General features: G+C 41.1%; 1 protein-coding gene across 1 annotated transcript; it reads left to right on the top strand.

Annotated features, from left to right (window-relative positions):
- Nucleotides 1–63,184: 63,184 nt before the first annotated feature.
- On the top strand, nt 63,185–69,644 carry LOC129407406 (involucrin-like). Its single transcript, XM_055148273.1, has 4 exons — nt 63,185–63,196; nt 67,532–67,635; nt 67,729–68,295; nt 68,552–69,644. The coding sequence occupies exons 1-4, from the start codon at nt 63,185–63,187 to the stop codon at nt 69,642–69,644; spliced, it is 1,776 nt and encodes a 591-aa protein (XP_055004248.1).
- Nucleotides 69,645–72,089: the final 2,445 nt, after the last annotated feature.

Here is a 72,089-nt window from a genome sequence, read left to right as displayed (position 1 = left end):
CGCCCGGTGTTTTCTGGAGGAGGGTGTCCCAGGTGTGTGAAAGGAGGAACGCGCCGTCGTCCCGGTTAATGCTGTCCGTGCCTCGTTTCCTGATTTCAATGGCCTCCTTGATCCAGCGTTTGAACTTGTTGTTTTCCGATCCAATGATCCGAGCCCCCTCCCAATCCATAATGTGGTTGTTCCTTTTACAGTGGTCTGATATGGCGGATTTTAGGTTTTCCTCGACAAATTATAAATTATAATATATAATATATGTATAATTATATTATACATTTGACAATTTGATCAATGCCGTTTTAAAATCAAGTTTTTTATCGTTTGCGGCTTTTATCTAAAAGTTAAACCTTTTTTATCTTTTAAACTTTTTGAACAAGTTATGCACGCTTTTATTTCATCATCACGCCTGGATGACTGTAACACACTTTATTCCTGCATCTCACAAAATGCACTTGACCGACTACAGTGAGTCCAAAACTGTGCAGCGTGACTTTTAACAGGAACAAAAAGGAGAGAGCACATGACCCCAATCCTCGCGTCTTTGCACTGGCTTCCTGTTAAATTTAGAATTGATTTTTTTGTTGTTGTTTGTTTTTAAAGCTTTGAATGGACTGGCCCCACAGTACGTCTTGGACCTCATCTAAATGCACGCACTCTATGGTCCGAGGACCAGCTCCAGCTCATGGTGCCTAAGACGAGACTTAAAACTAGGGGGGACAGTGTCTTCTCTGTGGTCGGCCCTAAGCTCAGGAACACTCTGTCCCTCCATGTTCGAACAGCCCCCACAGTGGAGAGTTTTAAGTCTTGTCTTAAGACTCACTTTTATTCTCTGGCTTTTAACATAGCGTGAGTTGTGTTCTCCTCTGTGTTTTTTTATTTGTTATTTTACTTTTTTTTTTTTATTTTAAGACTAGTATGATTATTTGAGTAGTTTATTTTATCATTTTATTATTGCTGTTATTATATATTTGTGCAGCACTTTGGAAACTGTTTGTGAAATGTGCTATAGAAATAAAGCGGATTGGATTGGAATTCAAAAATCCCACAGCGAGCTACTTGGAAGGTTGGAGACCTCTGAATTACACAGAGACACTAGGTTCACTGACACTGATGTCTGAAAGTAAGATATTGAAGTCAAGGTCTTGGTGTTGCACAGAGAAGCAAATATGTTCCAACAAAAATCTATAATTTCAAAGTTTGGCAATTCCAGGGCTGCATATGACTCAAATTTGAATAGTGAATTATTATAACGGGGCTGTAAATGGAACTCAGTAGTGACCACCTGCTCCAGAAGTACAAATTCCAATAAATTTTTCACATAGACTATTTGAAAAACTGAAATATTACGAGTTCAAAGAGATCAGAGTGGGAGGTGGGCGGTCACAGTTGAGTTCCACGGTGTAGTTATTATTTAGAATTGTTTCCCTGGACGAGTGAGGGATTACACAGACATTACACTGATATGAAATCTTAGGCTACGTTCAGACTGCAGGGCTTAACGCTCAATTCCGATTTTTTTGTGAAATCCGATGTTTTTGCGAGGTCGTTCACATTTCCAATTAAATGTGACTTGTATGTGATCCCCTGTGTGAACGTTAAACGGCCTGAAAGTGTCCCGCATGTGCACTGGAGACACGATGACGTCAACCGCAGCGAGCGTCTCTGTGTTTACAGAAGTTGTCCAAACATGGACGCGAGCATTGAGCACCTGGAGATTTTAAAGTTCCTCTCGTACCGGAGCCAGAACATGAACAACTTACTTGCTTTAAAGAGGAGATTGAGAAGGAGAAGGACGAGGTTTTTGGTCGTGGTGTTTTGTGGGGCAGCGGCAGCGACGTCCGTTGAAAGGAACGTGTGGATGTGGAGACGTAGCCAAGAGTGGTGAGTGGTGATGTGCTTCGCTTCAGTGACACGGAGTTCATTAACAATTTTCGCCTACTTCAGCGCAGAATAGTGACGTTTGTGGCTTGTTGATAACGTGTAGGTCGGATGAATGCGCTTTGGCCGTTCAGACTGAAGTCGCATGTCAAAAGATCAGATATGTATCGGTTTCAGGAGCACATATCCAAGTGTCCTGGGTCGCATTTGAAAAAATCAGATCTGTGTCGTTCAGACTGTCATTAAAAGATCAGATACAGGAACATGGGGCCAAAAAATCGGATTTGGGTCACTTTAGGCTGCAGTCTGAAAGCAGCCTTAGGTACATCGTTGAACTGTTATGGCTTTGTCTAGATTGAAATGTGTAGATGATTGTATTTTATCCTTTGAAATGAATATAAATATAGTACGTAGTATTGGAGCAGAGGAGTGTAAACATGACAGGAGCAGTGTGATCCAAACAGCCCTCTCCATGTTATTCCTGTATCTGCCCCGGTGCATCTGTGGTGGGTGTTACCTGGCTCTGAGCTGTAGCGGGAGGAGAATTGTGTTTCATTTCAGTCCAGCGTGTCCAGAAAAACCATATGTCCCAAAGAGCACTGGGACAGGAGGTCGGCAGGGGGGGGGGCGGTGCATGGAGAGCTGCAGACTGGAACATGTGTGGTCCCGCTACGCTAATACAACACATGGACGAGCGGCGGGGGGTGGGGTCTGCGCTGCTTTGACGGATAAGGTGAAATATTAGACTGGGTGACATTGAGAGATATTAGAACATGAGCTTTTTGGGATTTACACAAATAATTAAGTAATATTTCTAGTGGAGGGTCTGCCACCTTAGCGTGATTCATCAGCCGATTTCACTTTGTGGAATCCGTCTGATCTCGCAGCATTAGGATTTGTTCGCTTGATGGTAGGCGAGTACTTTTTTTATTTAATCAATCGCTGCTATTTGGTCGTGACATATGTAATGTGCCAAATCCCATAGGAAGAAGGGCAATACCATCTTTCCCCTTGATAAATCCTCGATCTCGGGAATCGTTGTCAACACAGAATGTCTGTCTTCGTCTACATCCATTTTGACGCTTTGTTTACTGTTGTTTTGTACCACAAAAGGGACCCAAACAGGCTTTCACGTCATGGCTTCACAGCTCTTTTGGCCCGTGCGTGTTCTACAACTTCCGGTGTTCTTGCAAACCGTCTCGTGTATTCTGATTCCTGACCTAGTCACTGGAAAGAAATGAAATTGAGTGGAGGCCAACCTGGCTACTGCCACCTGCTTGTCTCCATGGAAATATTATTGGTTTGTCTAGAATACTCCACAGATTACACCTACACTGTAGTGCAGTTGTAATGTAGTTGTACTGTAGTAATGATCTGACCTGTAATGTAGTGTTCTTACAGCATAACTCTACATTACAGTTCAGATCTGTGGAGAGTCATCCCTATTCAAGCAAGGAATTATTGTATTTATTAAGCACATATATAACATAACAGTAAACAGGCCGGGCCTGGTTAGTACTTGGATGGGAGACCACTGGGAAAATCAGGAGCCACAGGGGGGCACCTGTCTTAAAACTGTTGTTGTGTTCTTAGGCAAGGCACTTCACCCTCATTGCCTAGTATGAAAGTGGTGTGTGTGTGTGTGTGTGTGTGTGTGATGGCAGATTGGCAGCCTCGCTTCCATCAGTCTGCTGTCCCAGGGCGGCTGTGGCTGCTGCAGTAGTTTACCACCAGCGGGTATGGAGTGAATGAATAATGCTCTGTAAAGTGTCTTTGAGTGTCCAAAACAGCACTATATAAAACTGATCCATTATTATTAGTAAAAAAAAAAGCACAAAAAGCACACTAGATACAAAAGTAGGTGTCCTGTCGATTTGAGCTACCCGTCGATTTGAGCTCCCTAGTGCTACAACCCCCAAGCACTGTTGCAATTTCTGTAACAATCTGTTAGTCTGAAACTCACACACCTACTTGTGTACAGTACAGTACAGTTTCAGAGTAGTTGTCAGTGTAGTTAGCTCCTCCCTTCAGGCAGATATAAGGAAGTATCCTCCAGCATTTTGACCAGAACTGAAGAAGCAGCTTGGATGACCTGCAAAACGTTTTCAACCTAAATAAACTTTTGTCCAGTTGACAAATTGAATTTTTTCTTTTGCCATGGATTCTACCTGGACGACTGAGGTTTTTGTCAAATGTAATGTTTTGCTATTGTACAGAACTGATACTTTGCAGCTTATGCCATCAATATCCCTGGAAGTGTAATGCTAACTGTAGGCACTGCTCTGTCTGAGGCATTATTAAACTTGAATCCGTGCCTTATTTTAACACAATCTGACATAAAGAAGTGACTTGGTTGGAAGTACAACAGGTGAGTTTTCAGACAAACCTAAAACGATTTCCACAGCGTTTGTGTGCTAATGTGTGCATCCTGTCACCATGGTAACCCTCTACTATTAGACATACACGTAGAACACCCCCGGCGCGACGTCCCTGCACAGTATCGATACGCCGTAACCGCTGGGTGATCTCGAGAGGATTGCACAATAATAAGCCGAGCATTAGACGCAATCGGGAGAGGTGCCACGCTGCGCTTCTGTAATGGACAAAATAATCAAGATGGTCGACGTCTATAATGGAAGAAAATAGTCCCTTTTGAATGAGCTCATCTTGTGTTTGTGGGAGACGTACAGAGAACGCCCCGTACTGAACCCGCTGCCATTTTACCGCCTCGTATGTCTCACCAGAAATAGACTTTATTTTGTTGCTTTATCACTTCGGGGACATTTTTACAAGAACCCAACAGAGCTACAACTACTTTTATTTCACTGTGTATTTTCCATGGACCATAAATTTAGCTTGTAGCGTTTATTGGAGATATGATGAGGTGAGGGCCTGGATGGCGTCCCCGGGAATAGCAGGCGAGATCATCTGAGGTAAAATGGAGTTTTGCTGGGGTTGCATGGTAAGATGGAGAGACAGTATAAAAAAAAAATAAAATAAAAAAACTACAGATTGTTTTTGGGTATCTAAAAATTGCACACTTGTCAAAATTATAAGTAGGTCCTGGGTAATCCTTGCTCAAAATCACTATAGGCTGAGAAGGATGAGTCAAATGCAGAGGACAGTTTCTCTTAATTTGGTATGATATCTGTTGTACATGTAAACTGTAGTTATATTCCAATCATGAGGCAAAGAAAAGTTGAAAACATTTTTGAAAATTACAGTTCCACATTGATGGCATCACAAGGAAGAATTCTATCCAAAAGTTAAACCCATTATTGTGTGTTATGTTATTATTTCTGTGTACAGTAGAGGAGTAATGTGATCCCTAGCCTGATTCATCAGCTGGTTTCACTTTGAAGAAACTGTCTGACCTCACAGTGTTAGAATTCGTTTGCTTTTTATTTTTATTTTTTTAATAATAATTTTTATTTGCAAACTACATAGATTACAACAAATAGGAACCAAACAACATACAAGATACAAGACAGACATTACGACTGAACATTACATACAAATAGGAACAAAGATGACAGGGGTTGGAGACAGTGTGAACCTTATGTGCGTGCGTGCGTGTGTGTGTGTGTGTATATGCGTGCGTGTATGTGTGTGTGTGCGTATGTGTGTGCATACGTGTGTGTATGTGTGTGTGTGTATGTGTGTGCATACGCGTGTGTATGTGTGTGTGTATGTGTGTGCATACGCGTGTGTATGTATGTGTGCCGGGGGGGATAGACAGGCTATGTGGATGATTTAATGTTGACCTGTATTATTGCTATTTAATTTGAGTATTGAAAATTTGTTAAGTGTGTGTTGGCATTTTGCCTCAGATCCCCACTGAAGTGGGAGCAGGCCAAGCCACACTCATGCCCCCCAAGGCGGGTGCGGGGGCCACCCCCAGGGCTCCGCATGTGGTCGCCCATCGACCAGGCTGGCCCACCCCCAATGAACCACCTCCCGGTCTGAATGCTCCCCCTCCCTGAAATATATGTACATGTGCATACATTCACACGCACACATGCATGCACGCACCTGCCTGCACAGGAATGTGCACGCACATCCACATCCACACAAGCCTACACACATACTCACACAATTCACACACATGAACCCACATTCATCCCTGGTTGACTTGTGATGCATTAAATAAAAAAGTTGGGTGTGATGCATTAAAACTATCAGGGAGGTAAGGAGCTTGGGGGTCGACCAGAGAGTGAAGCCAGCACAGAGGGGAGACCCTGAGGGGACGGGAGAGCACGCAACCGGGCACCCGTAGGTGGACCCCCACACCCAACACCCAGGTGACAGCAGAGAGGGCCCAGCCGCTAGGGACCTGAGGCAGACAACTTTGTGCTGTGTTCCTAAGTCTGTTAAAGTTCTGTTTTATATAGCCTGTCTATCCCATCCCTGTTTCTTTATAAAATAAAGCGGTGTGTATGGCATTGCGTGTGTTTGTACAGGTGTGTGTGAGTGTGTATGGGTGTGTTATGTGTGTGTGCATGTGTGCATGTGTATGTACTCTCAGGACTTCATCTATTTTAATGTCAAGCAAAAGGTGATAGGCAACCAGACAAAGAAAAGTGTTAAGGTACGAGGAGAAGAATAATCAAATATGAAATTACATTTGTAGAAAATCGAGGAAGGTGGACCAGGGTGACTGGGGTGCTGTTGTGCTGACGGGGGTAGTACTTCCTGGCTTTACGCATGCACCATCAGTTTGTTTACGGGAAATCTCTTCAGTCACTGGATCTTCCAGAAAGTGATTGACATATTGTTTTAGCCTATCACCAGAGCTTTCAAACGGTGGGTGGGACATGCAGATAGTCTTTGAAACGGGCGCTGTGTTTCCAAGCGTAAGAGAGAGGGACACAGAGAGCAGTGCGGGAGGGGCCATAGTGGGCAGATCTGACACTTGGAAGACAATTTTGGCTACTTTTAGTTTTTTTCTTGAGAAAACATGCCTAAAGCTCAGAAGAATTAGTATTATAATTATTAATTATAACAATTATTATTATTATTATATTATTATTATTATTTTGGCACAAATTTGGCAATCTTGTGCCGAATTGTCATTTTGTTTACACAAAGGCTCACAGCATCAAAACCCTTTGTCCTAGAGATCTGAAATTCTACACAGTTGTTGCCAACAACTTAAACAATGAGTGTAGTGAGTCACAAATGCCTAGCATGAAGTATGACCAAGCTAAGGCCTTTATTTTTTTCTATTTTTTTTTCGAAGCAAAAAAATACTTTTTTTTTTTTTCAATTTTAATTGACTGTACTGTAGGTTAGGCAGCACTCACAGTCTTCATGTACATATCTACAGAAACTAGAAGGCCTAAGCTTTAAAATGGTGCCTCACACAAGCATGTGGGTTCTAAGGTTTTCTTTTAATAAGCTATGGCATTTGGGTATGTAGTGCTATTGTGCACACACCAAAATGAAGTGGGTGGTAACAGGTTAAATGGAATGTGTACACAGCACATGTGAGTATAAGGGTGAGTGTGTACGTGTGTGTACGTGTGTGTCCATGTGTGTACTGCAGGGGTCTCCAACCTGTAGCTTGGCACTTACCAGTAACTCTCCACCCCCTTCCAAGTAGCTCACCAAAGGATTTCTGAATCACATGTGTTATACTGAGTCATAACTTCAAAATCTGATTCACTGTCTATTACCATAGTAAATGTTTCATTTTGATGCCTGAATTTGTGCACTAATACATGGATAATGGTTGTTGTTTTACAGGCATCTAACTGTACCCAGCTAAGACTGTGGCTCTTATATATACTCTATTTCTTGCAACCACATTTTCGTTTTGTAAAGGTAGCTCACCACAAGAAACAGGTTGGAGACCCCGGGTATACAGTATGTGAGGATGTATCTGCTCTCATGGGAAGTGCGTGTATTTATTTATATAGAGGTGTGGATATATATCTGTGTGTATGTAGGTGTTTGTATGCATGTACAGTATGTGTAATGTGTGTAGGTATATATGTGTACATGTGTATATATTATGTGTATATTATATATATGCATCATTGTAAACAGGATAAGGACATAGGTTACAAAAACAAAATGATGGACATTGAACATTTTTACTGAAACTATACAATAAATATACATTCAACAATAAAAACAGTGTACAAATCTTGAAAAAAAAAAAGTCTTTGATGCATTTTGCAAAGACTGTGGCATCACTGATAAAACACCATACTTCTCTGAGATGTAAAATGGCAAAAACATAACATTTGTGGCCATACCGGCTTGTCAAAGTCTGATCTCAGAAGCTGAGCACGGCTGGGACTGGTTAGTATTTGAATGGGAGACCACTGAGAAAATCAGGTGCCACAGGGGGGTGCCAGTCACAAAAACTGTTAATGTGTACTAAGGCAATGCACTTCAACCACATTGCTTAGTATGAAAGTGGTTATTATTATTATAACTCTGGACCTGGAAAAATTAGAACTGAAAAATTAAATACATTGATCTTAGTTGTTATTTATTTATTGAGTGAGTAGTCCAGCTTGTCACGAACACAGATTTACATTTTAAGCACCAGAATTTCAGCAGATTTATTCAAATGTCACATCGTTTAAATAAAGTTTAATTGAAATGCCACTAAGATGTTGAGGATTACAGTCAGAGCACAAAAACAAGCTGGTACCAGGGTGGTTTGTTTGCTTTTCGTAGCTTTTAGAGATAAGTCCAGGCAAACTAATAAAGCTGCTTTCTATTTCCCCAGAGACCCGGCAGAGACTTGACTGGTTTAAAATCACCACCTGCTTCTCCTCTGCCTTTGGCTCTGAACATCTTATTCAATTATACATCCGGACAGCTGGATTTGAAGACTTAAGCTTGTTTGACTGGCTCTCTCACATTTACTCAAGTCTTTTGTGCTGTCCTGTCTCCTTATGGAAATATACCTGTCTACCAATATACAGGATGTGTTTTACAATATTAAATTAAACCACTTTGGATGCGTACACTCACACGCCACATGGGAATTTGGACTAAAGTGGGACTAAACTAGAACTAAACCAGGACTAGAACAGGGCCACCCCAAGTGTACAGGACGAGACTCCAGAATCCAGGATAAGTATTGATTGAATCCTCATAATGAAGAAGATACTAGATTGAATGGAGAATTGAGAGAGAGGTAGAGGTGCTTTTAGAGATATTAAGGATAAATTGATAAACATACACGCTGTCAAAGTTTTCAGCTTGTCCAAGAAAGGGTGGAAGTAAAAGGCTGGAGGTCAACTGGACGTCTTAACCACGGGAAGTTTATTTATAATCAATAATACAGGCCTGGGGGGATTTCAAAAGTGAACATAGTATGATCTCTGAGTGTTCAAGCCCCTTGACTCTGCTTCCAAACGAGGAGGTTTATAAAGCAAGTGTGGTGAGACTATGAAGACCAGTAGACACCAGTTAGACACCAAAATGCCACAATTTAGATAATGGTCAGCCAATGGTGCGCCAAGAGAAGATCATGGTGTAAATATAGCTTTTGTGATTCAATGTTAAACTGAGATGTACGTGGAAGATAAATGACTTAAATTCTCTTATAATACATTCTTTCAGTAGATGTAGCTGCTGTCTTTCCACAGAGCTCACTGGTAAAAAAAAATAAATATCAAAAAAGTTCAATGCCATACTGTAGAATAGGGGTGGGCAAACTTTTTGACACGTGGGCCACAAAGGGTTTTAAAATTTGATGGAAGGGCCGGACCAGGGACCATGGATGGAGCAACAAAATAACTGTTTTTGAAGTCCCACGGTATTATTAGTTTTTGAAATAACTTTTAAAACACTGAAAATTATTACTCTAATTATTAATATTCAAGTTCAGCGGGCCAGAATAAAAAGAGTAACGGGCCGCATATGGCCCCCGGGCCGTAGTTTGCCCACCCCTGCTGTAGAACAATGGTTCCCAAAGTGAGAGGCCTCAGAGGCATTGCAGGGCCCCCAAAGTTTGTCCACACAACAAGCAAGAAAGAAAACTGTTTTAACTTCTTTAAATGTCTTTATATATTATGCCCACATGAATGTATTATTTTAACAAATAACTCTAAGGACAAATGACATATTCTTTTGTATGCAGTGTAAAAATTATTTGACAGGGCCCTGTGTGATCTTGGAGTTAGACTTAGGGGCTTAATGAGTACAGTATAATATTAGAGATGTAACAGATATCGATGTCAAAGGTCACATTAATGTGCATATGTGAGATTTATGGATTTAAATGGAATGTGTACGCAGCACATGTGAGTATAAGGGTGAGTGTGTACACGTGTGTGTCCATGTGTGTACTGCAGGGGTCTCCAACCTGTAGCTCAGTAGTTACCAGTAACTCTCCACCCCCTTCCAAGTAGCTCACCAAAGGATTTCTGAATCACATGTATTATACTGAATCATAACTTCAAAATCTGATTCACTGTCTATTACCATAGTAAATGTTTCATTTTGATGCCTGAATTTGTGCACTAATAAATTCATGGCCTCAGAGGCTTTGCAGGGCCCCCAAAAGTTTGTCCACACAACAAGCAAGAACGGAAACAGTTTTTAATGTAACTTCATTAAATGTCTTTATGTATTATGCCCACATAAATGTATTATTTTTATACATAAATCTAAGGACAAATGACATATTCTTTTGTATGTAGTGTAAAATATTATTTGACAGGGCCCTGTGTGATCTTGGACTTAGACTTAGACAAACTTTACTGGTCCACAAGGGAAATGATTTGGACACAGGAGCTCACTCATCACAATATATTATAATAACAAAGAGAAAAAATATGAGTGGTAATAATAAATTCAAAATAAGTAGCAGAAATATCAAGAGACCAGTGTCAGATAAGACATAATTATATAAATGTATATGTACAAGTAAAAACAACAGAAATATCATAATAAAAAATATAATATATGTCAGCTATATGCAAAACACTGCAAGGAAAACTTCACATCGATGGGGGGAATGGCCATTTGGGAACGGCTACTGTAGAATATTCCAGGCATAGCAAACTCCTTGGAGAAAAAAAAAGACTTCACATAATCACACAAAATGGGATCTGAGGTGCAACTCATTTTAATGATGTAGTTTTTCATCCTGAGCCCAGAGGACCTCAAACTGTTCTTTATAATGGAGTTATGACTGACGTGTCTACATTTCCTCTTGTCTTTTTTCTGCTCACCAGAACTGCTCCTTGTCAAAATCCATCATGGCCACCACGTCTAAAACGCTGCTTCCTCTCAGCGGAGGCGACGTACCGTCATCATTGGTCATATGTGACAGCTTTTGTCACAGGGACTCGGTGAATTGTGGGAAGTATTTCAAAGTTTCCAAATGCTTTTTACTCAGTGATTGTCACTTTTAAAGCAATTTCTCAAAAAAAAAAAAAGAAAAAAAAGAAGCGAGAATTATGATTGAGTCTGGTTTGAATCGCCCAGAAGAATATATCTGGCAACATAATCTAATTTCTGGCAATGTAGGTAGTCCAATTTACATTAGACTCAGATTAGGAGAGGCATTCAACTACGTGGGGTAAGAAACAGCCAATATACAATATGCGATATACAATACTGTGTCCAAAGTGCTGTACAGAGTTAAAACAGCAGAGCAAAATAAAAGTATAAAACAATAAAAAAAAGACCAATAGGCATAATACAATAAAAACAAATCACTAAAATACAGAGCAGAACACAACTCCCATGATGTTTAAAGCCAGTGAGTCTTAAGACAAGACTTAGACTTGTGTTTGACAATGACAGTCCCATGATCATCGTTAAATCTGTGTGAATGAAACAAACTGAAACACACCTCCAGGTATGTTTGTGATGAGGAAACAACACTGTAAAAGGAAACACCATTATAATAAAAGGATTATAACATGGGCTCTTTCATTTAATTGTGGGTAAATCTCCTTGTCAAAGCCTGATGTCGTCAGATCTCTTTTGCTAAGCACGGCTGGGTCCGGTTAGTATTTGGATGGGAGACCAGTGGGAAAATCAGGTGCCACAGTGATGCACCAGTGGCAAAACTGTCATCGTGTCCTTAAGCAAGACACTTCATCCACATTGTCTTGTATGAAAGTGGTGTGTGTGTGAATGTTAGTGGTGGTCAGAGCAGACTGGCGAAGCTGTGGCTACAATAGTAATTTATCACTATTGAGTGTGGATTAGTGTTGTAGTGAAGACTGCACTAATCGAGACCAAGACCTGTCTAAGACCACAGGGTCCCGAGACCAAGACAAGACCAAGACCTCTTAGGGTTGAGACAGAGACAAGACCGAGGCTTTTATAGGCCGAGACCAAATCAAGACCATCTTTGTAATTTTTTACATTTATTTGTATTTTACAGTTATTTTGGCACATGTATATCATTGTTTTTATAAATCTATCTCCATTTTGTAACTTGTCCAGTGTCAGACCTTGAGACCAAGACAAGACCGAGTCCAAGTGCCTTCAAGACCGAGTCCAAGCGACGTCAAGACTGGGACAAGACCGAGTCCAAGTGCCTTCAAGACCGAGTCCAAGCGATGTCAAGACTGGGACAAGACCGAGTCCAAGTGCCTTCAAGACCGAGTCCATGCACCTTCAAGTCCAGGACAAGACTGAGTCCAAGCGCCTTCCAGACCGAGAAAAAAACAAATCCAAGTGCCTTCAACACCGAGATAAGACCGAGTTCAAGCGCCTTCCAGACCGAGACAAGACCGAGTTCAAGCACCTTCAAGACTGAGATAAGACCGAGTTCAAGCGCCTTCAAGACCGGGACAAGACCGAGTCCAAACAAGATCGAGTCTGAGACGAGACCAAGACCACAAAAAAATGGTCTCGAGGCTGATCTCGAGACCAAGACCGGTCTTGAGTACTACAATCATAGTGTGGAGTGAATGAATAATGCACCAAATTGTAAATAAAATTGGAATGTCTGGAAAAGTGCTATATAAGACTAATTTGAACTGCTCAACGTGCTCAATCTGCCCCTCAGGGATAAAATGTTATATTGATGAATTGACATATTTGAATTTCCTTCGAGATGAATAAAGTATCTATCTACATATCTATCTATTGTCTTGAGTCACAGTACATATTCACTTTTTGCCAGTCGTCCTGTGTCTCTATAACACCTCTTTGCCCTTTCGCACATCCACACTACCTTTATGTTAAAACCCTGACTGCAACAAGGTCAGAGTCCACAAAGTCACAGCTAAACGTCCCTCGTGTGCGACGGGACTTCGACCTGTTTGTCTTCACACGTCCCACAAAATGGCCGCCCACGTGATAGACACTTCCTGGATTAGCCGTTAAAAGGTCAGGCAGAGGTCGGCGTTCCAGATAAGGTCGGAGTGACTTCCCCCCCGTCGTCCCCCGCCGCCCGCCCCTGATCCACCAGACAGTGATTAAAAGGAGGCGCCGCTCTGCTGACAGCTCGCATACTGTAAACAATGTAGTAGCAGCCTATATTAAAGTCGATTAGCAGAGTGCCCGTCACCAATAGGCTTGATTTTATAATGCAATTTCTCACTGTCATTGCACGAGTAAAGGTTAAAGGAACTGTATGCTCCCTGAGCTGCTGTATCCTTTAAAGGGCCCCTATTACACTGTTGTCTGGTCAATGTGCTGTTGTTGTTTCCTCATCACAAACATACCTGGAGTTTTGTTGTGCTTTATTCTAGTGCTGTCATGCGATTAAAAAAATGGAGAGATTAATTAATTATGATCTGTAATTAATTAATCTAATTAATCTCATTTTAATCTCACCTAAAAATTGCTGAGAAAAGCCTTCAAGTTGAGGTATTTTCATTTAAATTCATTATTACATTATTGTGGCAGATCAAAAGACTGATATAGATTTAAAAAAGTGACTTTATAAAGTCATTTATTGTTTAACAAATCTCTCCAAATTGGCTGTTGAGCCCAAGTCTCCATGAATAAGAAACTGTTTGTTGTAAAGTAGCAAAGACGAGGAAATCTGAACATAATAACTTTTGTTTACTTAAAGACAATAAAAAGTCCAGTCTTTCCTTAACCATATTAAAAATATTATTGATAGAGAAATGCTTTATATATGAGATCACTGGTTTTAGTCCTGGTTTAGACCTGGTTTAGACCTGGTTTAGACCTGCTTTAGTCCTACTTTAGTCCTGGAATGGATTAATCCTGGTTTTAGTCCTGGTGTTAGTCCTGGTGTTAGTCCTGGTTTAGACCTGGTTTTAGTTCTGGTTTTAGTCCTGGTTTTAGTCCTGGTTTAGACCTGGTTTAGACCTGGTTTAGACCTGGTTTAGTTCTGGTTTTAGTTCTGGTTTTAGTTCTGGTTTTAGTTCTGGTTTTAATCCTGGTTTAGTCCTGGTTTAGTCCTGGTTTAGTCCTGGTTTAGACCTGGTTTAGACCTGGTTTTAGTTCTGGGTTTAGTCCTGGTTTAGACCTGGTTTAGACCTGGTTTTAGTTCTGGTTTTAGTTCTGGTTTTAATCCTGGTTTAGTCCTGGTTTAGTCCTGGTTTAGACCTGGTTTAGACCTGGTTTTAGTTCTGGTTTTAGTTCTGGTTTTAGAAATAAAAAAATGTATAAATGTGTTTTTGTGTGTGTGTGTGTTGTTGTCCCAACAACACATAAAAACAGGTTTTATAATAAAGAAACTCACATACAGAAACACTAAAGTTAGAGATTAAAAATGAGATTAACGCGATTAAAAAACATAACGCGCTAAATATGACTGTAATTAATTAATCGCAATTAACGCGATAATTTGACACCCCTACTTTATTCACACACTCTTGCATATTTACTGTATTTTTCGGACTATAAGCCGCACGTAAAATCCTTTAAATTTTCTCAAAAATCGACAGTGCGCCTTATAATTCATTGCACCTTATGTATTAATTTGTTGTACTTATTGACCTCGAACCAATTTTATGTACACAGCGCTCAAAAATCTGCCAAATAGTTTTAGTACAACTTTGGTAAACTACAAAGCCGCACCACTCGATGGACTGCTGTAGTATTACAGCTACCGTAGCCGGGAGATTCGCAGAGTAAATCCGACAGAAGCTGAACTGCAACAGCACACAAGAAGCAAGCTGCTTTTTTCAGAGCTTTGTTTCTGTAAAACATAAACAAATGTGCACAAAGCTGGATTAAACACATTATTACTCAATGTATATTTGAGTCAACCTCGTAGGAAATAAAAAAAACAAACTTAAACGATTCATCCACATTCACATTCATAATACACAGTCACCAAGACAGGGAGGCAACGCTGGGTGAATTACACCACGATCTGCCTGGACTAAGGATCAGTCTCAAGTGTCGTCCATTTGTTTCACTTAATGCACCTTATAATCTGGTGTGGTGTTATAGTCCGAAAAATATGATAGGTTGTGTTCTTTTGTCAAACAGAAAACATGGGATGTCTTGTAGTAATACAAGAAATACTAAATGTGTTTTTAAACTCCATACACCTTTGTTAGAATCATTTGGATAATTTCAGCTCTAGCATTGACAAACTACTACTTGACGGCACCGTGGAACAGAGCATTTTGAGTTTTGGAGATGTAGACAGACTAATAATGTGTGAACACGTGTAAATGAAACAAAACACATCTCCAGGTCTGTTTTTGATGAGGTACATTACAACATGTCTTACAGCTTACAAGAGACATGTTTACGTAATAAAGGACATTTAAATTGCAGTGTTAATACACCATAAATAGACCATGAGATGCAGATTCCTTTGCATTTTCTCTATACTGAAACTGGATTCTGGATCTTTTGAATAAACATAAGTGGGTGAGGATAAGGGTAGGTGAAAACAGACATTCTCTGTGCACTCAAACCCTAGGTTCAAGACAATTCAGGGTCAAACATACATGAATGAAATTAAATGAAAAGGAATGAAAGACAACTCTGAGTATATGAATGATGAAGGAACACTGCTGTTTCATTAAATTCTGTATCATGTCAGTCGATCGCACCATTACTTCTGTAGCACTGAAATTGTAACATTTAAACAAACTTATAAAGACGACTGAGAAAACTGAACACAAATGCCCCCAAAAAGAAAATCATATTTTGCAGATTACAAACTGCAAGTCGTGACATCTGCAGCTGAAAACAGAAATTGAGCAGCAGAAAGAAAGTTTGGAGAGAGTGAGAAAATTGTGACACCGGGAGGATGCACCATGAAACTTTCCTGAAGTCACTGGATGGATGGACAAAGTCTGGACTTCAGTGACACTGAAACCATCCTGTCGGGATTCAGAAAGGCTGGAATAATTCTAACTGGAACTGATGCTGAGTCTGACGACAGTGACACAGAAGAGGAAGCGGCGCTCTGTTTACCTCTGGAGGTCACGGAGTTGCTCGGAAGAGGATGAAGAATTGAATGGATTTAGTGATTTGGAGTGAGATGGAGAGTTTGTTAAACTTGTTCTGTTCTGTTGTTTATGTTATAGTTTATCTGAAGAACTGTTCATATGTGACGTTAACAGTCTGTTGTTCTCTTTTCTATTGTTATTACTAGAACTTGAGAGAAGAACACAGCCTAAATATGCACGATCTGTGTGTTAAACATGTGTGAAAGAAAATGCCAGGTCTGTTTTTGATGCGGAAACATAGATCAGAAAACAGTGTAATTTGGGCCTTTAACACAAAAAAAACCCCAAAGTGCTTGCCATCATCATAGAACTTTAGTTAACTCCATGATTATAGGACTGTGCCGAGGGAGACTGTAGTTGTAGTACTACTTACTATAAAAGTAAGAGAATAACTTCTAATTGCAAACCATTGACTTCTACACAAGCACTCATATTCACTGGATTACTATTGACATTATTGAGGTTTTCATCAATGCATCAAGTGAAGAGCTATTGACCAGTGTGTCTGATATTCTGTCCCTCTGTCATCTCTGTAATGACTGTTTGTTTTATTATTGACAAAGCGCCACATGGCCTGTCACAGATCTGAACACATGACTGACACTGGCTGCACTGAGAATAGACTGACATTATTATCTACCAGACTGCATTTGAGCGAGCCGTCCAACAAGACGAGAAACATGGAGAGTCACAGGGTCCCTCGTGATTTGTTTCAATACTTGATACTTGACTCACTATACGATGTTATCACGTTATGGCGATACATGTGATAAACAGTACAATGCACACACTATTTTAAAGAACTAAGGCTACATTCAGACTGCAGCCTGAAGTGACCCAAATCCAAATTTTTTGGCCCCTGTGTGACCTGTATCTGATCTTTTAATGACAGTCTGAACGACACAGATCCGATTTTTTCAAATGTGACCCAGGCCACTTGGATATGTGCTCCTAAAACCAATACATATCTGATCTTTTGACATGCGACTTCAGTCTGAATGGTCAGGTCACATTCATCCCACCTACAAGTCAAGCTCAGAGTCTAGTCAATTTAGGGAATGCTAAGTTAGCGGGGTTTTTTTTGTGATTTTTTGGCATATATATATATATATATATATATATATATATATATATATTTCTTTTTTCTTCTTCTTCTTCTTTTTCTTCTTCTTCTTATTTTTTATTATTATTATTTTTTTGCAAATTTTTAGATTTTTATTTTTAACAAGTTTTTTTTTTTTTTTTTTTTTTTTGCGATTTATTTATTTATTTATTTATTTTTTGCATAGTTAGCAAGTTTTATTATTTTTTATTTTTTTTTAGCAACTTAGAAATATTTGGGGGTATCGCTGTATTCCGGCCAAATTGGAGAGGTCTTATTGGAACTGGCTGGTTTTTGAAGTGACTGCCAAAGAAATAACCGAGCAGGGCTACAGTCGGTCCTGGCTCCAATGTCAATGAAAAATAAAGAGCCTGTGAGACAAATACAAGGAGGATAAAGACTCAAACACACGAAGCGGCCGTGGACGTGTAATCTGAACATTTTATGGAGAACTGGACCGTATTTTGGAAGACAAGCCCAGAGTTTAGTCGACTTCCGTAAACACTGAGCACGCTCGCTGTGTGTGACATCATCGTGTCCTCAAATGCACATGCGGGACACTTTTGGGGCGTTTAAAGTTCACACTGGAGATCACACACAAGTCGCATTTAACTGCAAATGTGAACGACCTCGCAAAAAAATCGAATTTCACAACAAAATCCAGTCCTGCAGTCTTGAACGTAGCCAAACTACATTTTAACAACAGCTTTTCTTTATTAAAGGCCCTATATTACACAAATTTGACTCATCACAAACCTACCTGGAGTTGTGTTTTGTTTCATTCATACATATTTGAGTAATCCTTTGTTATTAGTCTGTCTGCATCTCCAAAGCTCAAAATGCTCTGTTCAACCTTACGATGTCATGAAGTGTAGTTTTCAGGTTAACATCTGTTTTTTAACCTTTTGTTCAGTAAAAACTGGCAATTCCAGGGTTGAAATTGACCAAATAATTCTCTTGAAGAGACAGATCACAACATAATGTAGCTTCGACCCTTTAATATTTTGTTGTGCCCTAATCCTGTACAAATAGAAACAAACCATCACCTCGACACCAGAACACCTAGAGATATGTGCGTCCACAGTTTGCCGGTCGGACGCTGCCTCTGTGAAAGTTAATTTAAATTCACCACACGCGTTCACAACATCGTGTTTGTGTCCCCGCCGTCTCCATCACCTGACAGGAAGCCTCCAGTGTCTATACATATCATTACCATGGCAGACACACGGTGAGATTTACAACCAAATGTGCAGTAACGTCATTCTCTCTGCATTGAGTACACGTGGATGTACTTTTACTGCGTTTACTGCGTATCTAAGTACAAAAGTAAAAATACAATTGTTAGGTACAAACTGTAGGTATCTGTACTTTACTGAAGAACATTTTATAGTGGATATTTACTTGTACTTCACTACATTTGAGAGAAGGTGTCTGTACTTTCTACTCCGTTACGTTTTAGGTCTGGACTTAGATCTGGTTTAGATCTAGTTTAGACCTGGTTTTAGTCCTGGTTTAGTCCTGGTTTAGTTAGTTTAGACCTGGTTTAGATCTAGTTTAGACCTGGTTTTAGTCCTGGTTTAGTCCTGGTTTAGACCTGGTTTAGATCTAGTTTAGATCTAGTTTAGGCCTGGGGATACAACCCGAAATGTGTAAACAGGAAAATACCGCTGTGTAATTGATTTATTTCAGCAAAGTATCTGTAAGCCAATTACCACTCACTGAAACAGTAACTGTAACTGAATACAGTTACTCATAATTTGTACTCTGATTACATAACTCCAGTACATGTAATCTGTTACTCCCCAACACTGCAGTTCACAGATAACCCAACAATACAAATCAAAGAACAATAAGTAAAACAGGGTCATAGGACTCAGTAAAAGATTAACAAAAAATGAGAGCCACAGCCAGAAAGGATCAGTCTTTAGTTTTAAACCTGTTTTTGGGACCACAGCAGGTTCTGACTGGAGGAGCGGAGGGGGCGTCTCGAGGAGAAGGGGGTTAAAAGGTTCAGGAGGTACTGGGGGGTCTGCCTGTGGAGTGCTCTCAAAGTAACAACTAAAATTTTAAGATCAATACTGAACTTTACAGGAAGCCGGTGGAGGGATGAAAGAACCGGAGTGATGTGTGATGTTCTGGGGGTTCCTGTTAAAAGCATGGCAACGGAATTTTGTACAATCTGGAGTCAGTACCTCCTATGGGTAGCTGTAAATCACACAAGAGAGTGGCTACACAACACTGCTGAATCCTGTGTGTACCACCAATTAAGAAAATAAAAATGAAGAACAAAGTACAGAGCAGTGGAGTGTACTGGTGGCAGAGAAAACGGGGCTTGAGCTGCAAAATGTAGATTCAAGATGACTCAAATATACACAAATCACTCCAAATACAACTTCGAGAGGATCAGTTAGAAGGGAAACAACCATAACACAGTTCAAAGCTCTGCAAAGTCAATTTTGTATAATAGGTCCACTTTAAAAAGTCATTCTGAAGTGTAATTTTCCCACTAATCAAGATAACTGGTGCTTTATCAAAGGTGCACTGTGTAACTTTGCTGGTAGAGGGCCCTCCCGTTACTTGTCTCCATGGAGATTTTACTGCTTTACCTCCAATATTTCAAAGTATGGCATTAACCTTTCTGATCTACATAGAGAAACGAGCAGGAGACGCCACCAGACAGATTTACCGGTGAGATCTGTGAAGAGGCGACCCGCTCACAGTTAGAATGCCTGTTTTTAAAGTATTTTAGAGCAATAAAAAACACCCTTAACTGAAAATATGCGTCTTATATGTTACATAAGTTTATTACCTTATTGTTGTCAATCTTCGTTCCTGCCCTCACCTCTGGTCATGAGCTCTGGGCAATGACCGAAAGGACGAGATCGTGGATACAAGCGGCCGAAATGAGTTTCCTTCGCAGGGAGGCTGGGCGCTCCCTTAGAGATAGGTTGAAAAGCTCAGTCACACGGGAGGAGCTCGGAATAGAGCCGCTGCTCCTCCACGTCAAGAGGAGCAGATAAGGTGGCTTGGGCATTTGTTCTGATGCTTCTTGGGCGCCTCCCTCGAGAGAGGTTCTTGGCATGTTCCACTGGAAGAAGACCTCGAGGAAGACCCAGGACACGCTGGAGGGACTATGTCTCTTGGCCGGCTGCTGGAGGAAGTGTTTGGGGTGAAGGAAGTCTGGGAGTCCCTGCTTAGACTGCTGCCTCTGTGATCTGGCCCCGGATAAGCGGAGGAAAATGGATGGATTGGTCCATCTATCCATTTTCCTCCGCTTATCCGGGGATATTGTGGAAAGTTGCAGGTGTGGCATTCCACGGGTTTCTACCTTGATTTCATGTAGTGACTACTGACTGAACCAATACATAAATTAACATTTATGTTAACACAACGTCTAATAGAGGAAAAGAACCAACAACGCCACTTGTGACCTGGCCCTAGGACCAGCTAATATAAAAGCACGTAGGTTCGTTGTTGATAAACAGAGGCATGGTTCACATATAGCAAAATTGTCCTGTTTAGTTATACTTAAATTAGTTCAGTTTGACAGTAACGTTTCATTACGTTAGGACAATTTTCTTCACAGTTCACAGAATGATTCTTGGTTCTTCAGACAGTTTGGTTGCAAATCCAGTTCAAGTTAAACTCTCCAGAAAGCAAACAGGTACACAGGAAAGGAAAAGCAAGGTGGCAAAAGTGCACTCAACTCCAACAGCTCAAGATTTATAAAGTAAAATGCACATTAATTGTAATTGTACAACTAAGCGATTGTTTGGAGGTCTGATATAATGCCACACACACACCTGTATTAGTCGCTGAATGAGTGCGGCAAAGGACAGATGCCAAACCCCTGACGGTACACAAGAACGCTGCAGAAAACAATGTGGGCCCATGGTAGAAAGCAGTAAAAAAAATAAAATAATCAACGCTACAGACCTTATTGAATCTTGAACTTAACATCGAATCTAGAATACTACCTGAGAGTGGTGAACGAGCCGTGTCAACAACAAGAAACCGCAAGTAAGAACATGAGGCCAGAGGACGAGGGGACGGAAAGAGAGAGCTTTTATAGACCAGTAACCAATAATAAAACTTCACCCAAGTGACCGAGCCCGCCTGAAAGCTGTACTGCCCCACAGACATCGCAGTAACATCTCCATGGTAGCGGAACCCCAACCTGAAACTAGATAAAAGCTCCAACAAGAACTTTCTACAACGTCCTCAAACTATGAAAATCAACATGTGAAGATTATAGTGGTGCAATCTGCAAAGTGCTTCCAAAGGTCACGTTTGAATTTCATCTTTTACGTTACACCCCTGAACCCCAGACATAATTAGACGATCTCTGTTTCCACACACGCGCCGAGCTGAGGTTCATTTGTCCTGGAGATGCTGTATTTACATCCAAATGCAAAGGTTAAGCAGATGTTCTTATGAAAGGGTAATTGCAGAAGCCAGAGTTGATTAATTTTGTATTACTCACAACCACACGTATATATATATTCTAACTTGTGTGACCTTTTTTGCAGTGTGATATTATCGTTTTACAATGCACGCGCTGTTCAGATCTTGTCGACAGCGATGGAGTTTATGAAGGGACAGATTTGGAAGAAGAAGGTTAATGGATGTATAGATGTGTACGTTAAAGGGCTCATATTACGCTATTTTCTGATCTATGTTATAATGTTGTTTTCTCGTCACAAACAGACCTGGAGTTGTGTTTTGTTTCATTCACACAAGTTCTTCTCTCAAACAGAAAGCACTCTGGTCCACCGTGTAATGTCATGTAGTAATAACCCCATGTCTTGTCAATAATCATATCATTGTTGCACAGTCTTCCATTGACCTCTTGTATAAAGTAGAGATTTTATATTTCATGACTTATTTTTCTTTTTTTTTTTTACTTGTACATATACATTTACATAATTATGTCTTATCTGACACCTGTCTCTTGCTGTCTTTTTTGCTACTCATTTAGAGTTTTAGGTGCACTTAAAATCCTTTAATTTTCTCAAAAATCGACAGTGCGCCTTATGTATTCATTCTGTTCATTCATTCTGGTTGTGTTTACTGACCTTGAACAGATTTTATGTGGTACACGGCGTTCAATAATCTGTCAAAAGGGTTTTAGTACGACTTTGGTAAACTACAAAGCCGCACCGCTTGATGAATTGTCAGAGCATTAGGGCTACTGTAGTCAGGAGCCTCGCGGAGTCCGACAAAAGCATCAGTGAACTTATAGTTTATGCAAATGAGTCATGTGGTTTTAAGTTTTGTTTCTGTAAAACGTAAACAAATGTGCACAAAGCTGCATTTAAACACATTATTACTCAATGTACATTTGAGTCCTCTTCGCAGGAAATAAAAAAAAAAAAAAAGAAACTGTGCCTTATAATCCGGTGCACCTTCTGTATGAAAATAGACGAGAGAATTCAACATTATTGATATTGCGCCTTATAATCCGGTGCACTTTATAGTCCATAAAATATGGTTGGTTGTGCTCTTTCCTCAAACTGAAAACATGATGTCATGTGGTAATACATGAAATGCTTCACTGTGTTTTTAAACTCCATGCACCTTCACTGGAATCATTTGGACAATTTCAGCTCTGGAATTGCCAAACAACTACTTGACAGACAGATTAATACAAAAGGATTACTCAAACATGTGTAAATGAAACAAAACACAACTCCAGGTCTGAACATTATAACATGTCTTAAAAATTACAAGAGTCATGTTTGCGTAATAAAGGACATTTAAATTGCTGTGTTAATACTATATTTGAGTCGTCCTCGAAGGAAATAAAAAAACTAACTTAAATGATCCACCCACATTCACATTCAAAATCCACATTCACCAAGAAAAATTACACCACGATCTGTCAATGGATCGTGGACGCCTGGACTAAGGGTCAGTCTCAAGTGTTGTACATTTGTTTCACTTAATGTGTCTTATAATCCAGTGCACCTTATGTATGAAAATAGATGAGAGAATTCAACATTATTGATATTGCGTCTTATAATCTGGTGCACCTTATAGTCCGAAAAGTATTACCATTTATATATTTTTATTTTTTTCTCTTTGTTATTATATTGTGATGTGTGAGCTACCGAGTCCAAATAATTTCCCTTGTGGATCAATAAAGTTTCTCTAGTTCTAAGTCTAAAACAGGAAGTGGTCTACTCTGTTTTTAAACAACATACACTTTCACTAGAATCATTTGGATAAGTTCAGTCCTGGAATTCAATCTCTAATAAAGTTAAAAGGTTGCCATTAACTTCAAGAAATCGCAAGGTGGAACGGTGCATTAGGAGCTATGGAGATGTAGACAGGATGTAGACTCCAGGGAACTCCAACCTTTTGTGTTCAGTGAGCTACCTTTACAAAATGAAAATGCTGGAGAGATATTCATTTTAGAGGTCACAAGACATGGAGTCGATATAAGAGGGCAACCCTTAGATGTAACATAACACTATTATCCATTTATTAGTGCACAAAGTTCAAAATAACACATTTACAGTGGCAATTCATCAAATTTGACTTATTCAGTACAGTATGTATAATTCATAAATCCCCTGGTGACCTACAGGTTGGCGACCCCTGATGTCGACAATAATAAAGGATTACTCAAACATGAGTCAGTGTCTGTGTACGCAAGTGTTTGAAAGTGTGTGTGAATGTGTGAATGGTTCCTTGATGTAAAGCATTTTGAGGGCCTTGAATGTGAAAAAGCACTAGATAAAAAATGTGATGATTTACCAACTGCAGTAGTTTGTCCTTCATAAAAGTTTACACCTGCTTTTGAAACATTTTCAGACAGTTTCACAAACCCTCATAGTCCCGATTAAATAAGACAGTATCATTTGCATTTTCTCTGCTTCAATTTTTATTGGCTGACCAGCAAGTCCCTTCTGTTCTGTTTGAATCCAGAAGGAACTGGAACTGGACAGCAGAGGGTGAAAATCCTCTGTCCAAACTTTAGACAATCCAAACATTGTTCATTTGTAGCACGTAATCCATGTATCATTCGTTCATTCATTTTTCAATACAAAACCAAAAATAAGAAAATGAAAAATCAACAGTTTTCTTCATTATTTGTCTCCAAAAAACCAAAATGAAAAAAAAAAACGGATAATGATTCATTTTTTCAGTTTTCGATTTTGTGTTTAAATGAAGAATGGAAAAAACGGATAATGTCTGTTTCCCGTTTACGTGACTTCTGTGACTGCGATGCCGGATTTTGCACTGCATATGGACTGAACCAGGACTGATCCAGGTCCGGGACCAGACCGGGACCAGAGCGGGACTGAGACCGAGACCAGGCCGAGACCAGGCCGGGACCAGATCGAGACTGAGATCAAAACTGACACTGGGACCAGACTGAGACTGAGACTGGACCAGACCTGGACCAGACCTGGACCAGAGCGGGACTGAGACCGAGACCAGGCCAAGACCAGGCTGGGACCAGACCGAGATTGAGATCAGAAGTGAGACTGGGACCAGACCGAGACTGAGACTGGACCAGACCTGGACCAGAGCGGGACTGAGACCGAGACCAGGCCGAGACCAGGCTGGGACCAGACCAAGACTGAGACTGGACCAGACCTGGACCAGAGCGGGACTGAGACCGAGACCAGGCCGAGACCAGGCCGGGACCAGATCGAGACTGAGATCAGAACTGACACCGGGACCAGACTGAGACTGGACCAGACCTGGACCAGAGCGGAACTGAGACCGAGACCAGGCCAAGACCAGGCTGGGACCAGACCGAGACTGAGACTGGACCAGACCTGGACCAGAGCGGGACTGAGACCAGACCGGGACTCAGACCCCGGAGGCTCGGAGTCAAAGCTCAGAGTCCACTCTGGTCCCGGTGTGGTCTCGGACCTGGATCAGTCCTGGTTCAGTCCGTATGCGGTGCAAAAGTCGCAGTCACAGAAGTCACGTAAACGGGAAACGGCCCTTATCTGTTTTTTCCATTCTTCATTTAAACACAAAATCGAAAACTGACAAAACAAATCATTATCTATTTTTTCATTTTGGTTTTGGAGACAAATAATAAAGAAAACAGTTGTTTTTTTGTTTTCCAAATTTTTGGTTTTATATTGAAAAATGAATGAACGAATGATACACGGATTGCACATGTTCCTGAAATGCAGAAGACATGTCCTCTCAAAATTTCAGAACAAAATATTTAACTTCCATTTTCTTTGTCTTTGTAAAGTTTTTTCATAGCATGTTGTTCTGGCTGGTCAGGTAACAAATCTTGTTTATTGTGGCAGAATTTCCTCGTTTGCATATAACCTCAAAACGGCCCACAACTCTGAACCGAAAAGCTTGTAGTTAATTAGCACACGCAGCGAACAATTAGACACAGCAGTCGAACCGACCACTTCTCACTAAATTACACGCTTCAGCTCATTTTTCCAACTCCATTGCTCCCTGATCTCACAACATTGGAGTGGATGGATGTTCTCGGGGTTTTCCCATCTCCCAAATCGCGTCCGGTTCTGTAGATGATCCGTCTTGTTTAATGGGAAATGAGCTCAAACCTAAAGTAGTCTCCTGCCTCTGCTGTCCCGTCGCCGTCTCTACACTCTTTCTCTGTTTATTTACTCTGCTCAAAATCCAATTATGGGCCCGTCCAACATGACAGATAAGAAGTACAACTACAGTCAAAGGATGCAGATACGAGATCAAGTCCAAAACTAGATTTGAAATGTCAAAACTAAGAACTATTTGCAGAGATTATTTTTTGAACAATTAAAGGATTATGTAAGGATTTTGATTACGAATTTGGCTGATTTTAAGTAATTCAATTGATTTCTTAATTTTTGTTGCTATTTGTGTATTTGGTTTGCTCAAAGTTGGGACAGAAACTCAGATTAAATGCTAAAAAATCTCAGCCTTTTTAGCAGGTTTCCATCCATAAAGAAAAGTACTTTTTACTTTTTAATCCACATTTAAAGTATACTGGAGTAGTAAGTACAGATACCTGCTCTCAGAATGTAATGAGGTAAAAGTAAGTATCCACTGTAAAATGTACTTAATATATGTAAAAATTGTACTTGAGTATTGTACTTTTACTTCTCTGCTTCATTTCCTTCCACCCCTGGAATTAATCATAATATTTTGCTGAAACTTGACACCAGATGTAGGAACCTGCAAGTCGTGACTTGGACTCGAGTCAGACTTGAGTCACTATTTTTAGGACTTGAGACTTGACTTAATAAAATAGACTAAGTCTTGGGACTCGACTTGGACTTGAAGGTCAGTGACTCGGGACTTAACTCCAACTTGACAGGACTTGAGAAGCTCCTTTAAATCTGAATTCTTTCCATTCTGACCGTAATGATTCGCACTTGTCAACACATTTAAAAAGAAAAAAAAAAAGTATTTCTACAACTAAGTAATAAGAACTATGATTTTTTTAAAGTAAAATTTATCTTAAAATGCATTTAAATTGCAGAAATCTAAGCTATATTTGGTACTTTGGTTTAAATTTAGGGACTTGAAATGACTTGAAGCTCAAAGCAGACCACTTGGACTTGACTTGGACTGTCCCGATCCAATCATGTGTTCAGAAATCAGCGCCAATCACGTGACTGCGGACTCAATCCGGACTCGGACGTTATGTGCCAATCAGGTATCAGATAAATAATATAAACACACAAGACACACAGGACACAACAGTTTTTCTGAGACGCGGGATTTGCTCAGACATGTCCAGTCAGAGCGACACTGGGACATTTGGGCCGTGCCGTTTCCGGGTGCTGTTACCTGTGGTTCTGTGGTGATTGGGACATCCCTAACTTGAACTTATGGGCCAGTGAATTGAGACTCGACTTGAACTTACCTGTCTTTGACTTGGGACATGACTCGGACGTGAGGTCAAAAACTTGAGACTTACTTCGCAAAACAACGACTTGGTCCCACCTCTGCTTGACACTCAAATGACGTAAGATAGTCTCATAACTCCATTCACACACATTTCCTAGTACAGGGGTGTCAAACTCATTTTGGTCTGGGGGCCATATCCAACCTACTTTGATCCCAAAGGGGCCGGATCAGAAAACTCATGTCATATAAACCCCAAAAATAGCAATAAGTTGAAATATTTGTGCAGAGAAACACAAATCTATTACAGAAATCTTTTTTTAATTGATGAACTCTTTCTTTTACAAAATATTATAATCTTATGAACAACTTGAAACTTTAAGAAAAATGCAATTTCAACACAATGTTTTAACATGAACTTGTATGCAAACAGGAATAAGTCAATTTTTCTTCCTGCACTCGGCTCCACTTTTCTCATTTTTGACATTTTTCTGATGAGGGTGTCACGGTCAACAGTTAAAACGATCGTCCTTTAAGAGTGTTTGGAAAGAGACAAGTCTTCATTTGTGCTGCTCTGGTGGGAGGGGCCACGTACAGAGACGCTGGAGACGCTGCTGTGATAAACACCACAGAAAATTAACAAGATTTTAATAGAAAATATTATTAAAATATTTTAGTAGAAAATCACCCAAGGGCCACATTAAAGGTCTTGGAGGGCCGGATCTGGCCCCCGGGCCTTATGTTTGACACCTGTGTCCTAGTAAATTGGCAGACAAAATTGCCAATCATTCAACAATAACCCACTCCGTACACCTTTACTAGAATCATTTGGATCATTTCAGACCTGGAATTTCTAGTCTCGACTGAACAAAAGGTAAAAAGAGCTGTTAACTTGAAAACTAAAAAGCTTCATGACCTCACAAGGTGGAACAGAGCATTTAGAGACATCGCCGTGAAGAAAAGCATTTGACGGACCCTTCACCAGCAAAGTTACACGATGCACTTTAATCACAGCACGAAATGAAGTGGCCCAGTGAAATTCTTGGGGACATTTTCTTACAGAATCTAAAGCACTCTCCTTCCGACTCATTTCCATCCGGACACTGTTTCTTGTTCAGTCCTGGCTCCACTCGGTTCATTGTATTCAAATGTGTTGGTCGCTCTTCAGTCCAGGTCTGCTCCTCTCTGCTGCTGCCCGCTCGCCTCCATTCTTCTGCAAAAACTGTCACATCGCCTTGGCGTCCGTCTACGGGGCCACCTTTCAACTCCTCAGCCGTTTGTGTCGTAAACGTGGAGATCTTCGGCCAACTTCTTAAGCTTTGCAAAATCGTAGTCTGCCTGTCTGATATTTTTGCTAAAATTGAGTTGTTTATACTTGAATCACATATTGTCTCGACACTTTTATCAAGTTTTCAATTTAGTTTTGATTGGGATTATTGGTAGGCTTTGAAGAAGAGTATCTTTTGAAGGGGGATGATGTCAAAGGTCGATCTTGTAAGTAGAAGAGTGTTTCTAAAAATAAAAAAATGTTTTTAAGCACACATTCAATTATTTTCTCATTTTCAGTGTTGATCCATTGCTGTCACATCACAATAAGGGTGTTCTACATGTATCTCTATGGTGGAATGGTCAGCAGTTATCATGGAGACACAAAAAGCACATTAGTAAATGGTCAAAAAGGTTTTATGGTTGTCTGAAAACTCAAGAAAAACTACAAAATGGATTTAAACAGCACATTTTCAGGAGCCTGTAATCAATACTGTTTAGGAGTTTGATTTTCAATTAAAAAAAGTGAGAGACTAACAAATCAGTTGTTTATGGTCAGATTGTGTTACAATTAGGGATGTCCCGATCAGGTTTTTTTTGCCCCCGAGTCCGAGTCATTTGATTTTGAGTACCTGCCGATACTTCTATAAAACATAGAAAAGAATAAGATCCAGGATGTTTGGGGGGGATTAGATTGTATTGGTTTCAATGTGTAGTATTTGGGCTGAACTTGTGAAAAATCAAATGTCCAAAACTTAAATTTTATTAACTTTTCTAACCATTCACCATCATTGTTTAAAATCTTTACTTTTACCACAGTTTGGTCTTGGAATGTGTGACTTAGTAAACTTAATGAACTGGACAAAACAGGAACCAGACCAGAATCAGATCAGACCTGAGACTCTGCACAACCTACAGTTTGTGCATTTGATATTATATGTTTGAATGTGCATTACATTTGAAATATTTAGGCTCATCTATGAAATCCAAATAATACAAAATCTTACCAAATAAAAATGAGATGACAGAAGCCCCACAGCCTCTCTCCCCCGCACCGCCCCCACATCCACAAACCCACAGAGGAGTGCACATCGCAACATCCATCCCACTGCTCAATAGACACTTCATGCAACTGTTCCCACCCTCTCCGCCAAAAGCGCCAGCTCCACTGCGTAACATGCAAACAAACAGCACTGTGTGATGACGCCATCGGCCGCGCAGGTGTGAACACAGGACACAGAACCCCAGGTAACAGCGCCCGAGCGCGACACGGCCCAAAAGTCCCAGTGTGAGTGCACTGCTAGTACAGCAGGCGCTGGGACAGACGCCGCGTTAACTGGACGTCCCTGAGCAAATCCAACACCTCAGTTAAAAAAAACCAAAACCAAACAGTTGTGTCCTGTGTGTTATATACTAATATTATTTATCCGATGCCTGATCGGAACTTAACGTTCAAGTCCGTATCGAGTCCACAGTCACGTGATCTCCTCCTATTTCCGATTCATGTGATTGGATCAAGACAACACTAGTTAAAATAAAGTAGTGACCATTCAGATTAGAAAAAGCCTCTCTCTGATCTGAATGGTCACTACCTAAACCCTCAGTGCCTGCAGCCAATCATGAATCAGTGCTAGTGCAGTTTCTTCACCTCAGTGAGGGAATTCTGGACGTTCTGAGCTTGCCCATGTATATATATATATATGTGTGTGTATATATATATATATATATATATATATATATATATATATATATATATATATATATATATATATATATAATGTATAAATATATAGCACTTGTGGCTGAATAAAGAGGCTTCAGAGAGTGTTTCCTTCTTTACTCCCACTGATTGCCGTATGCACTGAAACACACACATCAGTGATCACACTATGTCACACTTTACAATTACGTTATACAACAATAACATTTTAAAGTTACAAAATTATGATTATGAGAAAGAAACATTAAATTAAATCATCATTTCTCAACTGAAACTCAAGAAACACATCTATGACCTCTCCTGGATGGGTTTCCTCCAGGCGCTCCGGTTTCCCTCATCAACCCAAAACCTGCTCCAGGTCTCCAGGAAGAACAGATGATAGTCAAGGTCAGTTAAATACAATCAATTCAATCATTGTGTCCTTAGGCAAGACACTTCACCCACATTGCCTAGTATGAAAGTGGTGTGTGTGTGAGTGATGGTGGTGGTCGAAGGGACCGATGGCGCCGATTGGCATGGCAGCCGCGCTTCTGTCAGTCTGCCCCAGGGCAGCTGTGGCTACAATAGTAGTTTACCATCACCAGGTATAGAGTGAATGAATAATGCTGAATAATGCTCTGTAAAGCGTCTTTGTGACAAAAATGTCTGGGAAAAGCACTTTAAATAAAGACTTACTTACTTACTTACTCTTCACACTTTACAGTTTGATTATACAACAGAGGACTCTTTTAAATTACAAAATTATAATTATCAGAAAGAAATATTCACTTAAATTGTCGTGTCTCACTTGAAACACAAGAGACAAATCTATGACCTCGCTATTCATGTCCACACACACTTTACAATCAGGTGATATAACAGTGGACACTTTGAAATTACAAAAATACATTTATAAAAGAGAAATATTCCTGAAATATGACCTCACTATTCACGTCTGGAACATTTTACAATTCAGCTATGAGTAAGTTTTTATTGATATCTTTTTTTTCATAGACATTATGTCACAAAGATGATTTACAGTTCATTATTCAATTCACTCCACACTCAAGCACATTTCTAAATTATAAAATTATAATTAAATAAAAAAAAAAAGTCACTTAAATCATATAACTGTAGATGCTTCGAAATTACAAAATTTTACTGTATTCGTCATGTCTTACCTGCAACACAAGAGACACATCTATGACTATGCTGTTCACTTTCAGGCACGCTTTATAATTCAGACTCTTCAGAGGACTATTCTAACTTACAAAATTATAATCAGAAAGAAATATTCAATTAAATCGTTCTTTCTTACCTGAAACACAAGAGACACATCTATGACCTCACTATTCACGTCCGGAACACTTTACAATTTAGTTATAAGTAAGTACATTTTCAAAGACATATGTCACAAAAGATGCTTCACAGATCATTATTTATTCACTCCACACTTGAGGACACTTCTAAATTACAAAATTATAATTATCAGAAAGAAATATTCAATTAAAATGCCATTTCTTACCTGAAACACGAGAGGCGCATCTATGACCACACTATTCACGTCTGGGAACACTTTACAATTTGATTATACAACAGAGGACGCTTCTAAATGACAAAATTAAAATTACCAGATGGAAACATGCACTTAAATCATCATTTCTCACCTAGAAACACAAGAGACACATCTATGACCATGCACTTTTAGGTCATATAATTGTGGATGCTTCAAAATTACAAAATTATATTTACGAAAGAGAAATATTCAATTAAATCATCATTTCTCACCTAAAACACAAGCGACATATCTATGACCTCGCTATTCACGTCCAGCACACTTAACAATTCGATATACAACAGAGGACTTTCTGTAAATTACAAAATTTTAAGTATCAGAAAGAAATATTCACTAAAATCGTCATTTCTCACCCGAAAAGAGGCACATGTATGATGTCGCTATTCACATCCACACACACTGTACAATTAGATCATATAACTGTAGACGCTTCAAAATTACAAAATTATACTATAGTTATAAAACAGAAATATTCATTTAAATTGTAATTTCTCACCTGAAACAAAAGAAACACATCTCTGACCTCGCTATTCACACTTTACAGTTTGATTATACAACAGAGGACTCTTTTAAATTACAAAATTATAAATATCAGAAAGAAATATTCATTTAAATTGTCGTGTCTCACCTGAAACACAAGAGACAAATCTATGACCTCGCTATTCATGTCCACACACACTTTACAATCAGGTGATATAACTGTGTACGCTTCGAAATTACAAAAATACATTTATAAAAGAGAAATATTCACTTAAATCATCACCTGAAACACAAGAAACACATCTATGACCTCGCTATTCACATCTGGAACATTTTACAATTCGGTTATAAGTAAGTTTTTATTTATATCGCGCTTTTCATGGACATTATGTTACAAAGATGCTTCATAGATCATTATTCAATTCACTCCACACTCAAGGACACTTCTAAATGATAAAATTATAATTATCCCCCCCAAAAAAAGTCACTTAAATCATCATTTCTTACCTGAAACAAAAGAGACACATCTATGAGCGCACTATTCACGTCCAGCACACTTTACAGTTTGGTTATACAACAGAGGATGCTTCTAAATTACAAAATTAGAATGATCAGAAAGAAACATGCACTTAAATCATCATTTCTTAGATTTTAAAAATCATTCTGAAACACAAGAGAAACATCTATGACCATGCTATTCATGTCCAGAACACTTTACAATTTGACTTCTTGGGTTCTTTTTAAAGACAATGCAGTAAAGTGTGTTTACCTTGTTGACATGTTTCGGCTGCTAGCTGCAAGCCATCTTCAGAAACTGTCACCGGTGTTGGTGGTGACGTGTCGTATATCAGCTGTTGTTACTTCCTGTAGGCGTGGTCAGCGTGATGGACCTGGCAGGTCGCTCAGACTGACCACGCCTCCCGTCGCCCGGTGTCTCTGGAGGAGGGTGTCCCAGGTGTGTGAAAGGAGGAACGCGCCGTCATCACGGTTAATGCTGTCCGTGCCTCGTTTCCTGATTTCAACGTCCTCCTTGATCCAGCGTTTGAACTTGTTGTTTTCCGATCCAATGATCCGAGCCCCGTCCCAATCCATAATGTGGTTGTTCCTTTTACAGTGTCTGATACGGCGGATTTTAGGTTTTCCTGTTCTGCTTTGTCTTTTTGTGTTCTGGTGAGTCTCCCTGACGTTTCCTTCTCGCATTCCTTTTGGTGTTCCTTTTTTCAGATGTGAAATGCCCGGCCTGTTTCCCCTATGTATGATTTATTGCATGATTTGCATTGAATTTTGTAGATGGCATTGCATTGCACACCTGGGACACCCTCCTCGAGAGAACACCGGGCGACGGGAGGCGTGGTCAGTCTGAGCGACCTGCCAGGTCCATCAGGCTGACCACGCCTACAGGAAGTAACAACAGCTGATATACGACACGTCACCACCAACACCGGTGACAGTTCTGAAGATGGTTTGCAGCTAGCAGCCGAAACATGTCAACAAGGTAAACACACTTCACTGCATTGTCTTTAAAAAGAACCTAAGAAGTTAAAGTATATAAGAAGACAAAATGAACATCTTTTACTTTACAATTTGGTCATATAACTTTAGACGCTTTGAAATTATAATCATAAAAGAGAAATATTTACTTAAATTGTGATTTCTCACCTGAAACACAAGAGACACATTTATGACTATGCATAGAATGACCATATTTCCATTTGTGAAAACCCGGACACCTTACCGGGGGTGGGAGGTGGGGCCTTGACATTGAGCTCCAGTCCCTCGCTATATCACGGTTCACCTTTCGCGGTCTCACTGTTTCGCGGATTTTCTTTTTCTTTTTTTTTTTTTTAACACATGGGTCAGGACTAAACCAGGTCTAAACCAGGACTAATCTTGGACTTAAGAGAGAGAACGCCGAGCATTTTGTCCGCAAAGCGAGATCGGGCAATTGCCGCATTTACCTCCGTGAGGTGCGGAGCTCTGCATCTGTCCTTTTTCCTGCGGTCACCTCCGATCCCGGCCCGACAGTCAGTCCTGTTTCAGTTCTGGTTTAGTCCTAGTTCAGTCCTGGAATCAGTCTTAGGTTAGTCCTGGTTTAGTCTTAGTTCAGTCCATGGCGTAGGCAGCGCAAAAGTTTGATATAATCTCGGGTTAACGGACGGTGCGGTGTTGTACTGCAGGTCTCCAAAAATGGACCCGTGCAGGACTCTGCGCTGTACGGCTCTATTACAGAATAAATGAATCTTGGGTTCGTTACATAAAGAAGGAGGAAAGTAACAAAAGGACAACAGCAGCAATAAGTTTTAAGAAGGATGCAAAAAGGTTGGTAAGTGTCCTGTGTAAAAAAGTGTATAAAGTGTGTGAGGGAGGGATTTTACAGCCTTAAAACAGATATAATGATTGTAAAATATAAAGTTGACTACTTCTTGGATTTCACCTATCGCGGGTTATTTTTAGAACGTAACCCCCACGATAAACGAGGGACACTGTACTCTCACCTCGCAACCTGTGCACATGGCCTCCCACTTGTCCCGACCAGGAGGGAAAACGGAGAATTTCTTGTACAAGTCATTGTTAAATGCGCATTTGCGTTTCGGCATGTTGCAGACTGACCGACCGTTTGTGTCTCGCTCCTTCTGAGTCACAGACGCTACGAGAGACGCTCAGTTTAATGCCCCCAATGAAAGATGATGAAAACCCTGATGCCCTGAACAGGACGCAAAATACAGACATTTGGTCACCCTAACTATTCATATCTCCTGTCTAAAATCTTAATTGTTTCTTGTGCGTGTTAAATACAAAAAATACAAATTTAAAAATGCTCTGGTTCAACATTTACATAACCCATGTCATTGTTTTTGATTATTTAGTTGAATTTTGTTGTTTATCTTGTTGTATCCTGTGATTATCTTTGAACTCTGTTTATTATTATTATTGTTATTTTTATTATTATTATTTATTATCATTATTATCATTATCATCATTATTATTATTATTATTTTATTTTTTTCTTTCAAATTTGTTTTATTAAGTGTGAAACAGTCAAGCATGAGTGAGTGTGACTGTGTGTGTGTTTGTGGTTGTGTTGCTTTTGTTGTTTTGATGCTTATTTGAATGTATGTCTCCTACTGTCTGCCCAACTGTATCTGTCTTTTGTTGTTGTATTTATGAGGACCCCCTTGAAAACGAGATGGTGGCACATCTCAAGGGGCTTATCCTCCAAACAAATAAAATTAAATTCAAACAAATTCAACTTTTATACAAAACTATGAAAAAATAAGAGGTGGGCGTTGCTTTTTAATCCATTACCTTTCTCTTACAGTATTACTAACTGTGTCTGCTTATTACTCTTGGTCCCACATACTGTACATAAGCACTGAAACTGGCAACCCAAATTCAGAAACTCATTTGAGGCTCATTCTGCTTTCCAGACCGGTGTCGGTACGGTACACACTGTTGGGCAAGTTACTTTGAAACTGTAATGCGTTATTTATTACCTATTACTGTCATTTCAAAGTAATTCGTTACATTACAATATTACTGCATTTAAAATGTAAGGCATTACATTACTATTGCATTACTTTAAGTTACTCTCACCAAAATAACTTTTGCGCTGTATATGGACTGAACCAGGACTAAACCAGGTCTAAACCAGGACTAAACCAGAACTGAACCAGGACTAAACTAGAACTGAACTAGGACTAAAACAGGACTCACTGTAGGGACGGGCTTCGAAGGTGACGCAGGAGAAAGGAGCGGCTCTGCTCCGCACCTCATGGAGGTAAGAGCGGCTGTCGCCCGATCGCTCTTTATGGACCCTGCTGCTCGGGCTCACGGCCCTGATTTCAGCAACTATTTGCAGGGACCCGAGCCGGTGCAAGAGTCTGTTACAGCACGTAACTTCTACCTTCCTTCAACGTGTCCAGAAGTCCAACTTTTTGTGTGATGGTTTGCATCTTCCTCTGCCTTTTGGGTGCGAGCGCAGGAGCCTTTGTCGGTGCAGAACGTTTCGTCGACGTTGTGGGTTTTTGTCGGGGAGAAAACTTGCAACCGTACAGCACTTCAGAATCACACTGCTAGAGATTGAACATGTATTTAAATTTGGCAGCTGAACACATTCTGTACTGTACTGTACAGGAGACAGGAGTCCCTTGGCCAGTCAGGACGCAGCAGGAGGAACGCAATACGCATTCATACAATGTAAAAAAAACAGGGCAAGCAAAATTGCACAAAAAAAATAAAAAATAAAATCTGCGAAAAGTGAACTACGATAGAGGGAGGGACGAGTGTAAACCAGGCCTAAACCAGAACTGACCCAGGTCTAAAGCAGGTCTAAACAGCGTGGAGTTCTTTGTCAGTCCTTTCCTTTTTACCTGATGGTCTCTATGAGGGCGCATCTCCGGCGTTTCACCGCTGCTGATATCGAGGTGATTTTAGCGAATTTGTATGAAGAAAAACCCACCACTTCAATCCAGGTTAAAAAAACACTGTAACGCGCGTTACTCACATTTGTACCGAGTAAAATATTACTATTTTTTCCCCTGTAATGCCTTACATTACTGCGTTACAGCAAAAAGTAATGCATTACTGTAATTCGTTACTTTTATAACGCGTTACTCCCAACACTGACGGTACATGACAAGCATTTTAAATTTCAACTCATTTTGATCAATTTATTATCAGAGCGTTTTTAACCTTGACTCGGCCTTGCTTGCAGAGTAATATTTCTTGTAACATTTGCATTGGATCAATACAGTTATCTGAATTTGTAAATGAAAACGACTTTCGCTCATCGTATGCACCGGCGCCGCGACTAAGGACCGGGCTTTATTATGCAGCTCAGATAGCTCAGGTCTCGCTCGCTCTCTGGGCTCCGTCCGCCGCACACGATCCTCCGTATTTACATAACATTTGCAAGCGCCGCCGCACAGGGACTAACTTAGCATCCATACTGATCACCGCGCCCTTTGACCCTCACGTGTTGCAACAAAGAGGCAATCCTCTCTCCGGCAGCTGGCCCACCGTCTTCCATCTCGGCGTGGATTGTGTAGCAGATTCACAACAACAAAACGATGCGTGTTCCAGAAAAATTGGAAAGCTGTAATATAGAGTGATCGCATCTACAGATTAAAAGAGGTTTCCATTTTTTTTTTTTTTTTTTGTTAGTGAAGACGATGGATGCATAAATAATGAATCTAATGGCTTTAAAGGTGCATTATGTCACTTTTTGGTTGGGGTTCTGTCGCCTGCTTCTTTCTGTGTCATTACTCTGTCTGGAATGTTCCACAGAATGACATTAAACAACTCTACCTTACATTTATTTGATTTATGTATTTATTTTGATTTATGTATATATTCTTTTACAATAGAACATATAACATTAATGAAATCACAGCAGAAATAACAACAACAAAAATATTAAAAATGGCCCAAAAAGGAGTGGAAAGAAGAAAACTTATTTAATCCCACCCCTCTTCTAATCTAATAAACACTAAGAGCTTTCTTTTGCATTTTTTCAGATATTTTACATTAAACAATATGAACTATTTACAATTTACACGGACAAAGAGTCACTGTTATAGTTTGGTAGCATAACTGTATTGCAATAATACATAAGGAAACCAACAATGGTAAGGAAAATTAAAGATACTAACAATAGTAATGGATGACACAAACCAGCAACGGTAAGGAAACAACAAGCACAAAGCAGCTCTACAGAAGGCTGTATGTTCTAATATTATGACCCACTCTCTTTATACTGTGACCAGACCATATGTTTATATAACAACTTGAATTTATGGATATTTTGGCATTGCTTGAGACATGTATCCAGATTGTTCCAGAGTTTTAAAACTCCAAAACATTAATTTTATTACCTTTTCTAACCATGTACCATCATTGTTGAAAATCTTTACTTTTCACAGTCTGGTCTTACTTAGTAAACTTAATGAACTGGACAAAACATGAGCCAGACCAGAATCAGATCAGATCTGAGACTCGACTCTGCACAAGCTACACTTTGTATATTTGATATTATATGGAGGCCTGTGCATTACATTTGAAACATTTAGGCTCGTCTATGATATTCAAATAATACAAAATCTTACCAAATAAAAACGAGATGACAGAAGCCCCACAGCCTCTCTCTCCCCACTCCCCCGCACCGACACCACATCCACAAACCCACCGCGAAGCGCACACTGCAACATCGGTCCTACCGCTCAATAAACACTTCATGCTGCTGGACGCATCCTCTTCACCAAAAGCGCCAGCTCCACTGCGCAAGTCCCAGTGTAAGTGCACCTCTAGTACAGCAGGCGCTGGGACAGTCGCACTGACTGGATGTCCCTGAGCAAATCCCACGCCTCAGTGAAAAAAAACCAAAAAAAACCAAACAGTTTTATATGTATATTATTTATCCGATGCCTGATCGGAACATAACGTCTGAGTCCAGATTGAGTCCGCAGACACGTGATCAGAAATCAGCGCTGATCACATGACTGCAGACTCGATCTGGACTCGGATCAGGACAGCCTTTACTTATGATACTCTTTCTGTTCACTGAGAGTAAAATGCTCTGTATAATTAGAAGCAGACTGTACACCGTGGTCTCATTTTTATTCAAAGAGCTGCTTTTACAATCCATCTGTACTGCAGTAAAACTGATTTAACTTATTTATGCAAAACTAATTTTGATACAGGCCCATCAAGATAAATGTGAGTGTGTGTAATTTAATGCATCTAGAAATGAAAAGATCAGAAAGAAAATGACAGATGGAAGTTTATCGAGACAGTGTAATAATCCCTCATTCATTCATATGATCAGGTTTATGTGAACAAAACAAAAACTCCCTTTAGCAGTCTGCATGAAGACTCAGAGGAGACCACAGACACATGGTTCTCACTGGGGGCTCTGCTGAGCTGTCAGTTAGCTCCAAATGTCCTTTTGTACATATTTTTGTCTCATTCTGAACCCTCAAAATGAAAATATATTCTAACTAATTCCAAACAAGTATTTGGTGTGTTTTGGCCTTGGGCAGAATCAGCATGCAGCGTATTGATTTTATGTGAGAACACTGCATATTCTGTGGCCCACCTGGTGCTGCTCCACGTTATAGTTTATTTTGTGTGTTCCACTCGTACATTCTCTACCACCTAAAATTACTGCAAGTTTCTTTTTTTTTCTTCACCAGTAGATGGCAGATGTGAAGCATGTTCCTTTGATATTTACAATATCACAAACAATTATGCAGTCTTTACTTTCATTCATTTTAATGTTGTTTAATGTTTTAATGTTGTTTATTTTATATTCTACACATGTAATAAAAGTTTGCATTAGCTTTGAGACAGTGAACTACCTTTCCTGTACTGCTGCATGTGCACAGAGCTTATTTTACTCAAATACAAATCAACAAATCAGGTACAGGCTCTTTCAAGGGGGGGGGTACCTGACTTTTTTGTTCAGTAGTAATTTTGTTTATTTATTATTATTATTATTTTTTTTATGAAGATAAGCAGGACTGGACCTGGTTGGCACTTGGACGAGAGACGAGAAAACCAGGTGCCACAGCTCACAAGTGTCAAGCAGCACCCAAAAAATGTGTAATGAAGCAGAAAAAACATACGTTAGTCGCACTGAACTATAGGTCGTACTTTTTGGGGGAAATTTATTTTATAAAATCAGGGACCAGGAACCGATATTTCCTGTTGAAAGTCAAGTTCTAGTAATAACAGAACAGAGAATGTAAATGTCTGCCAGTCCAGCAGATGGCGCCCTAGCCTTACCTGTTCAACCACACCCCTCCAGAAAAAGAGCTGCACTCAGAACTTGCCACATCCATGCTTGAGACATGTGGAAATGTCATATCACCATCACAAGTTGTTAAACAAACAAGTACCTCGCTCCGCTTTCTGAGGGCTGCAAGTGTTAGTTTTATATATATTAGTAAATGTGGTGAATTTTAGTTTAGTTAGTATATAAAATTTTATTGCTAAATATTCATGTTTTCTGTTTTTCTTTCCCTTGTAGTTTTCACGGTGCAATTTGATGTTGCTTAAATCAATAAAAATATTGGCACCAGTCGAAGCTCTCTGCGTTTTGATTGAATCTGAGGGACCGCTACAGAGAACAACAGACTGTTAACGTCACATATGAACAGTTCTTCACATAAACTATAACATAAACAACAGAACAGAACAAGTTTACCAAACTCTCCATCTCATTCCAAATCACTAAATCCTTTGGAAATCAGTTCCAGTTAGAATTATTCTGGCTTTTCCGAATCCTGTTGTCTTCATAAGTTTGTTTAAATGTTAAATTGTTCTGTGGTGCAGAAGTAATGTTGCGATTGACTGACATGATACAGGCAGGACAGAGGCTCTTTCTGCAGGAGACATGTGCAGTAGAGTGAAGTGACTGTGGTACAGGAGGAACAGGAGCAGCACATACTGACACACAAGACTAGAGCGCCCTCTTGAGGCTTAAAGGCTGTATGGAGGATTTTTTTTTTAGTTTCAAATTGTCAATGCAAGTTTAAAATACCATTACAGAGACGCAGCAGCCTTGTAATTATGATGACCAAAAAAAAAAAGAATGAAAATCTATCAACTGTGGACATGTTGAGGCCAGATAAATATCAGCCAATAGAAAACGAGGCTGCCTCATTTTCTGTTGGCTGTTAGGTTGTCAATCAAACTCCCTAGTGTAACTGACTGATTACGCAGTTTATGCAGCGGCTCTCAGAGGATTTTTCAAACTGTTGCTTCCTCGCATTTCGCACAAAGTTTGTTGCGATGGCGGACGAGAATCCACGACCGGTTCGCCGCCGAAGAAAGTCCGTTGGGATGTTTGAGGTCGCTAAAAGACGAAGAGAAGGGGAAAAGGAGCGAGGCAAACTGAGGTGATTCTTGGAGATCTCTTCCAGCGATTGCGCGACCGAAGCCGACAAAAGGTCTAAAAACTGACGCGTCGGTCGCTAAATTACTTCTAGACAGCTCACTTCAACGGTAATTCTGAACACGCACTGGCTGTAAACAAACATGATTTTGTAGAGTAAGGAGGCAGGAGGAGGTGTTTCTTCTGAGGGAGCTGGAGTCGCAAGAAACACCCAAACCATGAAAAAAAGTTATAGCAACTTATAGTCTAAAAAATACATTAATATACGACCTTGACCGTCTAACCTGACTATCAGAACTTTAGACGTAACATTGCCACTAGTTAACTTAAAGCAACAACCGTCCCCCTCACTCATTTGCCCGTCTCTCCCGGTTGAAATCCTCCATACAGCTCCCCGTTTCCCATGACACGCCGAGTCAATCAGGCTAAACGTCCTATAGATTGGAACGGGCCTGAGTGTGATGGAGTCTTGGCTGCCACGGTTCCTCTATTCGTGAGCCTGGAGCTGCCGTCTTCTGTGTCTCTCCGGGTTTGACAGGTTAAGCATATTCTCAGACACACCGCGACACAACGCCAATTAAGACCCATGCAGCAGCTATGAATCATGGGAAATGCGCTGAACGTGTCAATCTCGTGTCGGCTTTGCGCACTCAAACTAAAGGGGATAAGTTTAGAATCCTATATGGCCTTATTATACTCTGTGTTATTGAGTTCTTTTCTGTAATTAATTCAAGATACATGGAGTTTAAAGTACGTCATTGTAAAAAAATTAAAGTACATACTATGAAATACTATACTACTCTTGCAATTAAAGGGCTGATACTACGCTTTTTAAAATATTTGTTATCATGTTGTTTCCTTATCGCAAACAGACCTAGAGTTCTTTTGTTTCATTCACACGTTTAACGCACAAGTTCTGATCTCGAACAGAAAATTTGTGATGCTATGTGGTAATACAGGAAGTGCTCCACTCTGTTTTCAGACTCCATGCACCTTCACTAGAATCATTTGGATAATTTCAGCCCTGAAATTGCCAATCTCTACTGAACTAAAGGAAAAAAAATAAATAAAAAATCTGTTAACTTGAAAATGACCTCTTCCTGACCTCATAAAGACAGACTGATAAACCAGGATTACTCAAACATGTGTGAATGACACAAAACACATTAATTGCATTTCTTCAGAAAAGTAAATATTGTTATGACGAGCTGGTCAGACTGGTAAGAGTTTGTGTTATGACTAACAATGAAAAAGTGAGGTTGTCTTACAAAAAATGTAATTTAAAAATCACCTCTAAAATAAAAGCAACACAGCTTTAGTCCATGTATGAGGTAAAATATGTTTATTTTGTAATTCCAAATGTTCTTAAATGGCCGGTCAGAGTCAACCAAAGGGCCGTATGTGGTAGCCTCGATGAAATTTGTTAATGAACTCCGTGTCACTGAAGCGAAGCACATCACCACTCACCACTCTTGGCTACGTCTCCACATCCACACTTTCCTTTCAACGGACGTCGCTGCCGCTGTCCCACAAAACACCACGGCCAAAAAACCTCGTCCTTCTCCTTCTCAATCTCCTCCTTAAAACAAGTAAGTTGTTCATGTTCTGGCTCCGGTACGAGAGGAACTTTAAAATCTCCAGGTGCTCAATGCTGCGTCCATGTTTGGACAACTTCCGTAAACACAGAGCACGCTCGCTGCGGTTGACGTCATCGTGTCTCCAGTGCGTTCGGGCCGTTTACTGTTCATACTGGAGATCACATACAAGTTGCATTTAATTGTAAATGTAAACGACCTCGCAAAAACATCGGATTTCACAAAAAAATCGGAATTGAGCATTAAGCCCTGCAGTCTGAACGTAGCCTAAGGCAGTCCTGACCAAGCCCAGCAACGAGATCATGGAGATATGTCCCCGGGCGCCTCGTGTGCTGCCCACTGCTGCTGAAAAGATGCGTGAAATGCAGAGGAGATTTTCCCCATGGGGACAATTAAGTACTGCAAAAAACTGAATCAACAATAATAATAACATAGATCAGAAAATAGCGTAATACGGCCCCTTTAACAAACCATAATAGTTCTTTCAAGAGGAGCTTTTTGTTTGTTTGTTTGCCCTCCTAACGCCCTGCACTCGGCCTGTCCTCACACATTGCACTTTACAGCAGTCCGTGTGTTATATATAGAAGCCCGGCACAGACGATTTCTGGGGGCTCGCTCAAGGCTCTGGAGTCTGCTCTTTTGGCTTTGGTGGAGGTTAGTCTTAGCATTAGACTGACTCACAATGACGGCGCTGTGGAAATGCGCATGTTTTATTCATTTGGACCACGTAATCAGGCTTAGTCATAATGCACTGTTTACATGCAACGCAGATGTTTGTCTCTCAGTGCAGCTTTCTGATGTGAGGTTTAATTAAAGCTAGAACGATTATGGAGATTTGATTTGTTTGTACGAAAATGTGGCGTATTCTATTGCAAACAGAATTGTGAAAAGATATGGGGTAATGTGTGAAATGCAAATAAGTACAGGATACAATGGTTGGCTGATCTCAGAAAATCTAATATTTATGTAAAGACGGAACGAGAAAATAGCACCTAACTCGGGAGGGACACCGTTCTTAAATGTGCATTGTGTAACTTTTCGGTAGTGGGTTCATCACCTGCTTGTTTCTATGGAGATTTCATTGCTCAGCTTGGAATGTTCCACAGTATGACATTGAACAGCTCTGCCTTATGTTTATTCAATTACAAGTGGTTTAGTAGCTCAAAAATACCTAGAAAAACAGGCATTCTGACTGCGAGTGGTGTTGCTTCTCCACAGATCTGACCTGTAACTTGGTCTAGTAACATCTCCATGTAGAACAGCAAGTGACGGACCTTCCACCACCTTCCAGCCCAATGGTATCATATAAAATATTTGGAAATATGTTTTCCATAACCCCACATAACTTTCCAACCTTAAAAGATAGAAACTTACTTTTTTCCTTTGCAAAGCTGACAGTTCCAAGCATATTTCCGGCATTATCCTACGCCACACGCTGCATGATGACGTAGGGAAAACGAATGTCCAATAGGAACATCTTTTTCCACCAAACACATGAGCTCCATCCAATTTGATTGGGCCAAACTTTGCCAAAGAGTGTAGTGAGTCAAAATGGTCAATGCTCTGAGCGTCTGTGTTCATAACAACTGAAAAAGCTGCTGTAAGTGCAGTTATTTCTCAAATAAATGGCAAATTACACAGACCGAGATGTGTAATTTGTGCATCCCTTGGTATTTTCATTTGAGAGGTTTATTTCAGTCTAAATGTCCAAATCCAAAAGTAATAAACCCCATGGAAATGCAGGAAGTGATGTGGCTCTGTGCCCTGGACCTGACACCAGCTGTTTCCATGACTGAACTAAGTAAAGTAAAGTTTGTTTTGAGCCAATAAGGACATTTTTATTTAACTTACAGACTTGATATTTTGCACTTTTGTAGCTAAGACCCTAATTTAAACATTTTTTTTTTTATACCCAAAAAATTGTTTATACATGTTTGCTGGATGTTTTGCATAAAAGAGTGTGAATTTTATTTTCAGTTTTTTTTTTTTTTTTTTTCCATTTGCATTTCTGGTCTTATAGTTTTTATTACAGCCACATGACACAAGTACAGCAGCAGATTTTGAAATAGCAGGTTGTCCTGAAAAAAAAAAAGGATGTGGAACACTTCATTAGGGGGTAAAAGGGGGAGTTTTAATAGCAAAATTAAGAAAAAAAAATCAGACAGTGCATTGCTAAGGAAAGTTTGAATAAGGACCGGGAGAGATCGCTAAATTACTCAAAGATCTAAAAGCTCTTCAGGCATGTTTCTGATGAGGGAACAACATTAAAACTTTGTTGAAAGAAAATGAATAACTCCTCTTTAACATCCTCAAACTGTCTCAACTAGGGTAAATTACAAGTTAATTAACGGAGCAGTTTGAACTTTGGAAATGTAGATAATAATAAAGGGTAACTCAAACGTGTCTGAATGAAACAAACCAAAACTCCAGGTATGTTTTTGTGGTGAGGTAACAACATTATAACATGGTGTAAAGCTCACAAGAGTCAGTTCTGTGTAATATAGGACCCTTCATTTGTACACATATTGTCCTCTGCATCACAAACGTAAAGGAACCTTGCATAAGCTCTTGGTCTATAAAGTCACCATTGTCCTTACAGTCCAGCGCAGAACATATATAAGGTTATTTTAAGTGTGAAACCTAATGCAGATTTTATAAGCACGGATTCAATAGAAAGTCTCACGCTATTTTAGCCTAACGCCGTGAGTCCAGAACACTCAGGTAATGTACTGCACAGCCAGAGTCTTAATTAAACTAAACCTAATTACGTTCATTTAGTCTCCGTGTGACAGCGGCAGTGCGGGGACAAGTGAGGACTGTCACAGGGAAGTGGTCTACGTTGGGCTCATTCACGCTGGTCGCCAAGGTTACTCTGGGTAAAGCAAACACTAATGCTGCTTATTGTGTTTCTTGTTTAAAGAGCGGGGTATTAGCTGCTAACACCAGTTGCCTATGTATAAAAAATAATAATATATTCACCGAAAACATCATATTAAAGTTGTTTCAGTTTCATTTTTGAGCCCCCCTTCACCTTGCTCTCCATGCTAAGTCACTCCCCTTCAGAACACACTTTACATCACCACTCCAGATCAGATTTGTGACGTTGTAATGTATTGTTTTGTATCCTGTTTTTGTGTATTCATGAAAAATAACATGGGTTATATAAGCTTGTGGGCTGAGCTTTGAGTTGAGGCAGGGTTTTGCACGGGGACATTTTTGGAGAGCCGGCGTTAACCCATGATTACGTCTTAGTTAAACCCACACCCGCCCAGACCCGTTAACGTTCCACCCATTACCCGCGCGATAAATCACACACAAATTAAAAGCATTCTAACTGAAGCAGCCATCAGAATACGAATTGAAAAGTTACGAATACAAGAATTACAATCACGAAATGGAATGAAACGGTTACACTTTCTAGAGTACGAATACGAATTTACAGACGTGACTGTCATCCCTTCACAGGCTTTATTTACAGAAGAAGAAACATTGATTGAGATGCTGGACTTTTGCGACGCACATGCCACAGACTGACCCAGGACTAATCTAGGACTGATTCCAGGACTGAACCAGGAGGACTGAACCAGGACTGAACTAGGACTAAAACAGGACTGAACTGGGACTCACTGTTGGGACTGGCTTGGAGGTACGTCCGTGTATACTGTCGGGTGACTGCAGGGCCAAGGACCGGCACAGAGCTCAGCGCCCCACGGAGGTATGTGCAGCCGTCGCCCGATCGTGCTTTGCGGACACCCTGCTCCACAGGCTCAGGGTTCTCTCTCTCTTAGATCCAAGATTAGTCCTGTTTTAAGACCTTGATTGGACCTGATTTAATCCTGGTTTAGTCCCATGTGTAATTACTACCCACCCGTAAAATTCCAGAACGTTAAAACCTGCCCGTTTCAGCAACTATTTGCCCAGACCTGACCCAGAGCAGGACTCTGAGTTGAGGTTCGAATTGGGCCCAGGAGAGATCACTAAATTACTCAAACATACTGTACATGGTTGACATCTAAAACATCTTTGGGCATGTTTTTGATGAGGAAACGACATTATATATAACATGATAGAAAGCTCCAAACAGTTGATTTTGCATAAAACCCTTCACCTTTTCTTTAAGGTTATAAGTATCCTATATCCTGTTGTTTTGTGAGATTGAAGAGATTTGTTTATCTGAAGCGATATTTGCGAGATTTGTTTATCTATTTATAGCCTCTGCAACTTTTGTTCCCATGGCAATAGAGTGGTTGTCTGCTTTTGTTGCTACCTGGCGCACACACTTGAGTTTTAATATCATCATATCATGGGATTTTAATCAACTAAAAAGTGCAGCAAGTGCAGTTCAAAGGACATATAAAAAGGATTGGATTGAGTGAGTTGAGCTGGTTGTTTTTCCTGTAACCATGGAGACTAGCTTAGGAGCTGGATATGGACCTTTGAGATGCTCCAGACTTTGTACACCAAATGTGGCAAAAGACCTTCCAGAGAAAATACTTTGTGGGAATGTCCCATTTCACCACCGACCAAAACAACAGAGTGGATTAAGAGTGAGGCCTTTCTTGTTGTGTTCCCCTGGCGCCCCCTGGAGGCTGCTGTGATGCTGCAAGACACAGAAGAGGGGAACCTTTGTCCTGAGACCTCTTCTTCTCCTCAAAATGCCCTGAAACAGATCTACCTGACCAATCCTCCTGATAAACTGCACTGGGACCTTTGACAGAGACACAAAGGCGCAGTGTAAATGTTTCTGCAGCTAAACTTTGAATTTTTCTCAGGATCAATAAAGTATCTCTCTCTCTTTCTCTTTTTCTGTAACTTCCAACTATGAGACAATCTTATCTCATCAAAACTTTGTAGAACGCTGGTTACAATGCCATGATTGCTGTAATACGAATACGTACGGAAGCAGAGAGGGGTCACGACAAACGCAAACGCCACAACAAATACAAATGCGACAACACAACAAAAAGCCACAACAAACCAAAGAAAGCCACAACGGAAGAGACCGCGGCACTCTATTTTAATGCAAACGCCGCAACAAATACAAACACCCCAACCCAAACGCAAATGCCGCAACACATTAAAAAGCCACAACACATCAAAAAGCCACAACGGAAGTGACCGCGGGACTCTAATTTCGGACGGACCGATCAAGTGGCAATTGAAGAAGAAGAACTACGACATGAAAAGTAAAGGAACGGAGAAGTTGGAAACGTGGAAAAGTAATTTATTGTTTTATCTTTATATGTTTCACATTGTAGTTCTTCTTCACTTGCTGCTTGATCGGTCCGTCGGAAATTAGAGTCCCGCGGTCACTTCCGTTGTGGCTTTTTGATGTGTTGTGGCTTTTTAATGTATTGTGGCTTTTTAATGTGTTGTGGCATTTGCGTTTGTGTTATGGCGTTTGCATTAAAATAGAGTCCCGCGCTCATTTCCGTTGTGGCTTTTTTTTGGTGTGTTGTGGCTTTTTTTGGTTTGTTGTGGCTTTTGTGTTTGTCGTGACCCCTCTCGGCTTCCGTAAACACAGCTACTTTCCTCAAATACATTACACTACTTGGTTACACAGAGTAGGCGTCCAATTGTAGAGAATGAGTTGGTAAAAACAAGACACCACTCTTTAATTTGTGCATTTGCTTTACATAATCAGTACAGCTGTAATTACTCAGGCAATTAAACGATGCTCTCTGCGGTTAGATCAAATATGGATTTTTCTTCTAAAAATATGCTAAATTGGCTCACACTTTATTCGTGTCTGCAGCAAAGTAAAGCTGAGTGGGCGATATGTCAGAGCAGACAGCGCAGGGCCATCATTTTGGAAAATGTTTAAAATTAACTTAATGAGACAAACAAGAAGGACGTGGCGGGATGCTGAGTGGCAGCTTGCAAAACGGTCTTTGTGTAAACACATTATTAAAGGATGATTTAGAGTAAGTTGTTTATAATGCTTATTTTAAAGGTTCTGTAGCTTAAAACTTGAAATGAAAAAAGAGAATAACCTCATTTTAAATTGTTTACGATGGTCCAAAGTTATTCCGAGCTCTTTAATTACTTTTGAATTACTTTACTTACGATGAGTTTATAAGTACTTTTCACAACTTTCAGAGGCCAAAGTGTAGTTTAACGCCAAGGTAATGCTTACAACAACTAGCAGGCAAAGCATGCACTATCTGTTTCTTGAATTTAAAAAAGGAAAAACAACCTTGTAATCAGACTGGGATGGTAGTAGCTCAGTTGGTAGAGCCTTTGTCCACTGATCCAAAGGTTGGCGGCATAAACATCTTTGGTTGAGCTGACCCACAGGTTGCAATTCCAGTTATTCCAGATTCCAGAATGCTGTCATTGTGTCCTTGGGCAAGACATTTAACCCACCTCGCCCCCATGCATGTGTACACTGATGTCTGAATGTGTGTGTGAAGGGGTGAGTGGTTCCTTGTTGTAAAGCGCACTGAGGGCATCAGCGTTATATAAAAATGTAATCACTGACCATAGACTGCTTATACAATATATCTCTACAGGGGCAAGACACGTTTAGCTAAAAACATGAAATGAAAGGCAATGGTTCTTGACTAGAAAAAAGGTGGCTTGCCCTCTCCAGGTGGGTGGAAAGTCCCTGCCTCAAGTGGAGTTCAAATCTCTCAGTATTTTGTTCACGAGTGAGGAGAGGATTGGTACAGCATCTGCAGTGATGTGGTTGCTGTATCGGAACGTTGTGGTGAAGAGGGACCTGAGGTGAAAGGCAAAGTTCTCAATTTACTGGTCAATCTACGCTCCTACCCTCACCTATGGTCATGAGCTCTGGGTAATGACCGAAAGGACAAGATTGCAGGTACAAGCGGTCGAAATGAGTTTCCACCGCAGGGTGGCTGGGCGCTCCCGTAGAGAAAGGTTGAGGAGCTCAGTCAGCTCCTCCACATCAAGAGGAGCAGATGAGGTGGGTTGGGCAACTGTTCTGGATGCCTCCTGGAAGCTTTCCTTGAAGGAGACCCCGTGGAAGACCCAGGACATGCTGGTGGGACTATGTCTCTGGGCTAGCCTGGAAACGCCTCAGGGTCATCTCGGAGGAGCTGCAGGATGTGTCTGGGGTGAAGGAAGTCTTGGGAGTCCCTGTTTAAACTGCTGCCTCTGTGACCCCAGATAAGTGAAAGAAAATGGATGAATGTACATGAAATAATCAGTCATGAAAGTTAATGCTGGGTTTCAGATGACATCACAACATTCTAGAGTATACAGTACACAAATAATATTAACAGATGAAGGGCAGCTAAAATGACTATTGTTAAAATGCAGATTTTTGTTGTAATACAAGAAGTTAATGTGCCTAGTCATTGATAGAAATCTGATAGATCAGGTTCAGCATTTCTGCATTTTCCTCTAGGATATTTCATGGCAAAATCCAATGGAAAGAATAGAGAAATCTGTCTCCTGCCCCCATCTGTGTGTGTCTGACATCATCACATTTTACAATCTGAAAACTACCAGTAACTTTATATATTTTATTTATTTTTAAAATCATTTACTATAACATTGATTGTGATAATTGTCGACTCTAAGCTCTGCATTTACAGACTATTCATTTGTTGTATTCATAAGAAATAGTCAGCTGCAGTTGAATCATTCTGCGTTCTGGACATGTTTTATAATTAGCCCCGCCCACATCGTCCCTCTCTGCGTTAGTCACAGGCAATTGTTTCCACACAGCTCCGGCCCGGCCCCATTGTAGCTGTAATCCCTCAGGTTGTGGAGCCGGAGCCTGTGCAGGTCCTATTAGATACAACATGTCAATTGAAGAGCCACACACAGACACAATAATCCCGTGTTGTGTGTTATGTTTTGGTTGCTGCTGGTTTGGCTAACAAGGCCCTTACTTTGGGGCGAGGGCCGGAGAAGGAGTCAGCAGTCACACTGTCGCTGTAATGAAGACACATACAAGGCACCTTTACTGTTACAGTCCTAGAAAATGTCTTAGCAACTCAACATCTGTGCAACTTTGAATTTAGATTGTTACAAATAACCAGTTTTACCATTCTGATTATTATATTGTCATTATAGGTGATATAGTGACCAGGAATTGTACAGTTAGTTAGAGTACAGTTACTTCAGAATAATTTTACTCATGTAGAAGTAAAAAGTAGTGGTCGAAAGAATAAGAGTAAAAAGTATTTCGGGAAACTATTACTGTAATAGCCTGGTGGCAACCTTAGCGGTTTGACGAGGAACAGAGTCAAGTTGAGCCAGTTTTCTGTGCAGATCCCAGTGCATTGCATTTATTCCCAACAAGACAAAAAACTATTTACAAAAGTTCCAAAAATAAAACAGACATAGCAGTTACCTGCGCTCACACAGCACCTCTCCCTAAACAAGGTGAGGCTGGCTTCTTTTAAAGGCCCTGTACTAATTGGGTGAGCCCACTTTAACGATCAGGTAAGCACCAATAATTTGTACATTTAATATCTAAAAAACAACTATCCAACAGTGCCCAAACAACATCAAATTACATACATTACAAAAATATATATATCTTTATTTAAATTAGCAGTGTTCAAATGTTTTAAAATACTAAATAGAACCAGTTAAAAAAATTGTGCTCCTCTCCTCCAAACACATGGTTGGCTGCCCCGGAACCTTCTTAAGGTGCTCTGGCTCCCCGGGGACTCTTTTGGCCGGAGCACCTGAGGCAAACCACACCAGAGGGCAAGTACAATCACTTTAGAATTACTTTTACAATTTAAATGCACTTTACTTTTACTTATTTCCTTTTCTTTTTCAGGTAACTTCATCTGCACCTAATTTTCAATAAACATTTCTAAAACTTTGTTTCTCATTATTTCACTCTTTACTTAGCCCTAGGCCCAAGTAATGTACTGGCTACATTACAATTACTTAAATAAGTGTAATTGTAAGAATGGACGTAACATCTGATTGATATTTTTTTATATTTAATTGGAAGGATAAAACTATTCACAGTACAGTACAGTAGTCACAGTAATATTTTTACTCAAATAAGAGTACTACAAATGTACTACAATGTTTTCAAGTTATTCAATTACCATAAAATACCAAATAATAGCCAAGGCGTTCATTTGTTTCACTTAACAGACCAGGCATTTATTTGAGACCAGGTGGCAATTTGGGGCAGGCGATTAATTCCTTCCTCACAAAAATCTTGCTCAACAAAACTGGGAAATTATGGTACTCAAATTCTTTTCACCAGTATGACTATAATTTACAGTTTTTATAGCGCGCGTTGTACGTTGGCCTGGCGACTACTGTGCCTTGCCGCTTCATCCCCTGCATTTCCTCGCCCTTTTACCACAACTTTCCATTTATGCCACAGCAGCTACGATCACACTGCTGCTTCCTCCAAATCGCCAAACTGAAGTAATATTGCCATTTCCTGCCCGCTATGTTGCGCCATCGTTTTCTTAAACGTCATTTTGAAATAAAGATTTCACAGTGTTCCTCCACTTTTTCAGTGGAGGCTGATCGGACACAATATAGCCTTTCCATTCAGTCACACAACCAGTCTGGTGTGGGCAGGACTGAAGTGAAGTCAAAATGCTCCTATGTCGGCGGTAAACATCAGGTTCTCTGCGGTGTCGCTGCACATATCATCATATCTTAGTTAAATAAAGCTCAAAAAACAGGAAAAGGAAGTTTGAGCAGCTCCTCGGCAGCAGTCACGAGTGCTGGGGGCGTCAGCATAGGCTACTTTCTATACAGACTCGTTTATTTGGAACTAGGTTATTTATCAAAATATACACCTGCACATGGCGTTTAAAAGGAACCTGACAGTTAATTGAAACCCAGCTATTATTTGATATTTTACGGTAAACATGCTTGAGTAAATGTAACTGAATACTATACCACTCAGACCATTGTGTGTCTAATACTGTATATATTGTAATAGTAATGTATAACACAAAATGTTTAAAGCGGACCTATACTGCAAAACTGAGTTTTCAGAGCTTTTAAACATGTTATAGATGTTTCCCCTCACCACTTAGGCGGTGCCCACACGACCATGTTTTTTTGGTTGAAACGGTGAAGTCTGTATTCGTTTTGGCATTTCGTCTACACGGAGCTGGCGTTTTGGGTGGGCGTATTTTTTGAAAACAGGTTTCAGAGTATAATTTTGCTGATCATCTCCTGTTTTTACTGTCACCAGCATACGCCCACTGCTCTGTATTTACTTCATTCATAGTAGTATTCATTTTGGTATGAATGGGGAAAAAAAAGTCTACTGCTCACTAGTGTGATCTGCAGCTATCCATTGGAGCTGCTGTCAACGTCACTGCTCTTTGTTGTGATCACATTTTTTGACAGTTTTCTTTCATTTTTGATAAATATTGTGATTCAAAATGTGCAAATAACATAATGGGGTGTCACAATGGGTGTCATAGACTATTAGCAGACAAAAGTACAATAGGTTTTCTTTAAAACTCTGGGCAGTAAAATGGAGCGTGGAGATCTCCCTGGAGCGGCCCTTGTGTTAATGAGCCCTGTCTGTAGATGCTAATGTAGACGCCTCACCTCCTGACACTAACTAAAGGTCATACGGACTGAGCAGACTTCCACAAAGGTCAGACCGGACTTCAAATGGAAATCTTTACAGTTTGGAGCAGATCTGCACATTCACACACGGAGGCAGGCCTTTCAGTCATTTGCACTTCATTTGGAGTTAGAATGCAGAGGTGAACCGATAATGATGCTCGTGGACAACGTACGGATGAACTTCTTTTCAGTTTCACACGCTCTGCTTTGTTTTGCAGACACAAGTTTGCAGTTTGTGAAGTTTGCTCACTGACATTGACAGTAAAACAAATTCTGATTCTGTCATGTTCCGCAGTATGACATTAAACTCAAGATGAAGCAGTTTTTTTGTGCTGGAAAACAGAAGAACATGCAAATGATCAAAGCTCACATTTTTATATAGAACTTTTCTGCCTTCAGTGCACTCAAAGAACTGTACATCAAGGAACCACGCACACATTCACGCTCACTCATGCACCAGTATACAGAGACACTGGGGGCGAAGTGTCTTGCCCAAGAACACAACAACAGCAGGATTCAATCTGCCAACCTTCAGATCAGTGGACAAATACTCAACCAACTACACTGATGTATCTTTACTGAGAGTAGCAGTAGCAGTAGTAGTAGGAGTAGTAGTAGTAGTGGCAGTAGTAACAGTAGTTGTAGCAGTAGTAGTAGTAGTAGTAGTAGTAGTTGTTATAGTAGTAGTTGTTATAGTAGTAGTTGTTATAGTAGTAGTAGTAGTAGTAGTAGTTGTTATAGTAGTAGTTGTTATAGTAGTAGTAGTAGTAGTAGTTGTTGTTGTAGTAGTAGTAGTAGTAGTAGTAGTAGTAGCAGTAGTAGCAGTAGTAGTAGTAGCAGTAGTAGTAGTAGTAGCAGTAGTAGTAGCAGTAGTAGCAGTAGTTGTAGTAGTAGTTGTTATAGTAGTAGCAGTAGTAGTTGTTGTAGTAGTAGCAGTAGTAGTAGCAGTAGTAGTAGTAGTAGCAGTAGTAGCAGTAGTAGTAGCAGTAGTAGTAGTAGTAGTAGCAGTAGTAGTAGTAGTAGCAGTAGTAGTAGCAGTAGTAGCAGTAGTTGTAGTAGCAGTAGTAGAGTAGTAGTAGTAGTAGTAGTTGTTATAGTAGTAGCAGTAGTAGTTGTTGTTGTAGTAGCAGTAGTAGTTGTTGTAGTAGCAGTAGTAGTAGTAGTAGCAGCAGCAGCAGAAGTAGTAGTAGTAGTAGTAGTAGTAGTAGTACTTTATTCTGTCATTTTGCAGCACTAACAAAACTAAACTAAACATGGACTTCAACCCCATGGATCACGACCGAAATGGTCTAGGCTGAAGTAAAAGTACTTATAATATTTAACCCTGTTAAACAGTGACAGAATTCCAAGAAAGTAAGCAGCAAATTTACATTTACATCTTCACTTGTGACAAAAATAAAAAATAAGAAACAAAATTGAATGCATAAATCATTCATATCAGAACTCTATAGCTTTCAAAACATAACGCTTTATACTCTTTTTTAAAGGCTTCTACAGTGTTAGACTTTTTAAAATCATCACTCAGATTGTTCCATACATAACAGAAATACAATCACTTTTTTTCTTAGTTCTTATCTTCATTTTTTATACTTAGGTTGTACTCCCTCTCTGCTCGAATAACTCCTGTGGACAAGGAGGGAACATATGATTGTAGCCTTGTACATCACTAAGGCTGTACTCAGAGGTCAACAACATCAAAAAACATAAGTACTTTAAGTCTAACAAAAAGAGGATTTGTTGGTGCATAGTAATTTGCATGATTAATAATCCTGATAACCTTCTTTTGCAGTAGAAAACATGTATTATTTGATTTACACTTGCATCTCCACAGACCTGACTCTTACTTGGCCTGAATGAGGGCCTCCTTTAGCTTGTTATCATGGGAAGGTTGTTCCTTTGGCTATAATCTTTCACAAAACTTTAGCCTATTTCATCAGCCAAAACCATCTGACCTTGCAGCATTAGGATTTGTTTGCTCGATGGTAGGTGGGTACTTTAATTTAACCAATCCCTGCTATTTGGTCGTAACTTATGTAAGGCGCTGGAACGCTCAGTGGTGTCGAAGTAACTGCTGGCACAACAGCAAACAAAACAGAGAGTGAACATGTGTGTCAATGATCATTGTCGTTTCTGAGAGATGAACTCTCGAATTAAAGATGCAATAAAAAATCTGAAGTTTGTATTTGACAAAGAAAGTCCAAAGAGGGATAATGTATACAGTCTGCTATTGCAACTCGGGTTGGTTCAGCTCTTCACTGATTGGCTGGGGTTCTTGCAAACCATCTAGTGCAGGGGTGCTCACACTTTTTCAGCATGCGAGCTACTTACAAAATGACCAAGTCAGAATGACCGAATACAAAGTCAAGCAAACTGCACTGAAACACTCTGTGCCCCTTTTTTGAACCCTCGCCCACAGTTTGAGAACCCCTTCTTTAAGAGAACTTCCTCTGGCACTTTACACAAAACTGAAAAAAGTGAAGGAAGTAGGTAAGATTTTTAAACCTGTTTTTTAAAGTTCTAATTTGGAGTTGCATTCTTTTCTGGTTTTGCAGTGATATTTACCAGCCTCTGCACATTTACCAAACCAAACGCACATCATGACAAACACAGATGCATTTGTGCAAACTTCAGCCAAATGTGGCAGTAGGTCTGTTCTGTAGATCTGCTCTATGCTGTAGACCTGCTTTGTGCCAACACTGTAACACAAGTTTAGACTCGTTTTTGCTTCTCGTTTGGTCTTGCTCTTCTAATCAGCCGCACTGTGGGAGGGGCTTGTGTTCGCTGTACGCAGGAAGGAGCGAGAGCGTGAAAAGGCGAGGGGCGGCGTGCTGACGTGAGGCAGGTGGACAGGTAGGATGTTTAGGAAGTTGAACCTGCCCTGTGATGCACGCTGGTACACGAGGGCACACGCTGTTGCAGACGAGCCGTGCATAGGGAGCGTGTGTGTTTGTGATGCGCCGTAGAGTCTCCGCGGGTTTCAAATGAGCGCACAGGCTGCACTGAGACGCCCCACACGCTCCTGCACCCCGCTACAAGTTTATTACCAACAGCAGCGGCTGTAATGAAATATGATCGCACTTGTTGAGTGTCAGACCTTGAGTGAGAGACAAGACCGAGTCCAAACACGATTGAGTCCGAGACAAGTACCAAGACATGGCGATCTACCCACACGACCTTGGCGATCGACTGGTAGATCGGGATCGATCTGGTCTAGTGTATTCTGATTCCTGACCTAGTTGCTGGAGAGAAATGAAATTGAGTGGAGGCACTAGGTGGCGCCAGCCTAACTAACAGAACTTATTTATCTCCATGGAAATGCCACCTCCAGAAAGTGACATAGTCCACCTTGTGACATCATGTTGTAATACAGGAGGTGCTCCAGTGTGTTTTTAAACTCCACACACCCTCACCTTCATTTGGATCATTTCAGCCCCAGAATTGAAAGATTTAATTTAGGGTAAATGGTGGATTTTAACTCAAAAACACAAGTTGAAACAAAACATTTTGAGCTTTGGAGACGCAGAAAGATTTTATTACTAATTAGAAAGAATGTAAGATTGACAACATATGTGAATGAAACAAAACACAACTCCAGGTTTGTTTTTTGAGGAGGTAACAAAGATCACAAGAATCAATTTTGAGTTATACAGGATCTTAAACTCTCCTTTAATTTCTTTCAGGGCAGTTCAGAGTCACATATCTCCTACCATGCTCATGTCTTAAGCTTTAAAATAAGCGTACTCCGAGTGTCTGTTCACACATGTACCCTGGCCATCGGTCAGTATATTAAATGAACTCATTTATCACACTGACTGGATCAATTTTTCAGTGTGCCCATATGAAGTGACTCAACCTTTTTCTACTCTCTCATCATCCATTTTGTCCATGTCCTGTTCCCATATTCTTCTGTCTAAAGCCCCCGCGGGAACAACATCAAGTGCTCCCAAAATAAGAACGAGACCCTGCTCAGTGCTGGAGAGTGATGAGAAACCCACTCCCAGCTAATGGAATACAAAGACAACGTCCGCCTAATTTTGAATCCAATTACTTTGTGATTAATGTGGTGTGGTGGGGTCGGGGGTCTGAAGGTGAGAGAGTGGGGAGAGGAGGCAGAGGGGATGTGAGGGTGATAGAGTAAAATACACTGCACAGCTGTGGTGCATTCCAATAGGGAAGAAGTAAGTAGTAATTTCCCCACGATGATGTTTCTGTCTGTCTTCTGGGTGATTGTGAGATCCATCCATTTTCTTCTGCTTTATCCAGGGCCGGGTCACAGGGCAGCAATCTTCCACCTTTTCCTCCAGTGGGACTCCTATGGTTGCACTAATCGAGTCCAAGACTACAGGGTCCCGAGACCAAGACAAGACCAAGACTTTTAAAGGTCGAGACCAAATCAAGACCGTCTTTGTAATTTTCAACATTTATTTGTATTTTACAGTTATTTTGGCATATATATCAGTGTTTTTATAAATCTATCTCCATTTTATCTGATAAATGTTAACTTAATCTTAAAATAAGCCAAACAAACTGTAGACTGAGAACCTTTTCTTGAAGAGAACTTCCACTGGCACTTTACACAAAACTGTGAAGAAAGCAAAGAAAGTGTGTAGGCTTTTAAAACCTGTTTTCCTAACTGGAGTTACATTATGTTAATGGTTTTGCAGAGATATTGAGCAGCCTCTATGCATTTACTAAACCAAACGAACATCATTACAAACAGATGGATTGGATGTGCACTTTTATTAGGCAAACTTCAACCACATGTGGCAGTAGGTCTGCTCTGCGCTGTAGGCCTGCTGCTTTGTGCCAACACTGTATAAATTTAAATTGAGATCGATCTAAGGACTGAGCTGATGTGCGCTATATGCAGGGAGGAGCGGTGCTGACGTGAGGCAGATGGACAGATAGGATGTTTTAAAAAGTTTAACCTGTGCTAGTACGTGGGGCACACACTGTTACAGACAAGCTGCACGCTGCTGGTGTGTGTGTGCGTTTGTGATGTGCTGCGATGTGTCCACAGGCTCCAGACGAGCGCACAGGCTGCAGTAAGATGCCCGCATGCTCTCCCACACCAGTACAAGTTTATTGCTAACAGCATCAGACAATGAAATATGATCGCAGCAGTCAAGTGCCAGACCTCGAGCTCAAGACAAGAACGAGTCCAAATGCGCTCGAGTCCGGGACGAGACCAAGCCCACAAAAAACGGTCTCGAGGCCTGTCTTGAGTACTATGACACTAGGGACCCCAAGGCGTTCCCAGGTCAGTTGAGAGACATAGTTGACTGTGGCATCCAGGAGGCATCAGAACAGAGGCCCGAGACGCCTCAGCTGGCTCCTCTTGATTTGGATGAGCAGCAGATCCTCCTGTATGACTGAGCCTCTCTCCTTATCTCTAAAGGCTGAAGTATAGTTCTGTGTTGACTCAACGCGCACTGCTACCGTCGCCTTGTCGCCGTCGTTTTTGATTTATAGATCTGGGTCGAGGTCTGTGCACCGCGAAGTACTTCACTGCCAAAACACTAGGGGGCGATGATATCTGTCCATTCATATATACGGTCTGTGTGTATGACCCGCAGACGTATAATCTCTGAAAAGTTTAACATGAACCATCTCTAACGTGACAAAAGCACAGAACAGACTCACCATTAGTACAATGTGACCCTGTCACACAAAGAACACTCATATTCCACTGAGTCGTGTCCTTTTTAAGTGCGAGAGAAGCTGACTGCGTACCAGGAGCGAGCTGTTTTATGAGCGCTTTGTTTATGTAAGTTAGCCATACGGTTTTAAGTTTCGTTTCTGTAAAACGTAAACACATATGCTCAAAGCTGCACTAAACACATTATTTCTCAATATATACTGAAAGAAAGAAAAGCCGACAGGAAATGTATACAGAGCGGTGGTTCGGAGGACCAATCACAGCTCTTATCATCTGCGTCGCTTCCCCTGCTGTCTGCGTCGTTTTGATGCGTAGTTAGAAAATTTCGGAGGTGCACGGGTTCGATGCAGAGGCTCTGCGTCATGACGCAGACGATTTGACGCTGGACCGTAAACTGGCGTTAAGGGCGCGTTCACCCACTTTAAGGAGGAAACTCCTCTTGTCCTCTTTGTTACTTCTAAGACACAGAGGTTTAAAGTTCTGAGCCCTAAGCACAATGGAATTAGGATTTTGCTCATATAAAAAGTACAAAAATCACCCTGCCAAATCCTGACAGACTGCACAAAAGATATTAAACAAAAATTAACTCAATTTCAACAAAAAAACAAAAACAAAAAAAAAGCAGTTCAACCTTGCAATTCAACAAGGACAATTTATATTTACTTTTATTGCAGATTTGTTTTTAATTACACCTCTATGTTCTTCTCAGCTTTAATATGCAGGATTTGTGGGTTAAACATGTGAATGAAACAAAGCACAACTCAAAACATTATAACACACAGAAAATAGCGTAATATGGGCCCTTTTAAAGAAATACGGTTGCACAAAAATAAACAAATAGATAACACAAGGCTTATCTTTGACATTTGCACGCCCCGTTGTGTACAAAACCCGTCTGACCTTTCTAAAAAACATCAAACTGTAATTCTCGGTCTACACCATCTTGATTTCGCATGTTTTCCTCTTCTGTTCTTCTGCTAATCTTGTTTTCCTTCTTGATACGACACAACACAACACATCATGCTTGTTATTGTTGACTCATATGCATGTACGAGCCTATGTGTTTTCCCATTTTAATCTCGTCTCCTCGGCGCTGAAGCCTCTAGCTTGAAAGGCTGTATTGACATTGTATTTTGTTGTGTGAAGTGCGCACTGTGGAGGTGAGCTGAGGCTTTTTGGCATGTTTTTATTTGATACACTTCTCCGGTCTAATCTGAAGAGACAGCGCAGATTCAACTGAAGAGCTGATCAATAAGAAATTATAAGTGAGAGGAGCTTTTGAAAACTAAGTCCAAAAGTTTCAGTGGATTTGGTTCATGGTCTTCTTATAAGTATGTTTCGGTCATTGGAAAGTGGAATTTTCAAGGCACATTATGTAACTTTTTTGGTGGAGGGTCCGTCACCTGCTTTTTTTTTTATATTTACGCCGTTGTTTAGTCTGGAATGTTCCACAGTATGACATTAAACAGCTCTATCTTACATTTGTGAAATCACAGGTGGTTTTATAGCTCAAAAAATACCTAAAAAACATGTATTCTGACTGTGAGTGGGGTCACCTCTCCACAGATCTGACCTGTAACTTAAGTCTGGTTTGGTCTCCATGAAGATAAAAACGTTTAATTTCTTTCCTAGTGCGAATCATTCCAGACAAACCAATAAAAATCTACATGGAGAAAAGTATTTGACGGACCCTCCACCAGAAAAGTTACACAATGCACCTTTAACATTTGACCTAAATGTCCGAAGAGTTTCATTTGGTCTTCCGATATTTTATATTATTAGGTTCTTTTTTCAGATCAAATCAGCTGACCGGACACGTCACAGCAACATCACATGACCACTCAGAGGAAGACCGCTAGTGTCAGGTATGAAAACAAACTCTTAAAACGGTAAACTCTGAAAAAAGAACCTAATAACATTCAATCTAAATAGCAATGATTACTAGCCAGGCTGGAGCTACCTAGTGTCTCCACTCAATTTCATTTCTCTCCAGCAACTAGGTCAGAAATCGGAATACACTAGACGATTCGCAAAAATCCCGGAAGTGCAAGTTCGGGCACCAGCCAATCAGAGAAGAGTCATACATTATGTGTTGGCAACGATTCCCGAGATTGAGGATTTAAAGCTGGAACAAAGACAATCTTTGGTGAATTTTCTCAAGGGGAAAGACGTTATTGTCCTTCTTCCTATGGCATTTGGGAAAAGCTTAATATACCAGTTAACCCCGTTAGCGGCGCATTACATACGTCACGACCAAATAGTAGCGACTGGTGAAGTAAAAAAAGGACTCACCTACTGTCAGGTGAATGAATTCTAATGCTGCAAGGGTTTACAAAGTGAAAGTGATTACCGCTATGACAAGGAAATAACATAGTGTTGTGGAAAATTATCTTTTAAAATAACAGACATCCACTGAAGCAACAAAAATAAAAGTTGATTTAATATCTTTGCAAAGAGAGGCAGAGGACAAGTTCAAGTCTGTTCTATGCAGGGTTGTAACTCTGTCTGAACTAGTGTCAGACTTCACAAAACATATATAGGAGTGTCTAATCAAGTATTATCAAAAGAAAGGAAACATCTGCACCTGTGCTGGGTCATGAGGACAGTTACTCCCTAATATGAGGAGAGCAGCTCTCATTAAAACAGGATTTAAAACACACAATGAAACTGTGAAAAACTGCACGTAGTAGCAAAAACTATTTTCCCATTACACGTGGTTTGTTTGGTTACTATAGGAACTGTGGGTCATGCAATTTCCTGAGCCTCCCATAATGTTAAATTTGACTCTAATTTTCTAATTTTCTTATGATGGTCTTTTCTGATCTCTGTTATAATGTTGTTTCCTCCTCAAAAACAGACCTGGAGATGTGTTTTGTTTCATTCACACATGTTTAACACACAAACTCTGCATTAGTGTCGTAGTACTCGAGACCTGTCTGGGTCTTGTCTCGGACTCAAGCACATTTGGACTCGGTTTTGTCTCGGTCTTGATGGCGCTTGGTCTCGGTCTTGTCTCAGACTCAAGGACAGATGGTATGTGCGATCATATTTCATTACGGCCAGTAACTATGCAGAAGCTGCTAAATATCACTGCAAAACCAGTAAGATAATGAAACTGTAAATGTTATGAACTTGAAAAAAACAAAAAACAAAACACTAGATTAACTTGAAGCAGTGGAAGTCAGATTAAAGAAGGGGTTCTCAAACTGTGGGTTAGACTCCAAAAAGGGGGCACAGAGTGTTTCAGTGCACTGCAGTTTGCTTGGCCTATTTTAAGCTTAAATGAACATTAATCAGATGGATGGAGATATATGGAGATATATCTATAAATGCATTGATATATGTGCCAAAATAACTGTAAAATACAAATTAATGTGGTAAATGACAAAGATGGTCTTGATTTGGTCTCGATGGGCTGTGGTCTTGGTCTTGTCTCGGTCTTGACCCTCAGAGGTCTTGGTCTTGTCCTGGTTTCAGGACCCTGTGGTCTCAAACAGGTCTTGGTCTCGATTAGTGCGGTCTTGACTACAACAGTTGTTTTCTCAAACAGTAAACACTCTGTTCCACCTTGTGATGTCAAGAAGAGATCCACTGTGCTTTTAAACTCTATCTTCACTAGAATCGTTTGGATCATTTCAGCCCTGGAACTGCCAATTTCTTCTCAACAAAAGATTAAAATGTAGTTATTAACTTGAAAACAACCGCTTTGTGACATCTCAAGTTGGAACAGAGCATTTTGAGCTTATAAAGGATTATTCAAACATGTGTGAATGAAACAAAAACACAATTCTAAGTATGTTTTTGAGGAGGTAAAAATGTTACAACCAGAGCCCACAGATGCTTTGATGCTCTGATCCCACCCTGGCGGAGGAATTTACAGACCGGGGCGGATTCTGGATGGGGATTCATGATTCACACGGTGCCCCCTCAAGCACTTTGTGTCCACCATGCTGTGTGTAATGGGGAGCTACGGTAGTGATTATAACATTGCTTAAATAAGTACATTTTTATTTATATAGAGCTTTTCTCAGACATATGTCACAAAGACACTTTACACAGCATTATTCATTCACTCATTCATTCATTATTCATTCACACACACTACTACACCACTTTCATACTAGACAATGTGGGTGAAGTGTCTTGCCTAAGGACACAATGACAGCCCCCCTGTGGCTCCTGATTTTCTCAGTGGTCTGCCATCCAAGTACAAACCAGACTTGGCCCTGCTGAGCTTCTGAGATCTGACGGGATCAGGCTTTGACAAACCGCTATGGCCACAAGAGTCAGTTTATACAGGAAGAATTACAAACCCTTTGCTCAATCAGACTGACGTATTGTTGGATGAGAATAATTTAGAAACAACCAAGGATGACGAACCCGGCTTGTGTGTCGAATCAGAATGAAGGACTAAGTGGACGAGGCTAACATTACAAACTAAAACATGCGCAGGACATTTTATAACTGGAACCTTTAGAAAACAAATAGATGTAAGCAAACATAAAACCAAGTCAAACTTAAAACCCGTTCAAACTTTAGCCTAAAATCAAGCGAATCACTTATGCGGGGAAAGTAAGTGTAATATGGCTCTTTGGGTGGGTTGATGATGGGGCGTTAAAGCAGCTCCGTCAGCGTTTCTTCCTCTCATCCATCAGTGCGCTGGAGGCTGGACTCTGTTGACCTTATCTCCAGTGTAGCCTTTGGAGCCGGCGACAGGAGAAGACGTGAATAATTCATGAGTACAAGACCAAAGATGACCATGTGCTGAACGCGCCTCCGAAAAGCAGCCAACATTTAACATGCAGCGAAATCAAGGCTCTTCCGTGGGCTGGTGTGGAAAAAGCTGAGGAAGAGAAGGCCGCGCTTTGAAGGTTCTGGAGCTTGAGAGAAGAAAGTGAAAAAAATTTAAATATTGTTTCGGTATATCCATTTTAAATTTAAAGATGCATTGTGTAACTTTCCCCTGGAGGGTCTGGCATTTGCTTGTCTTCATGTAAACCATATTGTTTGTCTAGAACAGGGGTGGACAAACCTTTTAATCCGGCCCGCCAAACTTGAATAAATTACAATAATAAACCTTGTTGATGTTTTATTTTCCTCGCATTTCCGGCTTTTCCCAGTAGATGGCGCACTATATATATATATATGTATGTATGTGTATATATATATATATATATATATATATATATATATATATACACATTGATGTGCGGCGTATTATGTTGGCAGCAATGCTTTATGGGAAAGTATTCTTTCGGACTAGCTAATAACAGGAGTCAGTTTTGGGCGGTGTATTCGGACCATGAGTGAGGTGTTCAAGACATAAGTCTGCACTGTTTCCAATTTGAGTGGGTTTACAGCAACGTCATAAGACTAAAAGACACTGTGTTGCTTATCTTAACACATCTAACATCTTAAAAGTCTGGTTAGACTGTGCACATAAGTGTGTACGCGCTCAACCTTGTGGCATGGGCTCTGTTTCTCAATGAGATCTAAGCATGCAGTACTCATGCTCGCCTGTAGTGTACAGTGGAGCAGACCTCATTCACTTATCATGAATTCTGAAAGTTACGCTTCCAATAGTTGCAGTGCGTAGTGCAGAATACGTCCTACATGAGCATAAATACAAGTGCAATGGAGGCAGGCTCTAAACACGTCATGTCCCGTCTCCTGTCCGGCCCTTCAGTCAAACTTTAGAACCCTATGTGGCCCCCGAGCCAAAAAGTTTGCCCACCCCTGATCTAGAATGTCCCAGAATAGGGCACTGAACTTATTCATTTCCATGGAGACAAGCCCACAATGCCTCCAGGCTAAGTTACAGGTCAGATCTGTGAAGAAGCAAGCACACTGATTGTAGGAATGCACGTTTCTGTAGTATTTTTGAGCAGTAAAACACCTGTAATTGAATACATGCATTATAGATAAGTTTAATGTCATATTGTGAAATCTTTCAGACAAAGCAATAATATCTCCATGGAAACAAGTTTGTAATGAACCCCTTACAACAGGGGAATCAAAATGAAATTCTCAGAGGGCCAAAATTAAAAACTGGGGCTAAGTCATGGGCCAAACTAAATATTTATTGCAAAATTTCAACAGCATCTGCATGTTTTCTCTTCTTTCGAGATATGTAACGTTAAACCTTTTCTTATTAAAATAAATGTTTAAAAATAGTTAAAACACTGAATCCAGAACAAGCAGAATATAAAATAATAACAACATTTTAAATTAATAATGTCTCTAGAGTCTAAATATAGCATTTGAACTCCTTTTAAATGTATCTTTATGTTGCCAACAATCAGTCAAAATGTGCCAATGCATTTGCAAAGCATTCTGGGATTTGTAGTAGCAGTGCATGCGCCATACTGGCTTGGCAGGATGGCGCCAGCTCTAATATATATTTCATATGATCTTTCGAGCCAAATATAATTATATCACGGGTGAAATTTGGCACCAGGCCTGAGTTTGACATGTGCGGTTTACAAGAAAATGTACACAATGCATCTTTAAAGCAGTCGATTGTGCAAAACTGTGTTTGAGTGATTTGTGCATGTTTGAGCAATCTTTAATCACATATTTTCAAGATGCCATATTAATCCGTGTATCATTCATTCATTCGTTTTTCAATATAAAACCAAAAATAAGAAAATGAAAAAACAACTGCTATCTTCATTATTTGTCTCCAAAACCAAAATGAAAAAAACGGATAACGATTCTTTTTTTCAGTTTTCGATTTTGTGTTTAAATGAAGAATGGAAAAAACGGATAACGGCTGTTTCCCATTTACGTGACTGCGATGCCGGACTTTTGCACCGCGTACGGACTGAACCAGGACTGATCCAGGTGCGGGACCAGAGCGGGACCAGGGCGGACTCCGAGCTTTGACTCCGAGCCTCCACGGGGTCCGAGCCTCAGCTTTGAGCTCCGGCCCTGCTGTGGGCTCTGAGCCTCCGGTCTGGTCCCGGTCTGGTCCTGGTCTTGTCTCGGTTTCAGGCCCGCTCTGGTCCCGGTCTGGTCCCACTCTAAGTAGCACTCTGGTCCTGTTCTGGTCCCGGACCTGGTCCATTTGAACCAAAAGCTCTTAGTTCGGTTCGTTTTCGTTGGTGTGAAAGCGTCAGTCGGATGCTTTGCACCACCTCGGAACCAGCCGCGGTTCTTGAGCGCGGAGGACCAGAGCAGCCCGTCCGGACCTGTAGTCTACAGCGCATTCTCGCTTTCCCCCCACCGAACCAGCACGCAGACAATGACATGGAACTGCTCGGACCACTGGTCCCGGTCTCAGTCCCGCTCTGGTCCCGGTCTGGTCCTGGTCTCAGTCCCGCTCTGGTCCCGGTCTGGTCCTGGTCTCAGTCCTGCTTTGGTCCCGGTCTCAGTCCCGGTCTGGTCCCAGTCTGTCCCGGTCTCAGTCCCGCTCTGGTCCCACTCTGGTCCTGGACCTGGATCAGTCCTGGTTCAGTCCGTATGTGGTGCAAATGTCCGGCATCGCAGTCATGGAAGTCACGTAAATGGGAAACGGTCGTTATCCGTTTTTTCCATTCTTCATTTAAACTCAAAATCGAAAACTGAAAAAAGGAATCGTTATCCGTTTTTTCATTTTGGTTTTGGAGACAAATAATGAAGAAAACAGTTGTTATTTCATTTTCTTATTTTTGGTTTTATATTGAAAAACGAATGAACGAATGACACACGGATTCATATTGACGATCAACCGTTCTTATAGTCCTCGACATACGGCCACTGCTCTGCACCCAGTTTTGTTTTCATACATGTTGGAATCGGCAGCGTCGCGTTGTCATTTTGGTGCAAATGAAAAGAAAATCAGAGCTATCTATTGGAGTTGTAGACCCTTTGTTGTGGTGACTTTTCCGGCTCCCATTGGGCACCACAGTTTTCTGACACCGAAGTCAGCACAATATGTATTTGTTTAAAAAAGTTTGGATAGATTTTGTTGACACTGACATTTAAATTTACTCTTGGCTGGTTTATATTCTTGTCTGTTCTTGGAGAGTAAGATATAGAACTTATCTTTTGCAAAAATATAACACCCAGTTAACTTGCTTTTTACTTTTATAAATACATTTTGAAACCAGCCAGACATACACAAAAATAAAATCATCGTCTTGATTCTTGAGGACACCACATGAAAACATAAACAAGTCTAATCTCAAGATAGAAATCAAATAAATCCAAACTACAGTAAGACTTTGGTGCATGAGCTGATGCATGATTGTGAGTGCAGGTCATGTCAGTGCATGTAGGTTTTAGTTGTGAACTGTACAAACATATTATTTCTGATGAGGACACAGCTCCACTATATGGTTGTAGAATTATAAAAGCCAGTTTAGCATAGACCCTCAACAGGGAGCGATGTTAGAAGTGATTTGCTTGAAAATAACAGCGTGCAAACTATAAAGCAGCAAGACTCAACAGCAAAGATGGTGCCACAGAGAAAGCCGGCCTAAATGAACACACATTAAAAGTTTATGTGATCTACCACAGTAAATACAGTCTGTCTTAAAATGTGTTTTTTATGTGTTGTTGATGTCTAAAGAGAAACTAAAGCCGCGGAACACTTCCCAGAGTGGTCCCTTGATTACATTCAGAACAGGCTCTTTTGCAGAGGCAGCAGGAGGGCACCGCTCCGGCCGCTGAATATGAATTTTACATCTGCAGTACAACCGAGAGCAGACAGGAGCAGTCAGCAGAGGTAGAAACAATCAGGAGGTAGGAGCAGTCAGGAACAGTCAGGGGCAGTCAGCAGAGGTAGAAACAATTGGGGGGTAGGAGGAGCAGTTAAGAGCAGTCAGGGGCAGTCAGGAGGCAGTCAGGGGCAGTCAGGGGCAGTCAGGAGCAGTCAGGAGGAGCCAGGAGCAGTCAGGAGCAGTCAGGAGCAGTCAGGAGCAGTCAGGAGCAGTCAGGAGCAGGCAGGAGCAGTCAGGGCAGTCAGGAAGAGTCAGTAGCAGTCAGAGGCAGTCAGGAGCAGTCAGGAGCAGTCAGGAGGAGTCAGAGGCAGTCAGGAGAGTCAGGAGCAGTCAGGAGCAGGCAGGAGAGCCAGGAGCAGTCAGGAGCAGTCAGGAGCAGTCAGGGGCAGTCAGGAGCAGTCAGGGGCAGTCAGGAAGAGTCAGTAGCAGTCAGAGGCAGTCAGGAGCAGTCAGGCAGTCAGGCAGTCAGGAGCAGTCAGGAGAGTCAGAGGCAGTCAGGAGGAGTCAGGGGCAGTCAGGGGCAGTCAGGGGTAGTCAGGGGCAGTCAGGGGCAGTCAGGGGTAGTCAGGGGCAGTCAGGAGCAGTTAGGAGGAGCCAGGAGCAGTCAGGGGCAGTCAGGGGCAGTTAGGAGCAGCAGGGCAGTCAGGGGCAGTCAGTCAGGGGCAGTCAGGGGCAGTCAGGGGTAGTCAGGGGCAGTCAGGGGCAGTCAGGGGCAGTCAGTCAGGGAGCAGTCAGGGGCAGTCAGGGGCAGTCAGGGGCAGTCAGGGGCAGTAGGAGAGTCAGAGCAGTCAGGCAGTCAGGAGCAGTCAGGAGGAGTCAGGGGCAGTCAGGGAGCAGTCAGGAGCAGTCAGGGGCAGTCAGGTCAGTCAGGGCAGTCAGGAGCAGTCAGGGGCAGTCAGGAGTCAGCAGTCAAGGGCAGTCAGGGGCAGTTAGGGCAGTCAGGAGCAGTCAGGAGCAGTCAGGAGAGTCAGGGGCAGTCAGGAGTCAGCAGTCAGGAGCAGTCAGGGAGCAGTCAGGGGCAGTCAGGAGCAGTCAGGGGCAGTCAGGAGCAGTCAGGAGCAGTCAGGAGCAGTCAGGAGTAGTCAGGGGCAGTCAGGAGCAGTCAAGGGCAGTCAGGGGCAGTTAGGGGCAGTCAGGAGCAGTCAGGAGCAGTTAGGAGGAGCCAGGAGCAGTCAGGAGGAGTCAGGGGCAGTCAGGAGCAGTCAGGAGGAGTCAGGGGCAGTCAGGAGCAGTCAGGAGCAAGCAGGGGCAGTCAGGGGCAGTCAGGAGGAGTCAGGGGCAGTCAGGAGCAGTCAGGAGCAGTCAGGGGCAGTCAGGAGCAGTCAGGAGCAGTTAGGAGGCGCCAGGAGCAGTCAGGCGGAGTCAGGGGCAGGCAGGAGCAGTCAGGAAGGGTCAGGAGCAGTCAGGGGCAGTCAAGAGCAGTCAGGAGGAGCCAGGGAGTCAGGAGCAGTCAGGGGCAGTCAGGAGCAGTCAGGAGCAGTTAGGAGCAGTCAGGGGCAGTCAGGGGCAGTCAGGAGGAGCCAGGAGCAGTCAGGAGCAGTCAGGGGCAGTCAGTCAGGAGCAGTAGGAGCAGTCAGGAGGCAGTCAGGGGCAGTCAGGGCAGTCAGGGCAGTCAGGGAGCAGTCAGGAGCAGTCAGGAGCAGTCAGGAGGAGTCAGGGGCAGTCAGGGGCAGTCAGGAGCAGTCAGGAAGAGTCAGGAGCAGTCAGGGGCAGTCAGGAGGAGCCAGGAGGAGTCAGGAGCAGTCAGGAGCAGTCAGGAGCATTCAGGAGCAGTCAGGAGCAGTCAGGAGGAGTCAGGGGCAGTCAGGGGTAGTCAGGGGCAGTCAGGAGCAGTCAGGAGGAGTCAGGAGGAGTCAGGAGCAGTCAGGAGCAGTCAGGAGCATTCAGGAGCAGTCAGGAGCAGTCAGGAGCAGTCAGGAGGAGTCAGGGGCAGTCAGGGGCAGTCAGGAGCATTCAGGAGCAGTCCGGAGCAGTCAGAGGCAGTCGGAAGTAACAAGGAAGAGCTGGAGCCGTCAGAACTGGCAGGAGTAGGCAGGAGAGGCAGGATCGTGGAGCAGCTAGGGGCAGTCAGGAGCAACAAGGAGCAGGTTAGGTCGCTTTATTCGTACCCTGTAGGTAAATTTGTTTTGCAGATTTGAGAGGCTGCTCCCACATTTCACATTTCATTCATACACATTATGAACAATAAACACATTTAAAACCACAATTACAAAATAAAGTGTTTCAGAGCTCCAGTGCAGAATGGTTTGTTCCATAAACAATTAGTTAAATTCATCCATCATGCTTGGCTAAAATCACAATAAATATTAACTATATAGAAAAAAGTGTATTACAATATATATTTTTTTGTGATTTTCTATCTGTTTAGAGGTAAATGAACACCTTAGCATTTAGATTTTGTTCATTTTATTTTTATTTATAATTTTGTAACCTGTCCTCTGTAATGGACGTCGGGGACATTTTGGTGTTAAATCCACGTGAAGTTAACTACCTCATAAAAACATCTATGACAATCTTCTACAGTCACCTCAGAAAGTATTTGGACTCCCTTTTAATTTCTCATTTATTTATTTTTTCTTATCATAGTGCAGCCACAGACTAACTCCTATTGATTTGTTTTTTATTATCCCGAACATGGTAATCCGGTGCAATCCCCCTGCCCTATTTAGGCAGAGGAACCTAGTCCCCGCATTAAAAGTCTCTCTCAAAATGCTTAAAGGTTGTATAGAGGATTTTCCAAGGAACGAGAAATCCAGCGACTGTTTGTCCTTTTTCAAATGTTGCGCATGCGTGAAACCACCCCCCCTCCCCTACAGCTCCCTACGTAGAAACGCCTTCTCCCGCCTCCTCTTTACGCCAGAAACAGGTTTGTTTACAGCCGGTGCTGCACATGACTTGTAAAAACAAAACTAACTACAACAGTGTTGGTTAGGCAAGACGGAGAAGTGAGGAGCGGCGGGGGAAGAGCGGAGCAGGGAGAGAGGAGAGGGGAGAGAGGAGAGGGGAGAGGAGAGGGGAGCGGTGCGCGGAGATTCCGTGCCCGGAGAAGTGAGGAGCAGGGGGAAGAGCGAATCGGGTAGCGGGGACAGGAGCAGGAAAGGGGTGCAGAGAAGGTTGCGCGGAGATTCAGTGCGAATGAACTAGCTACAACACGCAGCAGCAAGCGGACTCTTTCTTTGCCTTGAAAATTACGTTTTCAGACATAGGATATCGCTTTCGTGTCCTGAAAAACGTTTGTCTAGCTCTTGGAAATAAAGTACGTTTTCATAATAAGCAGAAGTGACCTGTCCAGGAGTAATTTGTGGACCAGTGCGTCAGTCTTTAGACCCTGCGTCTGCTTCAGTCGCGCCATCGCTGGAATGAATCTATAAGAATCACCTTAGTTTGGCTTCGCTGCTTTTCCCCTTGTCTTCTTCTTTCAGCGACCTCAAAAACAGACTTTCTTTTGCGGCGAACTGCTCCTGGATTCTTGTCGCCATTGCAACAAACTTTGTGCTAACTGCGAGGAAGATATAGGTCAAAAAAAGACGCTAAGAACTGTTGCGCTGGTGGAGTAAACAGCGTCTGTGCGTCTTGCGTCTGTGGACTGCGTGACAGGCGTACGTAAACCACGTACCGGCGGCGCAGGCAAGTCAGTTACGCTAGAAACGTAGGGAGATTGATTGACAGCCTGTCAGCTCACAGATAACGAGGCAGTGTCGTTATCTATTGGCAAATGTTTAGCCCCACCACGTCCAGAGTTGATGAATTTTTATTCTCTTTTTTTTGGTCATCATAATTACAAGGCTACTGCACCTCTATAATGCTATCATTGACAACTTGAAACAATAAAAAAAAAAAAAAAAAAAATCCTCCATACAACCATTAAAAGATCGACTGGTTAACTTAATGTCTGCTATAAAAGGACACAAATAAATGGGCCGAGCTCAGGAGGATATGAAAACGCACAAATTTTCCAAGACAAACGTACTAAAATTGATAGATAAATAGATTACAGTTTATTCATAAGTACAATAGCATCTGTAATGAAGCTCCTTTTAAAACGATTCGTTGCAGATCCTGGGACTAAAAGCCTTTGACCAGAGGGAAGCAGTCAGGAGCAGCAGCAGCAGCAACAGGAGAAGTACGGAGCTGACAGGAGCAGCCAGGCGTCTTCAAGAGCAGTCAGGAGCAAGCAAAGTTATTCTTCACTTCATTCATTACTTACAGCAGGGGTGCTCACACTTTTTCAGCATGCGAGCTACTTACAAAATGACCAAGTCAAAATGATCTACCTAATACAAAGCCAAGCAAACTGCACTGAAACACTCTGTGCCCCTTTTTTGGACCCTCACCCACAGTTTGAGAACCTCTTCTTTAAGAGAACTTCCTCTGGCACTTTACACAAAACTGTGAAAAAAGTGAAGGAAGTAGGTAAGATTTTTAAACCTGTTTTTTAAAGTTCCAAACTGGAGTTGCATTCTTTTCTGGTTTTGC

This window comes from Boleophthalmus pectinirostris, unplaced genomic scaffold, assembly GCF_026225935.1.
Source record: "Boleophthalmus pectinirostris isolate CB_2022bp ecotype Guang Dong unplaced genomic scaffold, ASM2622593v1 HiC_scaffold_12, whole genome shotgun sequence".
In the NCBI taxonomy this organism is placed as follows: Eukaryota; Metazoa; Chordata; class Actinopteri; order Gobiiformes; family Gobiidae; genus Boleophthalmus; species Boleophthalmus pectinirostris.
The sequence above is the reverse complement of the archived record's forward strand: the minus strand, read 5'-3'. Positions and strand labels throughout refer to the sequence as shown.

Coding starts and splice junctions, on each gene's coding strand:
- LOC129407406 (XM_055148273.1), top strand. Junction 67,636..67,728: donor GAGGTAGAAACAATCAGGAG/GTAGGAGCAGTC, acceptor AGGGGCAGTCAG/GAGGCAGTCAGGGGCAGTCA. Junction 68,296..68,551: donor GCAGTCAGGGGCAGTCAGGG/GTAGTCAGGGGC, acceptor CAGTTAGGGCAG/TCAGGAGCAGTCAGGAGCAG.